Source organism: Cnephaeus nilssonii, assembly GCF_951640355.1.
Source record: "Cnephaeus nilssonii genome assembly, chromosome: 17".
NCBI lineage: Eukaryota > Metazoa > Chordata > Mammalia > Chiroptera > Vespertilionidae > Cnephaeus > Cnephaeus nilssonii.
In genome coordinates this window covers 1,532,373-1,600,086 of record NC_137088.1, presented here as the reverse complement: position 1 = coordinate 1,600,086, position 67,714 = coordinate 1,532,373, and the positions used below count along the sequence as shown (strand labels likewise).

The window sequence follows — 67,714 nt, the reverse complement described above, 5'->3', positions numbered from 1 at the left end:
AGGACGGCTCTCCAGCCAAGCGAGCCGCAGTGGCCAGAGCCGCAGAGTCACTTTTAGAAGTTACCCTGCGTAGGGGTGATTTCTGAAGAATGCTCAGCAGAAGCAGAGCAAGTTTGAGAGAGACTAAACTCACACAGCACTTGGAGGGAAAAGTGCATTTTAGAGATCTGGATGTATTTATGGATCCTTCCGGCCATAAATAAAACTTGAAGGGCCCACCAATATAAATGTGCTTTGTTTAATCACAGATGTTTTCCTCTCCTTCTGTCTTATTTGTAAAACAGCACAGGGGTACTTTTAAAATATAACCAGATCAACTTGCTTTTTGGTAAGGTAAATGTACCTAGACACTCTTGTTTGTGTATGTGTGTGTGTATGTATGTCTACACATATACAGACATACACACTCTTAAAAAAGTGTATCTTGTTTGGTCTTCAAAGGACTTCCGAAGTGCGGGATGTTATTACCCCACTTTCAGAAAGAAAATTAGTTTAATGCCATTTGTGTCAAGCAAAGCAGTGTAACCAGATTGTCTAACTGGATAAGAACCTCTATAAAATCATTATGAAATTAAATTAGTGACTTGATGATTAGCAAACAAGATTTTACCTATAGAAATATTTCCTTTAAATAGGCCTTTTGAAACCAATCATTTTCTTCCTTTCATTTATTCACTCTTTCAACAATCATTTCACTTAATGGATAGTACCAATTAGCTCTCTGTGCTGTGTGGGGCCTGGCCCTACTGTTTGAGAATTTATTTTTTTAGTGGGGATTGGCTTGTTCCTCAAATGGAAAGACCGTAAAAAAAATGAAGGGATCAGCTGCAGAAACTTACAACCTCAGCTTTTCTGGTGCAGTACATTTTTGTCTCTCTAGGTATCTCATTGACAACCGGTGGTTCAAACAGTGGAAGAAGTACGTGGGCTTTGACAGCTGGGACATGTACAATGTGGGCGAGCACAACATGTTTCCTGGCCCGATAGATAACTCCGGGCTCTTCTCAGGTACAGTGTCCTGTTGCTTTTCTTTCTTTTTGCTTTCTGTTTGACAGTGCATTTGTGAAAGCTGGGGACAGGGCGAAGGACGTGCTACGGTGGAAGCAGCAGCAGCAGGGCCTGGGCAGGGCCGCTTTGACTCTGGACATGTTACAGGGAAGAGAGGAGCCCAGGCGGGGTGATGCCTCACTGGGAAGTCAGAGAAAAGGGGCCTCGGAGACAGGGTCAGGGAGTCGGCCCAGGACAGGCTGCCACTGCCATTGCTCCCCTGGTTGCAAGTCTCGTGGGGACCCTTATGAGAGCTTAGGGGCTGCTCGCCTGAGAGGGAGGCAGAGTGTGGGTGTGCTCCCGGGAGGGAGATCACTCCTGTTGCTTTTCTTTCTTTTTAAATTGATTTTTAGATAAAAAGGAAGGGAGAGGGGGAGAGAGAACACTAATAAGAGAGACGCATCGATCGGCTGCTTCCTGCACGCCTCCTGTTGTGGATGGAGCCCGAAACCTGGGCATGTACCCTGACCGGGAATCGAACCCAGGACCTCTTGGTCTATTGGGCGACGCTCAATCCACTGAGCCACACCAGCCGAGCTCCTGTTGCTTTTCTAACTGGTGTCATTTGGGCAGTGGCTTGGGGTCATGTTTATGTGTAACACGGGCAGTGTGAACCTGACGCTCCTCCTGTGAGGGGATACAGTGTCTTCTATTTGTGTCTATAGTAGGTCTTCACAGACCCTCAGGGAGAAGCTAAGTTGATTTCATCCTCAATTAACTGCTTCTAACAAGAGCATGCTTCTAGTATTTAAAATCTCTCTCTCTCTTTTCTGCAAACTAGTTTTGCTAGAGATTTTATTTCATTTTTATTAACTTTTTTCAATTAGCAATAATCGCGCCTCGGATAAACCCCATTGGCTAGGATACTGCCACTGCGCAAAGCCCTGCTAGAGATTTTAGGTTAGTATGTGGAATAGAAAGAAACGGTATTTTGAAATTACATCTGGAATCTGAAATTTGAGAACCAGAATTTTCTTTGTTACCTTAACTGTGGAACAAGTTGTAGACCCGTCGATGGTCATCAAGCATTTTTGTGATGGCTGCTTGTTATAGAGGTAGTATGAGGAGAGGTGGGGAGTCAGCTGAGTTCTCATCCAATTCAGCTCCTAATGGATGAAGCTACTGGATTGAAAAAGTGAGGGACGACTCGCTTGAGCTTAGCTGGCACCTGGATCTGCACGGAGATGGCAGGCAGCCTTCCCTCGGCTTTGTGCTGCCCGGCGTTAGACGCCCTTGCAGGCAGGACAGAGGCACCTTCTCCTGTGCCCAGAATCAGGGCAGCCGGAAGGCAGGCAACGCGTGAGGTTTGATCAGGGACCTCGTACTAATAACCTGGGTGCTTTTAAAAATGAGCAGTGCTTCGGCTCACGCCTCATTGAGGGGAGTCTGAGTTACATAATAAACAATGCCAGGTGCTTTGTTTCCTGAAGTAGGTCACAGAATGGCTTTTTACCATGAAGTTGCCTCAGGGGATCATTGCAAAAATGTCTGCACTTCGTCCTTTTTTCTCTCTTTTTAAAAGGAGAATGCTTTTTCTTTTTTTTTAAATTTATTGATCTTTTTTTTTTAGAGAAGGGAGAGATCCCCAGTTGGGGACGTGTGGAGGGTGGTTGATGGGTGATTCTCTCTCATCATTGATGTTTCTGTCTCTCTCCCTCTTCCTTCCTCTCTGAAGTAATAATAATTTAAAAAGTATATATTTAAAAAAAAAAAAGGGAGAGAGAGATAAAGAAAAACATTGATTTGTTTTCCACCCACTTATGCATTCGTTGGTTCTTCTTGTATGTGCCCTGATTGGGGATCAAACCTGCAACCTTGGCGTATCAGGACGATGCTCCAACCACCTGACCTACCCAACCAGGGCTAAAGGGGAACTCATACGGCTTCTAATAGTAATAGTGATGAGATCCTAGAGCTGGAGGGGCTCTGGGAAGGTGTGCTACATGACCTTCATCTAAGGACAGACATTCCTTTTGTGGTCCCCCAATTTGGCTTTGGCTTGAAATATTTGCTGTGTACTTGGGAAGTGAGAAGTACATTCCGTTTAAACTCGGTAACACTGACAGTGCAGGAATGACCTATCTAGGGCAAATGAGGGTAACCCCTTCCTTCCCAGGCTCTCAGTCACTTGCCAGTCCCTGTCTGCCTGCCTTCCACCTATGCTCAAGGGAGTGACTTGGAAGGGGCTCTTGAAAGTGTGGGAAGTTGAGGGTAGAGCATATCCTGGCTGGTGCTGTCTACAGAGCACCCTTCTCTCATTCTCCCCGTGCTCCCGCTAGACATCAGATGGACGCCTCTGCTTCGACTAACGTGCTCTCATCTTTCTTCCTTATTTGCCTCTCTGTTGAAGACAGTTGTAGAGGCTAAATCTTCATTTCAAACCCGTGTGATTTTTAGCATGATGCCCTTGAACTGGTCCAGTTTTAAATGAAACTAGTGAACTGCATTGAAAATTCCAGTTAAGTTTTCTACATTGGCACTACAGCATCATAAGAAAGACGTATTTGGGAAAATTGTCACTGAACCTCAGGGAAAAGAGCCCTATAGAACTGTTGTACTTGGGGTTGATGATGGTGAACGCTGTTGGTTCCTTGATTGATTTGAGAGAGAGAGAAAGAGAGAGAGGGGGGAAAGGAGAGAAAGAAACATTAGTTCACTGTTCCACCCATCCATGCATTCATTAGTTGATTCCAGTATGTGCCTTGACTGGGGATCAAACCCAGAACCACTGAGCTACCTGACCAGGGCTCCTTTCCCACTGTAAAGGCTCTGGCTGCTGTTGGCACAGTTTGGGTGGCCAGATCTGCATGGTGCTTAGAGTGAGAAATGAAGAAGGTGTATCTTTCCAAATAAGACAATAAGTGAATAACTTTGAACTTTCATAAATTTTTTTGTGTTTTTTTTTTAATATATTTTATTTATTTTCCACAGAGAGGAAGGGAGAGGGATAGAGAGCTAGAAAACATCGATGAGAGAGAAACATCGATCAGCTGCCTCCTGCACCCCCCCCCACCGGGGATGTGCCCGCAACCAAGGTACATGCCCTTGACAGGAATCGAACCTGGGACCCTTCAGTCCGCAGACCGACGCTCCATACACTGAGCCAAACTGGTTTCGGCAGTTTTTAATTTATAAATTAGACAAAGGTTTGAAGTTTAGGTATCAATGTAAAAATACATATTTTTATTGATTTCCGAGAGAAAGGGGAAGGGAGAGAGAAACATCAATGATGAGAGAGAATCATGGATTGGCTGCCTCCTGCACACCCCACACTGAGGATCGAGCCTGCAACCCAGGCATGTGCCCTTGTTCGGAATCGAACGCGGGACCCTTCAGTCCGCAGGCCGACCTCTATCCACTGAGCCAAACCGGCCGGGTGGGTATCAGTTTTTGGGAGGAATCTCTTGGAACCCCTGGACCCCCTTCTGTTGGTGAACAGAAAAGGTGTGTGGTCTGTTAGAGTTCATACTCAGCCACAGCTGCTGTGGAAAGTGGTTGGCTCATCGCTGAGGACTTTTTTAAAAGAAATTTCTTGATTGGGGGTTGTTTTTTTTAGAGAGAAACATTGATTTGTTGTTCACTTTTTTCGCGTTCATTGATTGCTTCTTATATGTGCGGGGATCGAATCACCAACTGGCGTATCAGGACAATCTCTAACCAACCGAGCTACCCAACCAGGCCCCCCCCCCCCTTTTTGTTTTAAATTGTAGTAAAATACACATAAGATTTATCATCTTAACCATTTTTTAAAAATATGTTTTTAAAATGTTTTTATTGACTTCTCTCTCATCATAGATGTTTCTTTCTTTCCCTCTCTCTTACTCTCGGAAATCAATTAAAAAAATATATATATATATAAAAAGAAAACTGCGTGTGCTCAGTGACTGTTGGTGAATAAACTTCAGTGACTTGTTTGTTTGCTTTCTTAGTAAGTCTTTAGGGGAAGATGATATCTGACCTTAATGCAGTTTCACTATGCAGAATATTATGTTAAATATTCATAATATTAGCCATTTTAATTATGGAAGTACTTTGGAAATGTATATTGGAGCTTTTCTCTTTTAACCTCCTAGAAGGAATACCAGTTCCTCATAAAATGTTCAGAAAACATGGCTAGAGACCAAGGATAGTCAGGTCTGCTCTATTCTGGCCAGTGACAGAATTTTGTAAGTTTTTCTGTTCTTAGAAATACTTTACTGGTTTCTGAAAAAGACATAAGAATCATGTAAAACAAACATTTCTGGGGAGAAGAGCAGTGAGTTATAACCTGTTTTCTTTTTTCAGATCCTGAGAGTCAGACCCTGAAAGAACATTTAATTGATGAATTGGACTATGTATTGGTCCCAACTGAGGCCTGGAATAAGCTACTGAACTGGTATGGCTGCGTCGAAGGCCAGCAGCCCATCGTCAGAAAAGTGAGTACGTGCATGATCGCACGAGCTGGTCAGTGTCTGCCTGCTCCCGGGGGCACTGGCGTCGGGGCCTGGGGGCTAGGTGTGCCTGAGTGGTTGGATGGAGGTGTCGGGGGCCTTTGTTCTGGTTCTGTAGGGACCTGTGGTTGTGCGTGGTGATGAGGGAGGGAGCGCTCACCCAGGATGTTACAGTGAGTGGCCTTCAACTGCAAAGCTGCAGTGGCGTGGGCTGTGCTCGGCGGTGCCATGGGAACATTCTGTATGAGAGGAAGTTCACCTGGGGTCATATGGGCATGCTGGAATGCACTGCTGCTTGTTTATCTCACAGCCTTGCTGATCCTTCTGCTTTTTCCCCTGTGCCTGCGCGTCTTTGGCCACACTGTTGACTATCTCAAAAACCAGGTTTTTATAACCCAGAGAGGAATAGCCTCTTGAAGGAAGGCAGGCCCTGGGACAAAAACCCAGATTGGTAACCCCTCTGGCAGACAGGACTCAGGAGAAGACCCCCCTCCGACGCCCACCTGGCGTTGGCTTGTCCTACCAGCGGGGAAACCTCAGGAGCCGTGCCTGCTGAGGCGCTAGTGGGCATTGGGTGACTCTCTCTGCCTGGGGTGCTGCTCCCTCCTTAGCAGAGGGGGAAAGAGCTGTCGTCCCGAAGCCCTGCTTCTGAGAGTCAGGAGGCCAGAGCTCCCTATTTTCCTCCAGCTTGAAACCTGGAACCTGGAAAGGGGTTAAGGATCCAAAGTTAGGTGCAGGCCAGCCTCCTGCAGAAGGCCCCTGGGCCCAGGGCTGCCGTGTGGCGAGTGTGCCGCCAAGGGCTTTAGCCAGTCTCTAGTCCTCTGACTGACAGGCGCCCGTCACTCCAGGGAAGCACCGTGACCCCCGCTCAGCGATGAACAGTGGCTCCCGTTGTGCGTGATGGTGCTAGCTGTGGTTCCGTCATGTGCTCTTGGTTGGCCCTAATGCGTGGAGAAGCGGTTTTTAACGCCTAGGCCAGATGCCAGTGGCTTTAAAAATCTGAACCTTGGCTCTCCTGGCCCCTTGAGGAAAGCGCTTATCACGCCGCGTTCTGCCCCGCCTCCGCGGAGCCCTGCTGCTTCCGGGACTGCGCGGTGCGCAGGGCCGCCCTCACCTGTGCCTCTCCCCCAGGTCGTGGAGTACGGCCTGTTTGTCAAGCACTGCAAGGTGGAGGTGTACCTGCTGGAACTGAAGCTCTGTGAGAACAGTGACCCCACCAACATGCTGAGCTGCCATTTCAGCAAGGCAGACACCATCGGTGAGCGCCGGGCCGGGCTCCAGCGCCCATGGGAGAGCGTGCGGAGCATTGTGCTGGTGGGAGGGAAGCTGGGGTGCCCTCTTCAGACGGATCACCAGGTCATCTCGGGTTGTGGTTACCTGTCCTGACCGGGAGCTGCTCCCCAGGGTGTTCTTGGGGGGAGCTAAGCCTGAGAGCCATCTTCTCAGAACACCAGGCATGGTCCCTGCCCATCCGACATCTGGCGGTAAGGATTAAGAAACGCGGATTCAGAGAGCTCAGCGTAACTTTAAATTAAACAGTCTCAGTGAGAAAGTGACAGAGCTGAGTGTTTGAAACCAGATCTGCCTCAGCTCCAAAGAGAAGTGTTCTCACTTCCCGGGGTTGCTCTGTGCTATAAATGGGACCCAGTCATCAGAGAAGGACAAGCGTAGGGAACATTCCCAGGCCTGAGGCAAGAGGCCGCCCATGGAAGATGTTGGCCGGAGGTCAGTCAGAACTTTGGATCCGGAGCGGCCCGTGGCCCTCGGAAAAGGAAGGAGGGTGGGCATTCGCTGGCCAGGGCGGTCTGTAGCCTGCCCTCTGGAGACAGCTCTGAGCCGTGTTCCGGCCTGTCCCCAGCGACCATCGAGAAGGAGATGCGGAAGCTGTTCAACATCCCTGCGGAGCGGGAAACGCGGCTGTGGAACAAGTACATGAGCAACACCTACGAGCAGTTGAGCAAGCTAGACAACACTGTCCAGGATGCTGGGCTGTACCAGGGTCAGGTAGGAGGGCCCAGGCATGCCCAGCCGGCAGCTCAGCCCGGGGGGCGGGGCGGGGCGGGGCGAGGTGCCAGGCATCTTCGGTTCTGAGCATGTCCGAAGTGAGGTGGTTCGCACATTCCACATGCGGCTCTCCTTTTCTCTCAGGTGCTAGTCATTGAGCCCCAAAATGAGGATGGCACGTGGCCGAGGCAGACCCTGCAGTCAAAGTAAGTGAACGTTTGTCCCGGTGGCTGGGCACACGGGTGTAAGAGAGACACTTCCTAAGGCAGTCACTTAGGCTAAGAAAAATGCTTCTTAGATGGAACATACATTTGATTTTATAGCCGAGCCTGTGATCCTGGTTGCAGGCGCTGGCCTTTGCTGAGCAGCATCTGGGCAGCCGTCCCCGGGAAAGCTGGCAGGGGGTGTGAGGGAGGCCGGAGGTGGCTTGGTTTTTGTCCAGGGCTCAGGCACCTCTGTGTCAGGAGGTGCCGGTGCGGGGTGTGGGACTGCATGCCCAAGAAGGCGGCAGAAGAAGGGGTGGGCTTCTCTGACGGTGTAGGGTGGGGAGCAGTGTCTGTTCTGATGGTTGGGGACAGTGTTGGTCTTTGCTCCCTGTCCTCAGTCAGGCCTTGGACAGTGGTGCATAGTGAGGGTTTGTAGCTCCTTTGAGAATCATGGCTTATGGGTTGATCTCAACCACGGAGCCCGATCGACCGACTCGCAGTCCCCTTTGCAGGGCTTCCTGCGCAGAGGGGAAGAGCCGGCTATGTGAGCGCGCACATGGGGGCGACTAGTGCAGGTGGGGGGGCGCAGCTTAGGGTGCTGGGAAGGCAGTGATAATGCCACGTGCTGGGCTCTGGATGCTGAGGGCAGTCTTCAGGGTGGGCTCCTCCTACGAGCAGCGTGCAGCCTGGAGGGCATCTGAGGAGCGAACGGGGCAGCAGAGCAAGGGGTGCAGGCTGCGCGTGTCACAGGGCCTCCCGCTGGGCTCAGGGCACGCGTGACGTGTAATTGAGACCGACTGACGTGGATTGGAGCAGGACAGACCTGGTAGAAAGGGCCGGGAGGCCAGAGGCTGGCCAGCGTGTCCTGTGGGAGCAGAGGGATCCTTTCTGGGAGGTGTAGCCTGTGTCTCAGCGTGTTGGCGGCAGGAGACGCACACGGAGAGGGAGGTCTCCCCTCACCTAATATGTACACCTGAGAGTCAGGTGGCTCACGGGTGCCTGTGTCCCAGCTGCAGTGCCCCCGCATGTGCTTTGAAGGGCCTGAGGACAAAGGACTGTGGCCAAGCATTTTCTAGACACAAGTCACTTTCTGCACACGGGTCTTGCTTTTGATTTGTTTTTCAAGGGTGTAGTTTTAAAAGAACTTTGTATCATGTACATTTTTGAGCAAATCAAACAGTATCCTTATGTATATTCATCACTGGGTTTTTTTCCAACTGAATTTACTTTGAAAATTACTGACAGTATTTTCTAGAACATTTTAATCAAATGTCAAATAAAATTTTGCGTTTTTTCTTTCTTTCATTTCAACCAGAATATTGACAGGTCTTGGATATGTGTAATTGGCTTATAAGGATTTTTGCCCTTTGACGTTCAAGGGAATAGCCCTGGCCAGTGTAGCTCAGTGGGTTGGATTCCGGTCATCCCACGTACCGGAAGCCCACGGGTTCGATTCCTGACCAGGACATGCACCTAGGTTGTAGGTTTGATCCCCGGTCAGAGTGTGTATGGGAGCCAACCAATCAATGTAACTCTCCCACATTGATGTTTCTCTCTTTTTCTCTCTCTGTCTCTGTGTCTCTCCCTTCTTCCATCTCTAAAATAAATTAAAAACAAACAAAATTAAAGGGAATAACCAGTAAATAATTACTAGAAAGGGGAGTGTTAGACCACACACTGTGAGGCCGTGTATGTCAGAATTTGCACTCAGCTCTCCTGTGGTACCTGTTTCCACCCTGAGGTAATGGAGGCTGCCCCATCAGACCAGCCCTGGGTGGGGACTTCCTGCTGGCATAGGAGCCGGGTGCCTGCATCCCGGGGACAAACCTGAAACGTGTGCCTGGGCACCTGTGTGGTGGCAGAGAGTGCCCGTGGCTCTGCTGGGTCTCCCTTCACGAGTGGGCTTGAGTTCTTGGACTCCTTTGCAGCACGAGGATAAGGCTGTGAGCACAGCTGGTGGTTTTCAGGTTGGAGAAGGTGGGGAGTGAGAGGCTGGGCGCCCCCTCCCTCTCCCTCGCTGTGACTTCAGAGTGTGGAGCAGAACTCCGTTCCCTTTAGGCCCCCAGGTGGCTTCCTGACCTCTGCCCACCGCTGCCAGGGCCCAGGCAGGACCACTCCTTAGCTCTGCTGCCACATTTTGCTTCCTTCTCACAGGAACCCTGGCTGGCACCAGGTCCCATGAGTTGGGCAGCATGCTGTGACTGGGTGCTCTCAGTTTCTGTACTCTAAAAATAACCCCAATCTGGAAGGAGAGCCATCATTGTACACTTTGACACAGTGCAGAATGGCTCCCTTTCCTTCTGCATATTTTTATGTGGGTTTTAGTAGAAAATTGATAAAATGGGTATCTATTGACTATTTGGGGCAATTCTTGAATTAACCTGGAAGTGGGAATAAATCTCAAATAAGATGCTGTGAAAAATATTGAAATACTAGAGGCCCGTTGCACAAAGATTCGTGCAAGAATAGGCCTTCCTTCCCCTGGCTTCGCTCCCGGCCGCCCAGGAGCCTGCAAGTCCTCGCTCCTGGCCAGAGCACCGCTCCTGTAGCTCCCTCCCCACGCCCCGCCCCTCCCTCCCCCCATAGCAGGTGTACTGCCTGGCTGCTCCATGCCTGCATATGCAAACTAACCCTCCATCTTTGGCGGGTTAATTTGCATACTCACTCCTGATTGGCTGTGGGTGCAGCGGAGGAACGGTCAATTTACATGCTTGTCTATTATTAGGTAAGATGAGTTTGAAATAGGCTCCTCACATTTGGTGAATTTGCAGAAAACAAAGCATTCCCCCTTGCATAGTGAAAGCAAATTGCCATTTCTGTTCTGGTGTACTTAGGGCCAGCTGTTTAGTTTGGGATGAGTATTTCTGGGGTAATTCATGTCTGTGCTATTTTTTCATATCTTTCACTAACTCTTAAAATTCAGGGAAGCTCATGATTTATAAATCAAACTGAACCCTGAAGATCAAACTTGTGGTTTATCCTACTGAAAGATTCAGTATATGACCAGGTGGTTGAATGACCAATTAATTTCTTGAAAATAGGCTTTTTGCAATTTAAATAATTGAATATGGAGAACATTCATTTATTTAAATACGTTTTTATTGATTTTAGAGAGAGGAAGGGAGAGAGAGAAATATCAAATGATGGGAGAGAATTATTGATGAGCTGCCTCCTCACGCCCCCTACTGGAGATCCAGCCTGAAACCCGGGCAGGTGCCCTGACGGAGAATCTCGAACTGTGATCTGGTTCATGGATTGATGCTCAGCCGCTGAGCCACAGCAGCGGGCAAGAGGACATTTATTTCTTGAGAAGAGACCTAAGGCATTAAATAGGGCTTGCTTTTTGCTAAAAGTCAGTAGCATTGTTTCTGCTTCTCTTTCCCAGATCAAGCACTGCGCCTAGCAGAAATTTCACTACCTCTCCAAAATCATCAGCGAGTCCCTATTCCTCTGTGTCTGCCTCTCCCATTGCAAATGGTGATAGCACTAACACCTCTGGGATGCACAGCTCCGGTGTCAGCAGGGGGTAAGAGCAGGCCCTTTCACTCGGCTCCCCCCTGAGTCCTCTCTGAGCTCTTTCGCTGCCGCACTAAGCTAGGGGACTAGGGCTCCTACTGGGACCTGCTGCGTGTGGCTTCTTGCCCCACTTCATGCTCACATGGAGGGTGCCGCCTCGCACTGGCTTACGTTGCTTGTTCTCCCACCCGCTGGCGTCGCACAGCCTGTCACGGGGGTCACGGGGTCACTGGGAAAGGAAGGGCTGGCCTGTGGCAGAGGAGCTCTGAGGGGTCTCGCTGTGGGAGAGCCCTGCCTTTCCCCTCGGGTGGCTGCGATCCTTTCTCTACGCGATTCAGGAGCCTCGGCCACACAGCACACATGGGGCGGGCTCGCTCTCAGGCGCAGGCAAGACTGAGTGGGGCCTGGAGGTGGTGGCAGCTGCGAGCTCTTGATCGTGGTGGCCACGGTGTTCTTTCCTGAAGTCACCGGCAGTTGGCCTTCGGGAGGAATACAGAATTAGCCTTTGCCACAGCCTGAAAGGGGAGAATGCAAATAGCATTTCTCCTCCTCAGGGTGTGCTGACCACCTGCCAGCCTGTCACACCAATGGCAGGGTGGGATGGGGGCTGGGGCTGCAGAGGGAGGAGAGAGAGCTTGTATCGTGGGGTTATTAGCGGACAGCTCGAGGCCCTGCGCAGCCCTGAGAGGCACCCGAGGGCGTGTGTGTGGCGCTCGCTTTCATTGGTGACGTGGGTTGTGTTTTCCAGTGGCTCTGGCTTCTCTGCTTCGTATAATTGTCAGGAGCCCCCATCGCCTCACGTACAGCCCGGGCTCTGTGGACTCGGAAACCTGGGGAACACCTGCTTCATGAACTCTGCTTTGCAGGTAAAGGGGGCGCGTCCGTCTGTGACATTGAGTGGACTTGGGTAGGAGTGGCCTGAGACCATCCCCTGGGAGGTTAGCTGCAAGGTGCCCACCAGCGTGGCCTTCTGGGAGGCTGTGCCTCCTGGGTGAGCCTTCCAGGGAACGTGCTGAGGACTCCCTGTGGCTGGCGTTGGCCCTGGTTGGCCCTTTAGAACGGGGTTTGCCTGTATCTGTGAGGGCTCTCCAGCAGGGTGTCCGCTCCGACCCCGTTCTCTTTCAGTGCTTGAGCAATACTGCGCCCCTGACGGACTACTTCCTCCAAGATGAGTATGAGGCCGAGATCAACAGAGACAACCCTCTGGGGATGAAGGGCGAAATCGCAGAGGCCTACGCCGAGCTCATTAAGCAGATGTGGTCTGGAAGGGACGCTCACGTGGCGCCTCGCATGTTCAAGGTCGGTTGATGTATATACTCCCCACCCCCATGTGGGGGGAGACTAGTCTCATGTTGTGATGAGGCCTTCTTTTGCTTGCATTTTGAGATTAAGATGGAATCTGAGCCTGGCCAGTGTGAGCCAGTGGTTAAGTGTTGACCTAAGAACCAGGAGGTCACGGTTCGATCCCCAGTCAGAGCATACGCCTGGGTTGCGGGATCTGGGGTGTGTAGGACAGCTGATTTATGATTCTCTCTCATCATTGATGTTTCTGTCTCTCTCTCCCTCTCCCTTCCTCACTGAAATCAATAGAAATATATTTTAAAAAGATGCAGTCTGAGACTAGAAACATCACATGATCAGACCCTTCTTTCCTGTTGGTCAGCCATTTAGCTCACTTACATTAAGTGGCCTCAGCCCTGTCGCTGGGCTGGGGGTACTTGAGAAGCCATTTAGAAGCTGGTTGCTCAGAATGCTGTATTCTGTGGTACCAACCTTTAAATGGTCAGCAGCGTAAGCCGGACCACAAAAATTCAAGTTCAGTCCCAGTATCATCTGCAGGCTGCTCCCAGTTCTCTGAGCCTGGAACCTATACCCACAGTGCTTTGAGTTGAGCCTCCTGAGTTAGGAATTGGGTTGGCATTATTGGAAGGTGATGTGAGAGGCAGTGAAAGACGATTGGGGAGGCCTGGCCATTGTGGCTCAGTGTGTCGATTACCACTCAGGGCACATACCCAGACTGCGGGCTCGATCCCGTGTGGGGCGTGCAGGAGGCAGCGGATTGATTATCCTCTCGCATCGATGTCCCCCCCCCCCCTTCTTCTCTCTCTCTTCCTTTCCTCTGAAATCAATAAAAATATCTTTAAAAAAAAGAAGATTGATGAGGAGATGGGTGCTTGGAGTAACTTGGTCTTCCCATCGCCTGAATGTGTTTCCTGCTGAGGGGGGTGCCTTGCCTCCATCTTGTGAAATCTGAGAAATGCTCTTTGCCTGCACAGCTGGGCTTCCAGGAACCTTCCTGAAGCACCTGGTAAAGATGGGCAGATTTTATTCCGGGAGGAAAAATGAATAGCACCTTAGTTCACTGAGAACGTTACAATCTCAGATGGTTCATTGAAATTGAAAACTAATTCTTTTCATCCCCACGGTCATATTAATTCCTGGGAAATGTAATTAAGTTACTTTCACATAGTAAGTCATAGAGAGACTAGAATTGGGTAACAGCACATTGGGCTGATGCTCATGTAAACAGACGATTGACAGGCAGTATTCAGAGAGATTGGGGAGCGCGGCGATTCCTCGATGATGGACATCTCTCTGCGCTGTCGGCATGGGAGCCACGAGGCACTTGACATGTGGTGAGGGTGAACGAGGCACTGGATGTGTTACCGTGGTTAATTTTAATTAATTAAGTCTAAGTGCACATGTGGTGAGGCCCTGCTGGTAGCACAGGGAGAGCAGTGGCTCTCCAGCTTTAGGCTCGTCAGAATCTCGCTCCTGCAGGGCTGGGCGGGCCTGGGCTGGCATCGCCAGCACGCTGCCCGGTGAGGCTGGCGTCGCTGGAGGGAGCACACTGAGGATCGCCGGCTGGGTCAGCGCACGGCACGCGGTGCTCAGTTAGGGGGCAGGCGGTGTGCGTTCTCCGGCTCCTACGGGACTGAGCCGGAGAGGTTGGAGCGGCATTCACGTCAGTGCTGAGGGGGGGCTGCTCAGGGTGCCACCTTTGCTCGCCGTTAGGGCGGTGGCCAGGTGCCAGAGTCCTTGTCCCCCCGGCTTTCTGACCAAGCCCTCTCTCTGGTGAGAACTGCCATCCCCTTTCGGCCCTTGAGGAATTAATTGGGCTATTCAGTCAGATGTCCCTTACCGTCCCAGCTCCCTGCAAAGCTTTCTGTTCTCGTTCTCTCTCTCTCTCTGCTTTTTATAATCCTCACCCCAGGATATTTTCCCATTGATTTTAGAGAGTGTGGAAGGGAGGGAGGTGGGAGAAAAAAGAGACATCCATGTGCGAGAGACATATCAATCAGTTGCCTCCTGTACATGCCCAGGCCAGGACTGGGTCTGCATCCCAGGTACATGCCTTTGACCGGGAATCGAACCCAGAACCTTCGGTCCTCGGGTGGACGCTCTAACCACCAAGCCAACCCGGCCAGGGCTGCCAAGCGACTTTGTGTGACAGTTTCCGGTCTGACTCCCCGCTGATGAGAAGGCTCGTGTGTCTTATGCCCTCTGATGCCCTTGCTTCGTTGTAGACCCAGGTGGGCCGCTTCGCCCCTCAGTTTTCTGGCTACCAGCAGCAGGACTCCCAGGAGCTGCTCGCCTTCCTGCTGGACGGGCTGCACGAAGACCTGAACCGCGTGAAGAAGAAGCCCTACCTGGAGCTGCAGGACGCCAATGGGCGGCCAGACGCGGTGCGTCGTGGAGACTGAACACAGTCTTCCGGAACGTTCCTGCTAGTGCGAGCTGCAGGGGCAGGCCTTTGTCCTGTGGAGTGTTGGTGCCAGGCCCTGGTGGTCTGTTGTCGTTGGTGATGTGGCTGTGGCTGCTGGTAGAGAATGCGTTCCAGGTCAGAGAGCGGAGAGGGTTAACGCAGGTCGCTCCTGCGGCTCCCTCGTGGCGTCTTCAGATCGAAGTCAGTGTGATGGCATTTCATTGGTGACGCAGAGACGGGGCACGCTGAGACTGTAAAGTGCCTGTGGTGTGGGCTCCTGAGATTGTGACTGCTCTCGTTAGAATCCATCTGTGATCATCAGAATGGTTTTTATGATATTACTGGGGCACTTACACTCTTACCTTGCTTTTCTGATCCGTGAAAAGGGACTTGGTGTGCATTAGTAAGTTACCCTGCCACATGGAAGGGCCAGTATGAATACTTGGACGTAGATTTACCTCTTGGAGGAAAGGCCCCTAGAAGCTCACCCCTCCCCGAAGGACTTGGAGCGGGAAGCCCTGTGCACAGGCAGTGCGCGCCCCGTCAGGCCTGTGCGCCCACAGTGCTCTCGGGGCACATGGCTCCCATCAGAGGACAGGCAGAGGCCTGGCTTCCTTAGCTGCTCTGGCAGCACTAAGCGTGTGACGGCGGGGAGCCGGCATGTGCTGTGGGCGGGGCCCGCTGAGCAGTGCTCGCTCTGGCTGACCTGGACGGGTTCTTGGCTGCACAAACTGCCTCATGGTCCGTCTCCGCTTTTTTTTTTAAAATCTTCACCTGAGGATACGTTTTTCATTGATTCTAGAAAGGAGGTGGGGGAGGGAACACATTGATGTGAGAGGGAAACATCTACTGGTTGCCTCTTGCATGCACCCCAATGAGGGATCAAACCTGCACCCTGGGTATGACCGGGAGGCAAATCCTCAACCGTCCGGTGCCTGGGAGGACACGCGGCCGGGCTCCGCCTCGGGTTTCGCTGTGAGTCATTGTGGACGCGGGGCCCAGGACTGAGGGTGTTGTCGGCGCCTCACTCATCCTTCCTCTCGTCTTCCAGGTGGTTGCGAAGGAGGCCTGGGAGAACCACCGGCTGCGGAACGACTCTGTGATCGTGGACACCTTCCACGGCCTCTTCAAATCCACTTTGGTTTGCCCAGAGTGTGCCAAGGTTTCTGTGACCTTTGACCCGTTTTGTTATCTAACTCTCCCACTGCCCTTGAAGAAAGATCGCGTTATGGAGGTCTTCCTGGTTCCCGCCGACCCTCGCTGCAGGCCCGCGCAGGTGAGAGCGTGGCCCCCTCCTGGCACCTCCGTTTGGAGTGCTTTCCAGACCCAGAGTGTGCCTCTCCCGTGTCCCTCAGCAGAAGCTCCTCAGCTGCTTGGAAAGCCCGTGGCCTCCGGCAGGCCTCCGTGTAACCCGGCACTCAGGCTTCTCTGCTGCCTTTCCCAGGCTGCACTCGCCAGCTGCAGGGGCCTGGCTCAGCTGCCAGGTGGTCCTTGAATCGGAATGTTTGGGCCTCGGAAGCAGGGCCCTTTCTTGGTCCGGTTCCCCCTCAGCAGCCAGGAGCTCGGCCGGAACGCACGGCCAGATGGCTCACTGCGTGCCTGCACTGCGGTCTCCAGGTGCTCGTGTCTTCACCCCTAAGGAAGGATGCATGAGGGCTGGTTGGCAGGTGTATAATTTTAATAGTTCTTCAAAGTATACATAGTTAAGAATAAAATAAAGCCGTGTTGCCCTGGCTGGTTTGGCTCAGTGGATAGAGCATTGGCCTGCAGACTGAAGGGTCCTGGGTTCAATTCTGGTCAAGAGCACATGCCCAGGTTGCAGGTTCGATCCCCAGTGTGGGGCGTGCAGGAGGCAGCCAGTCAGTGATTCTCTCTCATCATTGATGTTTCTATCTCTCGCCCCGCCCCCTGAAATCAATAAGAAATTTATTAACAATGAATAAATAAATAAAGCCGTGCTCCGAGGGCCCAGCGCCTGTGCTGTCTGGACAGGGAGGCGGGCGCTGGGGCAGAAGCCCCGCCTGTTGGCTCTGCTGGCCGCCTGGCTGGCCCTGACCTCACTGTAGACTTCCTGCCCTCCCCAATGCGTGCTCTTCCCGCTCCTCTCCCACCCTTTGGGGAGCGCCCTTGCCTCTTCCTCACCCCCCCCCCCCCCCATCTCGCCTTTGCAGTACCGCGTGACTGTGCCGCTGATGGGCGCCGTGTCGGACCTGTGTGAGGCGCTCTCCAGGCTGTCCGGCGTTGCTGCAGAAAACGTAAGGCAGGGCGGGCAGTGCCCTCAGCTGGTGCGGGCACTTCAGTCCTTTGGAGTTTGTGTTCAGCCTGGTAGCCCCTTTGGGGGTGGTTCTTATTGGCTAGCACGGGTGTGATTGCATCTGGATGCTCAGGACCCTGGCCCTGCTGACTGCACACTGCTGCTGAGCCATCCCTCCCAGACCCGCCTGGGGACACCAGCTTTCCTCCACTGGGGTCGCACTAGCCACGGTCCGAGGCCAGGAGGAGGGCTCCGCTCTCACCTCTGCCCCCCCTTCCTGTGCCTCCCTTATGATAAGAGGAGGCAGAAGTCCTTCCTGCCCGAACGCTGTGTGTCTGTGGGACATGGGGATGTTCTGAACAAAAATCTGTTTAGAACCACTGCCCGAGCTGGGCTTCTGCTGAACCTGGCCTGGTGTGGAGGTGGGCAGAGTGACGCGCCCCTGGCATGCGGGCCCGGCTCCCGGATGCTCCCAGCCCCGGGCAGTGCCCTTGCTCCTCCCACTCCCCTTGCACCGCTGCTGGCTCCAGGCAGTTGTGCTTGGGGTTTGGTCCGTTTTGCCCTGTGCTGAGGGTGGCTTGGACACTTCCGGCCCCAAGAACATGCCAGAGACTTCTGGGTGACTGCCAGTCTCCATCAGCACGCACTCGCCGCCCCTGCCTCTGTAGGGCCGAGCCCAGGGCGGACCGCGGCCAGACGTGGCCAGCATGCCTTCAGCTGGTGCAGCCATGCCGCCTCCGCTCGGGCTCAGCCCCTGAGCTCAGGGTCGCTCACGGTGCGCTCTCTGCACGCACATTTCTTTCCTTTGTCCCTCGGTTTGAAGCAGGTGAGCTCTTAATCCCTCCGGTAATCTCTCTGCTCCTGTTGATCCTTAGATGGTGGTCACAGATGTGTATAATCACCGGTTCCACAAAATCTTCCAAATGGACGAAGGGCTAAACCACATCATGCCTCGGGATGACATTTTTGTGTGAGTACCGGCGGGGTCTGCTGCGGGGCCAGGACACAGCGAGAGGTGTCCCTTCTCAGTGTCCCCAGAGCCGCATCCTGGCCGTCGGGGCCCGTGTGGCTCTGCCCTCACCCCTGGGTGCCAGAGGTGGGTGTCAGGGAACTGCGGGCACCATCCGTGCTGACCACCTCCGGGCCTTCAGAGCCGGACATTCCAGATCGTTCTCAGCGTGAACACAGCCTTGTGCCAGGAGTTGCTTCCTGATAAGGCCTTTTCTATTCAGTGGTCCTACAGGCGGGGCTGCTGTGAGAGGAGCCGGGGGAAGACAGGACGTCCAGTCCCGGGAGGGTCTCATCCTTCCTCCAGGCCACAGGCCTGGCCCCTGGGCTGGTGCCGTGGCGAGGGACAGGTCGATGCTGTGAGCTCCGAGACTGAGTTTCCGCATTCCTGTGGGGACAGCACACTCCGACCCCAGCTGGTCCCCTGGCCCTCCCAGCTCCTGCTTCAGGGTTGCCCTGCTAGCAGTTCTGTGCCCGTCCCTCGCCCGGGGGGCGGGGCTAGAGTGTAAGCTGGCCTGCGCCCCCAGCCTCCTGCCTGCTGTCTCCTTACTTCCTCTCGCTCGCTCGCTAACTTGCCTTTGGTGGAGAGGGTTTTTAGGGTTTTGTTGGTTTTGTTTTTGAGTGCGGAGTGCACTACACGAAAGAGGCCATTCCTTCCCTGTATGTTTGCCCTATGACTCCTCGGTCACTCTAAAACGAATGGTTCTCGACCACGCCCACGACCCTAGCTCTGTTCCCACTGGTCCAGGCAGCCCCCTCCTCAGCCATCTTCCCTCACCTTGCAAATGGAGGGCCCGAGGCTCATCCTGGGCCGCAGCCTAGGGCATGTCCATCTCGGACCCCAACTCCTTCCTGGAAACCAAGGCTTGTACATAGCTGAGCGAGAACTGGGGGTTGCCCCGGGAGGAGGTTGGCAGACCACCATCAGCGAGGGGCTTTCACAGGCCTGAGGGCCGCCCACCAGGAAAGCCAGTTGTCTTCAAGGTGCATGGGAAACAGTCCCATGGAGACACCAGAGTAGCACCTGGCACTCTGAGCATGTGGTGGTGCTGCTGAGCGGCTGCCTGCTCGGCTGGCACTGTGAGGCGGGTGGTGTGTGGCCACTGAGTAAACAGACGTGGACGTGAGGGGCGTGGCCTGGTCACAGCAGCCAGAAACTGGCAGGAGGGACGTGGAGTCGGGCCCAGCCTCACTCCAAGGCCTGGTTCGTGACCTTGATGCTAGACCACCAGGGCCTTACCCTAGAGTAGCGGTCTAGCGGTCGCCAACCGGGGGTCCGCGGACCACTGGGGGTCCATGAGGTCCGAAAGGTTGGCGCCCGCTGCCCTAGAGCACAGCTCGGACATTTTTGTGAGATTAAAAAACACTCCTGCATTTACTGTAGTCAGAACTGCTGGCCAGGCACCTGGGGAGGGGTGTGTGTGTGGTTTTGTGTTTATAGTTTTCAAAAATTGAATCAGTAAGTTTGTGTCTCCCCCTATAGGAAGAGGGAAAGACTACAGTCGGTTGCCAGCAATTTTGGTAACATCTGTTCCAGGATAAAACATCTAAATCTCCTCAGTCCCATGTATTCACTAAGTAAGACACATTTTTCAAAATCATTGATTTGTATTTACCAGTTTCTTTGGTTATCACTGATTTTTTTAAAAACTTAGATAATGACTCCTTTACTTCAGTGTTTTTGAACAAAGATGACAAGCAATTCGTTTTATAAATTTGCTTCTTCATTTGAAATACAGGGTGTTTGGCTAATATTCTAGGTGTACATCTTGTATAATATTTTGTTTTATTAAAGGACAGGCACTGAGAATGCTTTTGTAAAAGGTGAATTTCTTGGTGGCAAACGATGAGTGGTGGCCGGGCCCCTGTGTGTCTGGAGTGATGGGCCGGATGGCGGCTGGCGGCTGTGCCGGTCCCGTTGAAGGACCACCGGCTGTGGTTGGGGAAGGAGGATCCCTGAGCCCGAGTCCGGGCTGCGTAGTGACCCTCCTTGGGACCAGCCTCTGGAACTGTCTGGAACGTGGATTCTCTGCCCTTCATGCTAAAGTGTGCTGTCCAGTCACCATAGTCGTGGCCACCATGCAAGCTGCGGCTCAGATCTCTGTCGCTCGTGGGGACCTGCTCCTGACGGCTCCTCTTATGTGATTGACAGGTACGAGGTCTGCAGCGCCTGCGAGGATGGCTCGGAATGCGTCACGCTCCCGGTCTACTTCAGGGAGAGGAAGTCCCGGCCGTCGAGCCCTTCCCCCGGGGCGGTGCTGTACGGGCAGCCGCTGCTGGTGTCTGTCCCCAAGCACACGCTGACCCTCGAGTCTTTGTACCGGGCTGTGTGTGAGCGGATCAGGTTGGTCCAGACGACGGCCCGCTTGTTCCTGAGATGAGCGCAGACGCAGTCATGGCGCTCCCTGCCTGCCCGCTTCCGTGAGGAACGGCGTGCCAGCCCCTGGGAGGGCCGGGCAGGTGCCGTGGGGGTGGGGCACCTCTTCAGCACCAGGACTCGGGGCACCTACGCCCCCTCCCGTCCCTGGAGGCACGTCTGTCACAGCTGTCAGTCACCTGCGTTAGGGAGTCAGTGCTTTGGTTGCATTTTGTATTTGAACAACATTTTTGAAGAATTCCACTACCATTCTGAAGCGGCTATTAATGCCTCTGGGAGAGGCTTTTGACAGTGATGATGCCCCGTGACACGGAAGGCTTGAAACGCCTTCCTGGAGTCTCCGTGACGTGGTAGCTGACACCTTGTCTCTTGGGTTCCTCTCAATTTCTTTCTTTTTTTTTTTTAAAATATATTTTATTGATTTTTTACAGAGAGGAAGGGAGAGGGATAGAGAGTTAGAAACATCGATGAGAGAGAAACATCCATCAGCTGCCTCCTGCACACCCCCTACTGGGGATGTGCCCGCAACCAAGTTACATGCCCTTGACCGGAATCGAACCCGGGACCCTTCAGTCCTCGGGCCAACGCTCTATCCACTGAGCGACACCGGTCAGGGCTCCTCTCAATTTCTTGAAGTGCTGAGCCATCACGTGATTTCAAAGCCTTTTATTTAAATTGCCTTGTGGGTAACTATATACATTATGAACTACCTGTAGGTGAGGAGTGGGGAAAATACATAAATGTTACAGCTGACAGTTTTTTCTTTCATTTTTTAAGCCGCTACATAAAGCAGCCGTTGCCCGAGGAGGCGGGCAGCTCGCCCCTGGAGCCCGGGGCCTGCAATGGCTCCAGAGGCAGCTGTGAAGGTGAGGGCTCGCCACGCTGTGGAGCTGGGGCTGACCAGCCGCTCCGGGCCTCCCTGTTCCAGAGGTGTACCCCGGGAGAGGGGGGCTCTGGGCAGCGGGGGCTCTGCCTGAGAGCAGACCCAGGAGGCCATGCTGCCTGCCTGCTCGCCGTCTAACTGGCACCTCGAGGAATCTTCCTAGGCAGGTGGGCCTGGCTTCCGCTCAGGCAGACAAGCCGAGCGGGGCTGTGTGACTGCCCAAGGTCATGAGCCAGAGTTAGGGTTTAACTCTGATCCGTTGGGATCAGAGTGGGTGCTTCTTGCCCGGCTGGTGTGGCTCGGTTGGAGCATCACCCAGTTGCCAAGAAGTTGCTGGTTGGGTTCTGGGTCAGGGCACATGCCCAGGTTGTGGGCTGGATCCCCAGTAGGGGGTGTGCAGGAGGCAGCTGGTTGCTGCTTCTCTCTCTCCCTCTCCTGCTCTCTCTAAAAATCAATAAAAAGATTTTTTTAAAAACCTGGAAGGAAACACGACGGGTAGACACTCAATAACGTTTTAACGTGGACGGTGGCACGTGTTACGGGCGCCTTTCCTTTGTGCGCAGGAGAAGACGAGGAGGAGATGGAGCACCTGGAGGAAGGCAGAGAGCAGCTCTCGGAGCCCGAGGGCAGCTGGGAGGATGAGCTGGGAGGTGACCGGGGGGAGACCACCCAGAGGAAGCGCCCGGGCCGGCCCTGCCCCAAAAGGCTTTTCACCTTCAGCCTCGTGAACTCCTACGGGACGGCCGACATAAACTCACTCGCAACGGACGGGAAGCTACTGAAACTCAACTGTAAGCTGTCTGCCTCCCGGACGGGCTCTCTGGGGACCGGGTCCGTGTGAAAGGACTTGCTCTCGGTACTTCCTGCTTTGGGCGCCATGGCCTCCGTGTGTCTCCGGGAACAGACATTTGTGTCCCTCTTCTCTAGAAGCTCCCCAAAGGCTGTTTAAGAGACACGGAGGCCTGGTAGGTAGGTCAGTGGGTCCCAGTGTGCCAGGGTTGTGGGTTCGATCCCCAGTCAGGGCTCGTACAAAGAATCAACCAATGAATGCATAAGTAAGTAGAACAACAAATCAACGTTTCTCTCTCACTCCCTCTCTGCTTCCTGTCTCTCGAAAATCAATCAGTTGTGAATAGAGAGACACTGTGCAAGACGCACACGTTCACACACACACCCCCTCCTGGTCAGTCTCTTCTCTTCCGACCTCGATGGTTCAGGGAGCGAGCCTCCCGCCATCCCACCTTCCCGCCTGTACTCCTGGTCTCCCTCCTGGGTGGCAGTCTTCTCCCAGACTCGGCTCCCTGAGGCCAAGAATGCGTTTCTCTTTTGTTCCTTAAGGGTGCTCCTGAATGGGACCCAGCTAGAGGGTGGTCATGGGTTTTGTAGGCTTTCGGTCCTATAGGGCCTGCCCTCCGGACGGAACAAGGCGTCCACCCGGGTGTGCGTCGTGTGTGACAAGCACGGGGCCAGTGAGGATGCTGCACAGGCAGGAGCGCAGCTGCAGAGCACCTGTCCTCAGCCTCCTTCCCTGGAGGAGAGATGAACTGATGTCCTTCCGCTAGCTGGCTGTTTTCTTTGCTATACTTCTTCTTTTTTTATACTTCATTGATTTTTTACAGAGAGGAAGGGAGAGGGCTAGAGAGCTAGAAACATCGATGAGAGAGAAGCATCGACCAGCTGCCTCCTGCACACCCCCCACCGGGGATGTGCCCGCAACCAATGTACATGCCCTTGACAGGAATCGAACCTGGGACCTTTCAGTCCGCAGACCTACGCTCTATCCACTGAGCCAAACCAGTTTCGGCTGCTATATATACTTCTTTAAAAATTTTAAATAACAGTTTTATTGAGATCTTTTTGAGCTCGCTCTCTCTGCAGCTCCCTCTTCTCTGGGCAGCTTTCTCCTTTTAGAAATTGTCTTGCAATTTCTAGCAGTTTTCTGGAACTCCAGTCTGACTCCTCAACGCAGTCTTCCCTCCCCCACTCCACCCCCACGCGGGGGCCTGGAAAATGCCTCCAGGCAGTGAGCGGGCCACGTGCAGCTCCTTGTGTGTTTCCCGTCTCGGAGGGCGGTCTGAAACAGTTGCGTGAATCTTACTTTGTCAGGTTTTCTTGCGGGTTAAGGCGGGAGGGCGGATCCAGCCACTGTCTCTCGTCCTTTCACAAGTCTCTGTGGGTGGCAGCTTGGAGCTTGTCTGCTCTGAGGAAATCTTGGCCGAAGGACGTGGGGCCCGGGGTGCGGCTGGCTGGCTGGAGGCAGAGCATCGCTCGTGGCTGGTGGTAGGCGGCCGTGCCGGCGGAGCCTGAGTGTGACGCTGAGGAGCTGCTCCTGGGGCTGGCCCTTCACTGACGGGTGACGCTTCGGTCCTCCACAGCTCGGTCCACCCTGGCCATCGACTGGGACACCGAGACCCGGAGCCTGTATTACGACGAGCAGGAGTCGGAGGTAGGCCAGGGCCCGGGCGGCGGTGCGGGTTCTGCTCTGGCTGGGCATCGGGGCCGGTCAGCTCCACAGCAGCTTCTGTTTCGGGCTGAGTGACGGCACCAGAGAGGCGCGTGACAGCCTGTGCCCCGCAGCTGCCGGAAGGCCTCGTCTCCCCGGGAACTCGCTCTGTTCCCACAGGCCTTCGAGAAGCACGTGAGCATGCTGCAGCCCCAGAAGAAGAAGAAGACCGCCATGGCCCTGCGGGACTGCATCGAGCTCTTCACCACCATGGAGACGCTCGGGGAGCACGACCCCTGGTAGGACCCCCCACCCCGGGCCTCTGACACCCCGGGCCTCTGACACCCCGGGCCTCTGACACCCCCCCGGGCCTCTGACACCCCCCCGGGCCTCTGACACCCCCCCGGGCCTCTGACACCCCCCCGGGCCTCTGACACCCCGGGCCTCTGACACCCCCCCGGGCCTCTGACACCCCCCCGGGCCTCTGACACCCCCCCGGGCCTCTGACACCCCGGGCCTCTGACACCCCCCCGGGCCTCTGACACCCCCCCGGGCCTCTGACACCCCCCCGGGCCTCTGACACCCCCCCGGGCCTCTGACACCCCCCCGGGCCTCTGACACCCCCCGGGCCTCTGACACCCCGGGGCCTCTGACACCCCCCCGGGCCTCTGACACCCCGGGGCCTCTGACACCCCGGGGCCAGCGGGTACACGCATCCCCTCGTGTGTGCACGTCACTCTCAGGTCGCCGCCCCCACAACACCGATCTTTCCCTGTGGGTTGTGTTCTGCAGACTGAGAACGCCCTCCCCGCTGGGGAAGGTGACAGAGCCGCTGCCGCAGGGATGTGGGCTGCGCGGTGCCTCCAGGCGGCGTGTCCCGGTGGCGCTCGCTCCCTGCCTCCCTCCAATGGCGGTTTCTCTTTTCCCTTCAGGTACTGTCCCAACTGTAAGAGGCATCAACAGGCCACGAAGAAGTTTGACCTGTGGTCCTTGCCCAAGATCCTGGTGGTGCACCTCAAACGCTTCTCCTACAGCCGGTACTGGAGGGACAAGCTCGACACAGTCGTGGAATTCCCGGTCAGGTGGGTCCTGGGCTGCAGGGTCCCTGGGACATTACCCAGGAGGAAAGCTGGGCACCGAGGGGCGAGGGTTTGCCACCACAGACTTGGCTGCAGGGGGTGCGTTGCTGGGCTCTGGGAGGTGACCCTTCAGCTATTGCACCTCCCCCTCGTCCCACAGGTGGGAAAGGAGTCTGCGGGGCAAAGGGGGTCATTCGGGCGGCGGGGGGTCACAGCCCACCACGCTCCTGTCCCAGGCTGGGGAGGGGACTGGCTGTCTCCTCAGGTCCTCCGGTCCCAGATCCAGAGTGTGACTGACACAGGAGCGTCAGTCAACAAGATGGGTTTCCACCACAAAGGGCAGTTTTAACATGCTTTGGGGGGGGTAGATACATGTACTTGCCCACACATAGGCGTGTCAATGGAGGAACTTGGGTGGTGGGTATTAAATATTTGTTGGAAAACTCTTAATTTTTCTGTATTCTTGAAATTTTCAAAATAAAATATGGGAATAAAAGCTTCATGGGCCTGGTTGGTGCAGCGTAAACTCTGACGGCACCACACGTGGTTGAGAGGAACCGTCACCTCTGCCCGGTTCCTGCAGCCTGGGCGGTGCGAGGGCCTTCCTCCCGTTTGGTCTGGGCTCGGGGTTCCCAGGAGGCTTTTCTTTTGCAGCCTGAGCAGGTCAGCGGTCAGAAGAGGACCAGGCCTGGCCTGTGCGTGTCCATCCCTCTGCAGCGGGTGTTGGAGCGCCTCCCTCTGGCCTAGTCTGCTGCATAAAGGGGTTGCTGGGTCACCTGACTGCTCTACGTTTAATGTAGTTACGGCCGTTTTTGTGTTTTGTGCTTAGAGGTCTGAACATGTCCGAGTTTGTCTGTGACCCGTCAGCAAGGCCTTATGTGTATGACCTCATTGCCGTGTCCAATCATTATGGAGCCATGGGGGTTGGCCACTGTAAGTACCCGCATCCGTTCCCTGACACCGCCCGTGCCCTCTGCCCGCCGGCTCTGCAGCCCCTTCCGCTGCCAGGCGTGGCCTTGAAGCACTTGCGTCCGCAGCGCCATGGGCCTCGGGCCTTCCCATTCGGCTGCCCCTTCGTTTGTAAAACTTCTTTTGATTTTCAGATTCTTTTAAAAAATATTTTTATTGATTTCAGAGAGGAAGGGAGAGGGAGAGAGAGAAACATCAATGATAAGATAGAATTATTGATCGGCTGCCTCCTGCACACCCCGCACTGGGGATTGAGCCCGCATCCTGAGCTTGTGCCCTGACTGGAATCGAACCGTGACCTCCTGGTTCATAGGTCAGTGCTCAACCGTTGAGCCACTGTGGCTGGGCTGGTTTTCATATTCTTTAATCCAATAATCCCATCTCTGGGAATTTGTCCTAAGGAAATGGTATTGGGAAAGCTTTATGCACAAAGATATTCATTTATAATAATAAAAACATAATATGCTAATTAGACCAGACGTCCTTCCGGACAAAGCCGGGGCCGCGAGGGAAGCCGGTGCTGGCAGCAGGGGAAGGTCTCTAGGGTATTTATAACCATGAGCGATCAGTGGCAGCATGGTGATCAGGAGCTGGTGCGGCTGTCCATCTATTTGGTGGAAGAGCTCACGGCCATTGCACAACGCAGGTGCGGGGGGTGCAGTGAAAGTGAAAGCTCACAGAACGGCATCATCGTAGGAGGCAGGGGCACAGCTATGAGACCGAAAGCAAGGAAGCCGATGGGGCCGGGAAGCCTCGGAGGACACACCAAATGGGAACTTACTTTTCCTCCTCGCTCTGCTGTTTTCCAAAATGTCTATGGTGCGTGGGTTTGCCTTTTTAACGAAGAGAGCTTGTCCATCTTCTTACCTGTTTCTGGAAAGTGTTGGTAATGGTGAGGTGAGGGGCTGTGTTCCTCTCCCCTCCTTTACTGCCTGCCACCACAGCCAGTGTGAGGACCCTGAGATGACGCCCTGGGAGGCGTCAGTTCCGTCCAGCACTGTCATTTCTGGGAGCCCGGGTGGAGCAGGAGTTGGCATTGCTGTTGGCATTGCTGTTGTAAACACACCCTGCTTAGAAATAGTACAAAATCAAGACAGGAAGTGCTGGCTGTGGGGGCTGCTGGGTCCCTGTGAGGAGCTGTTACCAACCACGGGCTCTGGACTCACAGCTGTCGAGAAGATAGACGGAAGTCTGTCCACATCCGAGCTCTGCCAACCACCCAGGTGCCCAGTGTCCCTCCCGGGTCTGCCCTCCGGCTTCAGAGGCAGTGGGGCAGCAGTAGACATCCTGAACATGGACGGGGGCTCGCCATTTTTTAAGCTGTTTCCCAAAATCAGTTTAAAGTGTTGGTTCCTGACAGCTCCATTTTATTCTCCTCAAGCCCTTTTGAGGTTTTTAAAACGGGATGAGTTATTTTTGGCTGTTAAGACACAAGCTGTAAATTACTTCTAGTGTCACGGTCTGTATTTTTCATTTTTTTGGAGTCTGGTTTGGTGCAAGCCTGATCAGCTGACCAGATCAGCTCTCTGGTGGCAGCTAGCGTGTTTCCTTTTGGCTTGGCAGACACTGCGTACGCGAAAAACAAACTGAACGGGAAATGGTATTACTTTGACGACAGCAATGTGTCCCTGGCCTCGGAGGATCAGATAGTGGTGAGTGAGCCCCGACAGCGGCTTCCTCCTCTGTGATTTTCACATTCTTTAATCAACAACCCCATCTCTGGGAATCTATCCTAAGGAAGTGACATTGGGGAAAGCTTTGTGCACAGAGATATTCATGTATTTATGACAAAAATCCGTGACAGCATGGCGGATCCCTGAGTGCGATCGGAACAGCGAGACCGAAACTGGGCAGAATAGGTGGTTTTCCACCAATAATGGGCTTCTCCCCTCGTGTTTCAGACAAAAGCAGCTTACGTGCTGTTCTACCAACGCCGGGATGACGAGTTTCATACGCCGCCTTCCCTCGCTGGCTTCCCTGGCTCCTCCGATGGAGGGATGCAACCCAGCAGCTCCCAGCAGGGCCTCGGGGAGGAGGCGGCCTGCAGCATGGACACCAACTGACCTGCCCCCACCGTGTAACCCCGGGGACACCTTTGACCCCCCTGAAGACTACTAGTGTTTGGTCTAAAAACCAGATGAGGAAATTCCCTTCTTTTATGAGCAGAAGAAAAAAAAAAGCCCTTTTGTTCAGAAGGGTTATGTCAAGAGGCTGAATTATTTTCCTTTTAAATCGGTGGTGAGAGATTCTACAGAACCCGTGGAGCTGGGGGGGGGGGGGGGGGGGGCACAATGCGGTGTGGATGGATCCCAGGGCGCAGCGCACCGCTGTCCTGGAGCGGCGGCGGCTGCAGCTGCCATCACTGCGCGCCCCAGGCATCTGCCCCAGCAAACGCTCCCCCTCGGCCGGGTTTGTGTTCTTGGCGTTTCCCCACCCAAGCGAAGGGTGTGGGGTCTCCTGCCCTCCGTCTGCAGGGGAGCCTAGCAGTGCTGTCCTGTGGCCGCACCCCTCCTCCCTGCACCCCCCCCCCCCCCCCCCCCGCACTGACTGTCACTCAAGTCAGCACCTGCCCATCCGCCCGGCCTCTGCTCGGTCAGGTCCGAGAGCCGACCTGGGAGTGCGTCGGGGTTGGAGGGAGCCCCCGATCTCGCTAAGAAGTGGGGCCCCTGCCCCCTGCCGAGGCCCCCTCCACACTCCCATCCCCCAACCGCGGCCTCGAGGCCCGAGTCGGGCGGCTTCGCCCCCCGTTTTCCCTCCGGGTGGGACGGGACACTGTCCGGGCCTTGTCTGACCTTTAACCTGCGCCGTGGCGGTTGGGGCACGTGCGACCCTCCGCGCTGACCGTCCGCGCTGACGGTTGGGGGCGGCGGCGGCTGCACTGGGGTGAGGGGCTCCCAGGGCCGCGGGGCGCGGTGGGCGGCGGGCCGGGGGGCGGACCCACGTGGGGAGGGAAGGGGGGGCCCCGGGCGGGGGTCCCCGGGCTGCGGGCGGATGGCCCCTCGGCGGCCCGGCCCGGCCCCGCCCCCGCTCACCCGGAGCTCGCGGGCCTTCCAGGAAGATGTCGGAGAAGCTGCGCAGGTGCCGCAAGGAGCTGGCGGCGGCCATCGACCGGGCCTTCGAGGGCGTCCGGCTCTCCCAGGCGCACGGGCTGCTGTGCCGGCCGCCCCCGCCCGCCGGCCCCTGCGCGCCCTTCGCCCCCGAGAACGAGGGCCCGGCCCCCGGCAGCGCCCAGCCGGCCCCGAGCGCCCCCAGGAGGCCCCTGGCCAGCAGGGAGAACGTGCTGGGCCGCCCGGCCGACCGGCCGCCCTGGAGCCCGGAGCCCGGGGAGAGCGGGCGGAGAGACGGCCTCAGGTGACGCACCCCTCCCGGTGCCGTGGCCCCCCCATACCCCCGCCCCAGTGAGGGGCCGGGCCTCCCCCCCCCGCCGCCCCTGGGCGCTCCCCGCCTTCTTCCCAGCCGGCCCAGAAACTGTGTGAATATGTGTGTGTGAGTGTGAGCGTGTGTGTGAGTGAATGTGTGTGTGTGAGTGTGTGTGAGTGAATGTGTGTATGTGTGTGTGAGCATGTGTGTGTGTGTGAGCATGTGTGTGTATGTGTGTGAATGAGTGAACGTGTGTGAGTGTGAGCATGTGTGTGAGTGAATGTATGTGTGTGAGCGTATGTGTGTGAGTGTGAGCGTGTGAGTGAATGTGTGTGAGTGAGTGTGAGAGTATGTGTATGTGTGAGTGTGAGCATGTGTGAGTGTGAGCGTGTGTGTGTGAATGAGTGTGAGCGTGTGAGTGAATGTGTGTATGTGTGAGTGAATGTGAGTGTATGTGTCAGTGTGAGCGTGTGTGTGTGAATGTGTGAGTGAATGAGTGTGTGAATGTGTGTGTGAGTGAATGAGTGTGTGAATGTGTGTGTGAGTGAATGCGTGTGTGTGAGTGAATGTGTGTGTGTGGGGGGTGGTGGTGAGGGGTGATGGGAGGCAATCGGCACAAACCAGAGGAGGAGTGAGTATTAAAGATCCTGGTTTTCCAAGTCACATTATTTTGTCTTTCTTTTTTCCCCTTTAAATAAACTTTGTATTGTTGATAGTATTACAGATATCTCCCCTTCCCCTCTCCCCCTATTCTCCCAGCCCCTACCCACCCCCCACATTTTTTTATGCCACCGGAACATCTTAATTCTGGCGTCCTTCGCCCACCTTGGGGACGGTGAATGGCTGGCCTCGCCCTTACTCTGCTCCCCGCCCCACCCAGAGCCTTCTTGACTCCCAGGGGGCGGGTCTCCAGGACCTTCTCTTCCCCCGGAGCGTCCCACTGCCGCCCCGGCACCGAGCTGGACGCTGCCCTCCTGGCTGCCATGTGGGCGGAGGTGAAGGAGCCGCTGAACTGGCTCCGCTCTTCAAGTCGTCATCCTGGTCTCAGAGACACGGGTGCATCGTCGGTGACGCTGTAGTCGGCCCCACTGGAGTCATTTCCCGTTGTCCTCTAATCACAGCCTAAATGACTATAATAAACAGTTGCCAGTACATTTTGTGTCTTAAACATTACCTAACACCCCGTCAATATTTTATTGAAAGAGGGCCCAGCCGGCGTGGCTCAGAGGTTGAGCATCAACCTGTGAACCAGGAGGTCACGATTCGATTCCCAGTCGGGGCACAGGCCTGGGTTGTGGGCTTGATCCCCAGTTTGGGGCACGCAGAAGGCAGCTGATGAATGATTCCCATCACTGATGTTTCTCACTCCTCCCTCCCCTGAAATCAATAAAAATACTTTTTTTAAAAAAGGACATAAAAAAAAAACTAAAAAAAAATACATTTTTCTTGAAAGAGGCTCTAATTCCCCACCTTTTCCTTTCACCCGGGGCTGCAGGAAAGACATGGAGAAAGAGCTGAAGGTTGACTCAAATCTGCCCCTCGGCAGTTCTAGCCAAGAGGTCACCAAGGATCTGCTGGACATCATCGGTGAGTACCGGGCGCTCCGCCTCGCCTCGCCTCGAGGAGAGGCCTCCGCGGGGTCAGGAAAGACCACTCATTTCTCCTCCGTGCACTCGGCGCATTGGCCTTGCTCCTGGTGGCGCTGAAGGCCTGGGGCCATTTCAGAAACGCCACAGCGCAGCCCGGGGGCACGGCCTCGGAACTTGTGGTTGAGCTGAGCTCTGCAGGAAACAGGACGTAGGCACAGGTGGGGGAGTCCAGCTGTGGTGGGAACACGATGAAAAGAAATCTTAGCCCGGCTGGTGTGGCTCAGTGGGTTGAGTATTGACCCAGGAACCAGGAGGTCACTGGCTCCATTCCCAGTCAGGGCACAGGTCTGGGTTGCGGGCTCGGTCCCCAGTAGGGGGCGTGCAGGAGGCAGCCGATCAGTGATGTTTCTCTCATCATTGATGTTTCTCTCTCCCTCTCCCTCTCACTTCCTCTCCCTCTAAAAAATCAATAAAAACATTAACTTAAAAAGAAAGTAAATCCCAAAGCTCCGCTCTAATTCCACCACCAGGAGGTATTGGCAGCGTGCTGTGCGTCTGGGCAGACACGTGTCTGCACGTCTGCATTCTGCGGGGGGCTATGTGAGCCCTGTTTCAGTGACTCCCCGCACAGTAGGACCACGGCACCCCCTTCAGGGTGTGAAGCCCTGGGCTGTTGGCTCCGCAGGGCGGGCAGGGCGATGCCTTAGGGCACCGGGTCCTCTGGTCGCCCAGGAGGTGAGCTGAAGGCCTTGCAGCGTCATCTTACCCCACGCTCCTCACATGGAGCCTTGTCATGCCTGAGACCCGGGACACACATGTGCACCCCTGTATTCTCCCGCCCACACCCTCCTTGGGGGCTGCGGACAGCTGGGCACAGTAAGAGCCAGAAAGGGGGGTGCTGAGCCCCCCTTAAGGTTTGGGCCGGGCTCTGGCAGCGGCCTGTCCCCGCGGACAAACCCCGAAGCGCAGCAGCTCCCCCCCCCCCCCAGCCGTCCCCGGCCTGCCCTCGGAGCCCTGCCCCGCGCCTGACGGGACCCTCCTTCCCAGACAACACGAGCATCCGCACCATCGAGGAGCTGGCCGGGAAGCTGGAGTTTGAGACCGAGCTGAACCGCGTGTGTGACCCCTGCGGGGACTCGCCCTTCACAGAGGAGGCCTGGGCGCTGCTCATGGACGAGAGCCCGCGGAAGGCGGTGGAGGCCGACCCCCGCAGCCTGCGGCGGGCCTTCGACGACCACAGCGTGGTCCAGACCGTGCTGGACCTGGAGGAGGACTACAACCTGATGGGCCCTTTCAAGTACCACATGGAGTGAGGGCGCCGCCACTTCCTCGGAGGGCTGGCCGAATCTGAACCCCCAACTTCCGGTTGTCCCCTTTGGAGCCGGGAGCCAGTGCTCTTTGCTTTGCTTTGTTTTGTTGTTTCCCTGTTGCGTTGAAGTGTTTCTGACTGTTCCTCGTTTTCACTCGCACCTGTTTCTTTGGTTGATGTCAATACACCCAGTGCTCGGGCAGCTGTGGGCTGTGCCTCTGCTGTGTCTCTTGGTGTTCTTTCCCATGAGCCCCTGCGGCCACAGCCAGTGAGCTGGGTGGACCCTGGCCCAGGCCCTCCACTCCTACTACTTCCTCTCCCTGCGCCCCCCCCCCCCCCCCCCCACACACACAGGCCGCCTGCTCCCTGCCCGCCCAGGCCCTCCTCACCTCCAGACCAGCCTTCCCTCGGCCCGGCCCCGCTCAGAGGTTGTGTCAAAGGGGCTGGGAGCATCCCTGGTCCCTCCTGGCAGGGCCTTCTCATGGGTCCCCGCCGAGGGGGGGCGGGGGGAGGTGCGCACAGGTGCCTCCCACCCGCCTTCATGCCTGACCTCACCCAGGCCCCTCCAGGCCTGGGGACCCTGAGGCCTCGGTGGGGAATGGCCCTGTTTGGGCAAGGTGGGCAGGGAGGGAGGGAGGCCAGGACACTGCCCCGAGGGCAGCACAGCCCCAGAGCTTAGCAGGGCGCCCCCCCCCCCCCCCCCCCGAGAGAAAGGGCCTCTTCAGAAATGATTTAGGCATTCCTTCAGGAAACCTGGTGACCGCCGGCCAGGTCTGAGCCTCTCAGAAACTGGCAGGTAAGTGCCTCCTGGGCTCGTGGGGGTGGATTCGGGGAGGAGGAGGCCCAGGGGCACCACCCCGCACCCGCCCAGGACATTTAGAGGCTACTGACCTCACCCCTGCTTAGGTCTGGCGACTCCTCCGGGCTCGGGGCTCGCAGGTGGAGACCAGGCACCCGCTCCTTACGGGATTGGACCGAGGGTGGCACCTGCCTGCACCCTGAGACCAGCCCTGGGCTCCCCTGGGGCACCGCCCCTCTGCCCTGCAGTGAGCTCCCCGCCTGTGGGGTTGGGGCCAGTTTCCTCTCACGGCCTCCCTCAGTGCATCCCGAGGGGTGAGTGCTGTGGACGCGCAGAGGAGGGGCCCGCCGCCCGCAGCAGCCCCGCCCGAGGGCGCTGGGCCTGGAGACGCGCCAGGACAGAGCAGGCGAAGGAGAAGCGGCTCCAGGAGACTCAGCGCCGCTGGGACCCTGCTGGGTCCTGTGGGGTCGCCCCACCGACGGGTGACGGGAAGGCGCCCTGACCAGAAGTCACCTCCACGCGGGGTCCCAGCCGGGGAGACGCTGTGCGGGACCCTGGCCAGGACTCGCCGTCGCGGTCGTGGGGAGAGCGGCCACGGGCACCCTGCAGTGGCCGGCCCGGAGCAGGAGGAGGAAACGGGGACCCAGACACGGCGGGTGGTCCCGTTGACACATCTGCCCTGAGAAGAGAAGCTCACTCAGGGAGGCGGGGAAGGGTGGGCGCAAACTCACTGTTTTTACAGCTTCCCTGCACACCTACTTGCTCTAACATTGACAGTCTTAATTTTTTTAATGCAGTTGATCCCAAGTTTGTGAAAACGTATGAGCACGTGTGCAGAAAATTGTCACGGAGGGGACACGGAGGGGACATGGAGGGGACACGGGACACGGGTGGGACATGGGGGGGACATGGAGGGGACACAGAGGGGTTTAGTTTTCTTCTTTCCCCGTGTTTTCTGATTTATTTGCCACGGACGTGTCACTTCTGTAGAAGGAATTATAAGGTTTTAAAACCCTCATCTCTGCAGCCAGCGTGGACCCCCCTCACCGGGCCCTGCCCAGAGCTGCCCTTCCCCGTGCCCAGCGCCGGGCAGAGGCCAGGCCTCCTCGCAGTCCCCTCCCTGCGGGCGGGTCACAGCTGCTGCTCAGCTCAGCTCAGGCCGGGCTGGCAGAGGGCGGCGGCGGGAACGCAGGGCCCTGACCCCGGAGACCAAGAGGGGTTTTCTGCCTGGGCGGAGGCGGCTGCCCGGGGACAAGGGCGGAGCGTGGGGCAGGTTGGGGTGGGCAGAGGGGCTCCCTGGCGGCGCACACAGGTGCTCCTCTGCTTGGTTTGTGCTGTGGTTTGGTTTGGTTTTGTTTGGAAAGCTGGCAGTTTGCATGGCCACCTATGAAACCCCTTTCCTGGGAACTAACTGCTCCTTCCACCAGCCCTCCATCCCTGACCGCAGCCAGGAGCAACCTGGCCTCAGTGACGCAGGCGGTGGGTGGTTTTTGTTTTTGTTTTTAAAGGTGTCTATTGAGGGAGGGAGAGAGAGACGGAGAGGGAGAGGGAGGGGGAGGTCAATGATGAGAATCATCGATGGGCTGCCTCCTGCATGCTTCCCACTGGGGCTGGAGCCCGCAACCTGGGCCTGTGCCCTGCCCTGACAGGAACTGAACCCTGACCTCCTGGTTCATATGTGGGCACTGAGCCACTCCAGCCGGCAGCACCCCTGTTCGTGTGGGAATTCCCATTCCCCGCAGACAGCTGTTCCGGGAAGCGGGCGAGCCGCCCCTCGGGCCGCAACCTGGTCATCCCCCCCGCCACCTGCCCCCTGGGCACCGGCTCCCTGCAGCGGCAGGTGCTCCCTGCAGGGGGGGTCTCGGGGGCTCCCTGGAGGGGACAGGAGCTGGAACATTGATTGTCATACAACTCCCTCCCCAGGCGGCAGAGGGAGGAACAGACTGAGGAACGCAGGGTTGGTCTCCCTGCCCCCCCACCCCCTGCCCCCTCCCCGCCGTTCCCTGGGCGAGCCAGACGCTCGCTGGCTGTTTCTGTGGAAACACCGGACTGCGGCTTGGATTAGCAGAACCAAAATAGAAACACGCAGCTTCGAGAGTAAAGAAGAGCTTTGGAGCCTGCTCGCCACACTCCGAACTCAAGGCACAGGCAGGCCGCGGCGCTGCCCGGCCGCCCCGTACCGAGCGGCTCCAGTCCCCGGCCGCCTCCCCACGGTCAATGCCGAGGCCACTGGGACCATGGCCATGCCGGCGGGCAGATCTGTAGCAGCACTTCGGGCAGGAGCTGGTCTCAGAAGCCCCTGGGGCGGCTGGGGGCTGAGGGCGCAGCCGAGGAAGAAGGGATAGAAAAAGGAGAGAGCCTGGCCGGTGGCTCAGGGGTTGAGCGTCGACCTCTGAACCAGGAGGTCATAGTTCGATTCCCGTCAAGGGCACATGCCCGGGTTGTGGACTCGATCTCCAGTGTGAGGCGTGCAGGAGGCAGCCCATCCATGATTCTCATCATTGATGTTTCTATCTCCCTCTCTGAAATCAATAAAAATATATTAATTTTTTAAAAAGCAGAGAGATGAGTGGGTGGCCAAGTGGAGGTCACGCTGAGGCCTGGGAGCAGAGCCGGAGTCTCCAAAGGCCAGCACCAGGCTGGCCGCGGGCTGCGCACGGAGACCCGGCCTCAGCACAGCCGGTCTCCACGGTCCTCATCCCTGGCTGTGGGCGTCTAGCCACGTGGGTCTGGACCGGAGTCTGAACTCTCGCCAGGCGGCCTCTGGGGCCACTTCCGCGCAGTGGGCTCTGCCTCTGGGGCCCCAGCCAGCAAACGGGGCTCAGAGGCCTCTCGTCTCGGGGCCCAGGGCTGCTCCTCCTCCTGCTCCCTCACCTCCTGGCCACCGGCTCTGGCTCCTCGGTGCTCTCCTGGACCCCCCACCTCAGCCCCAGGGCCATGTCCACAGGGGTCAGGAGACCAGGAGGAGGTGACAGACCACCTGGGCCTGCCCTCCCCTGCGCACCCAGGAGCCCGCCTGCAGGCGTTGTGAGTGGTTGATGATCAGAGAGGCCGGTGAAAAGGCCCAAGAGGCCCAGTGCCAGCCGTCTCTGTCCTGACTGGCCGGCCGGGCTCGCAGCAGGAGGCTGGGAACGAGGGGCCCTGGCCTGGAGAGGTCCCGGAGAGGCCGTCCGTCCGCCCGCCTCGGGCAGCCTGGCTCTGCCCCCAGTTTGCTTTCTCCCTGGAGTGCATAGGAGAACACCCATATTTTGGGTTCCAGCTAAATATTCACAGCGGGAACAATGTTTACACAGGAGACCTACTTGTCAGTAATGGACCCGGCCCTGGGTGGGGGGTGGGGGCTCTCTGTGGCAGGTCAGCTGGGAAATGCCTGGTGAACAGTTTTGGCCTGAGGCCTGGCAGGAAGAATTTTTCACAGCTGCTCAACCCTCCTAGGAAGCAGCCATCTTTTTTGAGGGCAGAAAGGCTGTTGTGTTCTGGGCACTTTGGGAGAAGAGGGAGAGAGAGAGAAACATCAATGATAAGAGAGAATCGTGGATCGGCTGCCTCCTGCGCGCCCCATACTGGGGATCGAGCCCACAACCCAGGCCTGTGCCCTGACCCAGAATTGAACCGTGACCTCCTGGTTCATAGGTTGATGCTCAACCACTGAGCCACACCGGCCGGCTTTTCTGGAGCTCATATTCCACTCCCACTCCTTTCAGATGGAGCTGAGTGAGGCCGTGAGCACCGGAAAGCAATGGGCGGTGAGCAGGGTGCGCTTTAGGGGTGACGTTGGATACTCGAATAAGACAATTATGTGCCGTCATTGGCTTCAGTTTCATCCTCAGACTCAGGAGTCGCAGCAGAGGGAGGAGCCCCTAGGTGGCTCTCTGGGCCCAGGCCGTGGGCCTCCCCCACCCCCACCCCCACCCCACCCCTGGGAAGGCAGAGGGGGCAGGCCCAGGGCAGAGCCAAATCTCTACCAGCATCCAAAGGGCCACCGACGCTGCGGGCTCCTGGGACGCGTCTGGGCTGTGTCTTGCTCCCCGCATCTGGCAGGCACAGGCGGTACAGCCTGAGGAATAAAACACACAGCACGTCCTTTCCTGATGGCTGCGGCCAGTAATTTAATTAGCCCAGGCTTGTTAGGCATAAACTCCCTGCGCCTTCTACAGACACACCCAGTGCCCCGAGCACAGTCACTCTGACCTTTGGCTGCTTGACACAGACGGACTCCGGAGGGACGGATGTCACAGCTCAGTCACAGCGCCGCGGACCGGCTTTGGCTTTAAAAGTTGGACAGACCTTTGATGAGGCCACAGCCATAAATGCTGAGGGAGCTCTCCACGGGCCTCGGCTTTGAGTTAAAATGATTGAACTTTCGCCCTGGCCAGTGTGGCTCAGTGGATAGTGTCGGCCTGTGGACTGAAGGGTCCCAGGTTCGATTCTGGTCCAGGGCACATGCCCGGGTTGTGGGCTCGATCCCAGTGAGGGGAGTGCAGGAGGCAGCCGATCCATGATTCTCTCTCATCACTGATGTTTCTACCTCCCTCTCCCTTTCCCTTCCCCTCTGAAATCAAAATATATATTTAAAAAATAAAATGATTAAACTTTTTAAAAAATATATTTTATTGATTTTTTACACAGAGGAAGGGAGAGTGATAGAGTTAGAAACATCGATCAGCTGCGTCCTGCACACCCCCCACTGGGGATGTGCCCGCAACCAAGGCACATGCCCTTGACCGGAATCAAACCCGGGACCCTTCAGTCCGCAGGCCAACGCTCTATCCACTGAGCAAAACCGGCTTCGGCATAAAATGATTAAACTTTCAACGTAGAGCCGAAACCGGTTTGACTCAGTGGATAGAGCGTCGGCCTGCGGACTGAAGGGTCCTGGGTTCGATTCCGGTCAAGGGCATGTACCTTGGTTGCGGGCGCATCCCCAGTGGGGGGTGTGCAGGACGCAGCTGATCGATGTTTCTCTCTCGTCGATGTTTCTAGCTCTCTGTCCCTCTCCCTTCCTCTCTGTAAAAATAATCAATAAAATAAAAAAAATTAAAAAAAAAACAACAAAAAAACTTTCAACGTAGAGTAATAAATGGTTTCCAGAGGTGCCCCCCCCCCACCCCGTCCCTGCTCGGGGCGTTGGAGACCAGGGAGGGTGGCGGCCATGTTGAGGAGGAGTTTGACATTAAGTGCAGCCCCGCCCGGCGCTCGGAGGGGAGGACTGCGGTGGTTACTGACACATGAAACTGACCCTCCATCTGCTTCCATCCGGGCCACGCGGACATTAGCGCGACCGCACCGCACACCCAGCGCCCCTGCAGCAGTGAGGGCTGCAGCCCCCGCCCGGCCTGAGGGCGCACTCGGTCTCGAACCTGCGCGCGGTTCTGCACAGGGCACAGGGCGTGCTCTACCCCCGGGTCCTGGTCCTACAGCGATCAGCAAAGCAGCGTGCGCTGCCTCTTCTGTTCCCTACGTCTGTCTCTGCCCCAGGTGGTTCCTCCTCAACGTCGCTCCACCCAAAAACCTGCTGAGAAACGAAGCCACGTGCAGATCCCTCTGGCCTCAAGCCTCCCACTCACCCGGGGCCACCGTCCGGCTGAGCCTTCCGCCCGGCCCAGCACCGGAGAGAGCCGGCAGAGGAGCTGCCAGGGACGGGCCAGGCGGCACTCCCCGCGGGGCCCTGAGCGAGTGAGAGCGCCGCCATGGCCCGCGGCTCGGCTGCAGCCAGAGGCCTGGGCTGGCGAGGGGCGCAGCTGGCTGGCCCTGGTCCCGCCACAGGCGGCGCAGGCGCATTACTCTCCCACCTGGCTGCACACACCCCTGAAGACGGGAAAAGGTGCAAATGTGGGCAGGTTCTGGAAGCCGTCTGTACGGTAAGTGGGAACGTGGGCCCCTGCCAAAGCCCCCGCCCCCTCACCCCGTGGGAATACAGGGAAGGGCACGTGTCAGCCCCTGAGCTCTCGGGAGCCTGGCCCCGAGCTAGGCCCAGGGAAGCCGGATGGTACCGCTGGCGGGTCTCATGCCCCCGCCCTGCAGGCCCCGCTGTGCCCGTTTCTGGCCCCTGCGAGCCTGGGCGGCGGCCAAACAGCAGCCGCTCCGCAGCCCTCGGTCCCGTTCTCCACCGGCTGTCGCGGCGTCCGCAGCCCTCCCTCCAAGCGGGCCCCTCGCCTCCTGTCCGCCGGGGACTGTCAGGCAGGGAAGGAGGGAAACCGGCCTGCGGGCAGCCGGGGAGGAAAGGCTGCATCTCACCGACGTGACTTCCTAGGTCAGCGGGTGAGAGAGCAGTTCAAGAGCTTAAAGGAAGGAAAAAGCACAATTGGAAAAGTTTTATCTTTATTATTTTTAGTTTTTACAAAAGAAACACATTGCAAACAATAAAAACTTCAGCAAGACATAAAGGGAAGGCAACGTCTCACACAGCCCTGCTCTCCACCGCCCCCCCCCCGCCCTCGTGGGCTCATCGAAAGGCAGGCCGTGGGGCCACAGCCCGGAGGACAGTGGAGTCCCGTGGCGTGGGCAGCGGCGCTCCGGGCACCGGTCCGGTGCCACCTCTGTCGCCGGCAGCTCTAGCGCTCCCCGTTCACCGGGACTGACCAGCATGGCCGGCCCACTCACCAAAACGCAAACGCGCTGGCAGCAATGCCGGGGAAAATAAACAACCTGGAGGCCCCGGGAGAGAGTGGTCACGTGTAGAGAATATTTTGAAGAAAAAAAAAGCGTTTGAAGTCCTGCTCCTTCAGCCCCGCCCCGAGAGGCCCTTTGCTCCCAGGGTCCCCGAGAGCCAGCGCCCCTGCACCCACAACACAGCGCCAGCTCTCCCACGGCTTCACTCCGGGAAGAAAGGGCGCACTTGTCCCCAGTGCCCGGCGTGGGCAGCACCGGACGCCAGGCCTGCCCCTTCCTAGCAGCCTCTGCCCTGGGAGCAGGGGTGCGGCAGTTTCTTTCCGGGGACCGCCCACCAGCCGCCGGCTCCTCAGCAGCTCTCGTCGCTGCTGTCAAAGCCCAGGTCGTAGAGCACAGTCTTCCCTGGCTGCTTGGCCTGAGGGGACTGGGAGCTTTCAGGGTTGAGGTCGCTGAACCAGCGCATTCGGGGGTCCCCCTGGGAGCCGTCAGAGCGCTGGCTGCTGTCCTGGGAGGGGTGCCCGCTGAGCTGCGGGAGGGCCCCGCGCGCTGCCTGCGCTGTCCTGGGTCTGAGTGCTCCTCCCGGGGCAGGGTGCGTGGGGTTCCGCCCCAGGAACCCCCGACGCAGGGGCTGAGCACGGGGTTCCTGCTGCTCCGGGAGGGACCTCTGTGAGCCAGGACCGGGAGGCTGGGGGCGCTTAGGACGGAAGGCACAGGCTTTGCTTTGGGGTTGCTCCTGCCTCCTGCCGGGGGGCCTGCCTCTGCGGGTGCTCCGGGGCGGCGGCTGGCCTTTCCCCCCGTGTTCTCCCGTCGCCTGCCCCTGCTCACCAGGGCCACCTGAACACACGTCTTTGGTTGGACGTTTGGGGCTGGTTACAAAGTTGTTTACATCCGGGGACATAAGCCGCAAGGCTCCGTGGGCAACCAGGTTCCTGACGCCAGAGGCCTGGTGGCCCGGGGTGCTGGCGCCATAGTTCTCCGAGCTGGTCTTGGGAACAAGCTGACTCTTGAGGTTAGTCTGCACGGCCTGGTCCCGGACTCCCCTGCTTCTCTTTCCTGCTCCAGCTGCCTCTTCTGGGAGAGCTGCCCGCTTTGCTCCCTCACCCCAGACATCCAACTCCCCGGGCCGCCGGGCGCCCATCCTCAGATCCCGCGTCGCAGGGAGGGCCTGGGCCTGGGCCTGCCCCGCCGCTGGCTCCCCAGAGGCCCGCTGGGCCTGGGCCTGCGGGGCGGGGCTGAGGCTCTGGGCCCGCGGGGGTGAGGTCTGGGAAGTGCTGTCGGTCACGTGCGCGGGGCCCCGAGGCCCGGAGATGAAGCTCTTCAGCTCCGCCAGGGCGCCGGGCACGTTGAGCTGGGCCAGCTGCTCGCACAGCTGCTGCAGGTCCTTGCTCTGCTGGGCAGCCGCGGCTTCCAGGAGCTTCAGGCCGGACTTCACTTCTCTGATCTCCGCCTGTCGCTGGGGCAAGGCAGTGGAAGGAAGAGCGTCACCAGCAGTGCCCGCAGAGCGGGGCAGACCGAGCACAGGCCGCGCAGCCCCGGGCCGCACCTGCTGGAGGGTCCTGGGAAAGGGAGCTGACCCTACCCCGGCCCGTTACCAAGGGGCCTGTGTTGTGTTGGCCTCTGCTCCTGGCTGAAATGTGCAACATTACAGATGCCGCTCTGGGCCTTAGTGCCAAAGCCAACAACACACCGGAGGGAAGGAGCTGGGCCTGTACTTACAGCCTCAAACTTCTTCTGCATCTCCAGGACGGCCTGCTCCAGGCTGCCTCTGTCCTGCACTGCTTCCAGCACATCCCTCTGGGCCCGCGCCGTTTCTTGCACTAAATACAGAACAAGGACAATTCACCTTAGAAGACGGTGTCCAGGCCAGTGGTGAGAGGCAGGAGGGAGGCTGGCATGGCCCCGGAGCCTGCCCTGCTAGCAGATCAGCCTTGGCGAGGAGAGGACGCCAGAGCAGGGTGCTTCCTCCACTGTCTTCCTCTCCCCCTAAGGACAGCCCGGCCTGGCACACTCAACCTCAGTGCCTCTGGGGGCCCTCAAACCTGTGGCCCAGAGAACAGCTCCTTCCTGGCCCACCTTCTGGGCCCTGTCAGCAGAGGGATCTTCCTAGAAAGCAGGTATGGTCACGCCCCCTCTGAAATCTTCACTGAAACTTTCAGTGGCACCCCACTGGCCCCACTTTACATTGGCTCATCCCCACCCCACCCCCGGCCTCCCCGCATCTCTAGGCAGTTTCCTTGTGCCGCTCCTCCCGCAGCCTGGAGCACTTCTGCCTCCGTCCTGTCACTCTGCCCTCCGGTCAGCCGCCACCCCGTCCCACGGGGCCCCCTTCCAATTGCTGTCCTTCCTCTGCTCTCAGTCTCCTCCTGGGAAACGTGCTTTCCTGTCTGGCTTGGGTGTCCCTCTCCCTGCTGGTGGCACCGTGTGTGCTCTACCATCCGTCTCACCCTCCACTTCTTATCCCCCGTTCACGTGGGCTCTACTGGGCGTGGTGACCTGAGTGCTGGCTGCTCAGGACTGAGAGTGGTTCCCCTCTTTTGCATATGGATTTACATATATTTATTTAATAACACGTTGTTGCAATGAGTCATCGCCATCATCTTGCTAGACTGCTGTCATGTGAAGATGCTCTTTCGTTTAGTCAATACACACTTGAGACAGAGAAGGGTCATCAGGCTGATGAGCAGGCGAGCCCTAAAACGAGGGTCTAAAGAAGGATCAGCCGGTCTGGAGCCACAGCCTGAGCTCCGAATGGCAGTAAACAAGTAAACATGCACAGAATGAGGTGGAACAGATGCTTCCATAGGGGCTATGACAACAATAGGAGGGGCACCCACTCCGGAAAAATAAGGTGAGCAAAGTGGAGACGGAGAAACCAGAGGGAAAAGGAGCTGGCCCTGCAAAGATTAGGGAAGGCATTCAGGCACAGGAGGCAGCAAGTACCAAGGATCTGAGGCAAAGGAAGCGCTTATTAGGACTGGGAATAGACAGGCCGGCGTGGTGTTGCAAAAAAAAAAAAATCGTGTTCTGTGTATTTTACCACAATAAAACATAAGAGATTTTTAGTTAAAGTCCATGTGTCAACCAGTTAGAAAAAGGATGTTTACTTCTATTTCCAGTACTGGATTCCTGTTCCTAAACTCAATTGTTCAAATAGTTTCCCAGACATCCGTGTAGATATTTGTAGTAGAAGGCAAATGTAATTACCCTGCCCTGGATGAGTTCCTAAATAGCAATGTTCCTTAGCAACAGTGAGCATGGCCAACACAGAAGCAGAGAAAGAGCAAGGCAAGCGAAGTGCTGGGTTCTAGAGCTGTGCTCAGAACGCAGCTGTGTCCCTGTATTCTCTCCTTGTCCCCTGGAAACACGCCTTCCTGAAGGAGCTTTTGTATTAAGCTCATTACTTTCAAAGTCTTTTTTTTCTCTTTTAAAAAGTTTCTGAAAATGACTCAAAACCATAATAGTGGAATACAATGAAAAATGATCAAACCTCTCCCATGCAGACCTTGGCTCCACTTCCTGGATTTCACATTATGAGCAGTTTCTAGAATTTTGTATTGCTACATATGCCTATCTATAGAAACAGATCGTGTATGTGCATGTGTGTGTGTGTGTGTGTGTGTGTCCCTGTCCTCTAGAAGGGGACTCACTTCATTTCTGCTTTGGCTCTAAACAGATATTTTTAACTTTTTTGTAAAAATGCTACTTTAAACCCACTCCCATGTTCTGGCCAATCTGTGGTCTCCTTACGGAGAGGATTTGCGGCATTCTTCCCTCTGAGCGATCGGATAGCGGCTCCCTTGAGACAAGATTGGGTTCTGATGCTTTTCCGCTGCTGACCAGCGACTCTCCTGTCTGTGGTTTTGCTTTCCCTGCCGTGCTGAGAGCCAGAGCAACGGTCTCGGGGCCCCGTGTATAAAAGGAGACTCCTCAGTCCCCCCTTTTTTCCAAGCGACTCTTCCCACTGTTCACTGACTGGTCACACTTCTCCACGAGATGTGTCCTGGAGCAAACTCTGTGCAAATGAGCTCTTTTCATTGAACAAGGAGTAAATATTTCCCTCCAACATGGCTCACATAGATGGCCTCATTCTTCTTCATGACATGTGCCTTGCTGAGAAAGGCATTCCTCCAAAATTATAATATCGTGGCCATGTTTTCTTAGAGTTCTCTTTATGATTATATTAATACATCAATTCATATGAAATTAGTTTTGATGTAAGAGTTATCTATTTTCCAAAATGAGATATTTTCTAATTTTTTATAGTGGTTCCTTCTTTTTATTATCCTAATGATCATATACATATATTTTTTAATTTTTTAAAATCCTCACCCGAGGATATTTTCCCATTGATTTTTAGAGAGAGTGGAAGCAAGAGGGAAAGCCAGAGAGAAATGTCAATGTGAGAGAAACACATTAATTGGTCGCCTCCTACATGAGCCCAGACCAGGGTCCGGGCTGGGGAGGACCCTGCAGCTGAGGTACATGCCCTTGATCAGAATTGAACCAGGGACCCTTCGGTCCGCAGACCAACACTCTGTCCACTAAGACAAACTGGCTAGGGCCAAATGATCATATTTTTCAGTAGAACTGATACCTATTGGGTAAAAGTACTGCTCTCTTCTAATTAGTTCACCTAAACCCAAGATAAAGTAGGATGTGGATGGCCTTGGAAATCCATTTTATTTATTTTTTAATCCTCACCCAAGGATATTTTCCCCATTGCTTTTGTATATTTTTATTTTTCTACCTTTATTTATCAGAACGTAACTCCTCTCCTGACACAAAACACACACACATCCCATCCAAGGAGCAGCTCATGAAAAACAGCAGCAACAGAACCAGGGGGCAGTGGGATCTTGTCTCACACCAGTCTGTGTGCCTGGCTCAGGAGTGCCATTGCTTTTGAGAGAGTGGAAGGGAGGGCGGGAGAAGGGAAGAGAGAAACATCAATTGGGTGCCTCCTGCAGGAGCCCCGATGGGGGGCCTGGGATCAAACCTGCAACCCAGGTATGTGCCCTTGACTGGGAATCGAATGCGGGCCAATGCTCTAACCACTGACCGCACCAGCCAGGGCAGAAACTCATTTCATTACTCCGGTCCCTGGTGTCTTTAGAGGAAGAACAGGAAGAGGTCGATTAAATGGCTTTGAGTAATCCTCTGGGTGAACAGGCCGACTGTGACGGGAAAGACCTCCTGTGAAGGCACCAATTACACGCGACAGAGAGCACGTTCCCGCAGGAGACTCCCCTTTCCTGGGGGCACGGCGCGGGCACAGCGCGCTCACACTGACGCCTGCAGCACGTGCGACTGCAAGGCCAGTGCTCTGGGCCAGCGGGGCTGCCTGGCTGGGGACAGAGGGTTTGTCTGATGCTCTCCCAGGACTAACTTCCTGCTCCTGATCACTACCTGCCAAGAAAGGGGATGACTGAGGACAGGTGCTTGTGCCCATTTTCAAGAATGACTGGCTTTCTAATTAATCGATGCCACAGTCTTCCTGCTCATCCTGCGGCTGGCTCTCTCCTGAGTCCTGCCTTCTGACAGTTAAGGAGCCCTCAGGGGTGGAGGGTCAGGACCCCACGCCTCCTATAAGCCAGACTGCGCGCCAGTGCCCTCTGCCTTGGTTTTGGGTTGGGGCCTTGGGCGCTCCCCTTCCCTGTTCTGGACCTTACATGTCACAGCGTTGCTGCAGTCCTGCTTGTAAGGCACATAGTTTAATGCGGAAAGCAGTGCTTTCCTCGGGCACTTAGGGCGAGATTTTCTATCACGTCGTACAAAGGCAGCATTCCTGGTCTGCTCTGCTCCCTGTCTTGCTGCTGCTTGTGCGGGCAGCAGCTCTAGGCTTCCAGAACCCGTTTCCAAACAGATGCACAGTTGCCCTGTGTGTGGGATACCCAGGTTGGAAGCCAGCAGACAGTACAGAGCTTCTTTGCAGACATATGGGGATTGATTTCTAAGCCACACAAAGGCATTAATTTTTGTAAATCATGAGCAATCCATCCCATGGCATTTGAGTAAGTTGGCTTCAATTTGTTTCAAATAGAAAATAAACACCCAGACAAATGCAAACAAGTGCAGATGCAGCCACCATCTTGCTGTCTAGCTGTTGGTTCCGGGAGGTGTCCGCCGAGGGAGAGCTGTGATGGCTCTTGTGTTTATTAAGGGACAGGATCAGAGTTTCAGTTAAACGGAATTCACTAATTGGCAGAGCAGGGGACCCTACAACCACAAACTGCAACTGAGGTTAAGAAAGATTCTGGGATTCACTGTGAAAAGCGCTCACTGAAACCAAGGCAGCCAGGAGGACAGCGGTGACGGGGTATTCTAGCCCTAAGGGAACAGCCTCTCCATTTCTAAGCCCTCCGGGAGCAATGCCTTTCTCGACAGCACAGCCAGCCATTGAGCTGAGACTGGCGATGCTGCGACTGCCTCAGGCAGGGAGCTGAGAAATCTGGCAGAGCTCCAGCGCGTGACTGGGTGGACATCAGTGCTGCCCAAAAGGCACTGGGACAGGGCCTTCCCACACAGAGGGCCCCCTACCCCGTTTAGTGCGCGTCACCTCTTCAGAACTAACCTTCTGTCCCCAGCCTGGCGTCTGAAACACAGAATAGAACCTCACTACCTGCAGAAACCTGGCCAGGGTCACGAAGTTCACTCATACTCCAGTGCCCTCTGCTGATGCCCTCAAACAGGAGACACTCACAGGTCTTGGCCACAGTCTCCAAAGAATCCAAAAGAGATTGGCTTCTTGAACTGAGATGTTCCTCAGACTTTTCCACGGATGTCTGCAACTAAGAAACCCAAAATCAAGAAAAAAAATTCACAGATTGTAACTAACTTGGAGAATTGTCATTTAATGATAAAAAAGTTGTTAATATATTGCTATTCTACATGAACTAAAGTCAAGACAACATAATTATTAAACTTCTTCAAGTGTAAGATGTTCTAACTCTTTGAAACGTAGCTCTGCTTACCTTGTGGATGCTTTCTCGGACATGGGAAATGAAGCTGTGCAGAGCCTCCCTGGAACAGGAGGGAAAAAAGAGAATACATGTGTGTGACATATTGAAACAGAACCGCTTCCATGAAATGGCAGGCATCCACCTAGTGTAGCCTCAAACTAGCCCTTGGTCAGAGCTGGAGACCCAACCCCGAGAAACCTCAGTGTCCAGCTGAGGAAGGAGAACATAGGCTTTCATGACCATTTCCAAGGCAAACCACTTTTCTCTTTTTCATTCTATATGCATCTAAATGAGGCTACATTTTAGCAGCTCACGTAGTTACCACCGTAGGACAGACAGGCTTTGACAGTTCTATGCCACATAACTCCGTTTTAGCCAGTGATGGACGACATATACATCTTAGCTCCCATTAGATAATGGAGCTGAAAAATTCCTATCACCTCATTGACTCCTAACTCCTGGACACATCTTAGTCTAGTGTGACTATAATAGTCAAAATAATAGAATGAGGAAGTAGGGAGACAATTCTGGGAACAATATTCATTTCTTTTTTAATATATTTTTTAAATGATTTCAGAGAGAGAGAGAGAGAGAGAGAGAGAGAGAGAGAGAGAGAGAGAGAGAAAGGTCAATGATGAGGTAGAATTATTGATCGGCTGCCTCCTGCATGCTCCACACTGGGGATCGAGATGGCTGGCAACCCAGGCATGTGCCCTGACCGGGAATCGAACTGTGACCTCCTGATTCATAGGTCCACGCTCAATCACTGAGCCATGCCTGCTGGGCAATATTCATTTCTAATGGAAAAGAAATTATAATTATTCCTCAAATAAATATCCTGCTTTTGAAAAGATTCAGATATGGATTGTCATTTAAACATTTTACAGTTTTTGTTTCTTTAATCTACATAATACAAATATAAATATAAATTTTCAAACCCCAATAGGACAACTCTTCATACCAAATCTTTTCGTGCTCCACCAAACCGACTTTGAAAGGAGAATTTAGCCGAAACCAGTTTGGCTCAGTGGATAGCGCATCGGCCTGCAGACTGAAAGGTCCCAGGTTCGATTCCGGTCAGGGGCATGTACCTTGGTTGCGGGCACATCCCCAGTAGGGGGTGTGCAGGAGGCAGCTGATCGATGTTTCTCTCTCATCAATGTTTCTCTCTATCCCTCTCTTCCTCTCTGTAAAAAATCAATAAAATATTTTTTAAAAAATGAAAGGAGAATTTAATAGAACCATTTGGAAATCTACAAACCATGTGGTGGTGTTTTTTTTTCCATGAAAGATATTGGTATATTACCAATATAAAAATATTAAAAATATCTAATATATATATATATATATATATATATATATATATATATATAATTAAATTAATCAAGATGTTAAGAATAGAATGTTATTAAAATATAAAAGCAGCCCTAACCGGTTTGGCTCAGTGGATAGAGCGTCAGCCTGAGGACTGAAGGGTCCCGGGTTCGATTCCGGTCAAGGGCATGTACCTTGGTTGCGGGCACATCCCCAGTAGGGAGTGTGTAGGAGGCAGCTGAATCAATGTTTCTCTCTCATTGATGTTTCTAACTCTATCCCTCTCCCTCTCCATTCCTCTCTGTAAAAAAATCAATAAAATATATTTTAAAAAATAAATAAATAAATAAATAAATAAATAAAAGCAGAGAATTAGGGTACCTAGAAATATAACAGAAATTAAAGAAATACAATAGTTAGAAACATAATAGAAATAGAAGTAGAGATAAAAAATATGGTAGAAATAGCTAAGGAAAGATGAGAGAAAATAGAACAAAAGACAAAGAGATGGAAAATAGTTTTTAAAAGTTAGAGGATCAATTAAGGAGATCCAACACATACCCAACATTGGAGATAAAAAAGAAAGAAGAGTGAAAATAGAGAGGAGGTTTTTCAGAAATATAATAAAAATGCCTAGAACTGAAAGACCTAAGTTTTAGGTCAAAAGAAACTACCCCATGCCCAGGGATTACGACATGCCACATTAAAGCACATTACTATAAAATTTCAAAACTATGGATAATGAGAAGGTCCTAAGGACTTCCAGAAAGAAAAAAGCAAGTGACACACACAGGATCAAGGATCAGAATGGCATCAAATTTTAAAAAGCAACATATAAATCAACAGGACAAGGAAGCAATGCTTTAGAAATGCTGAGGAAAAAGAATTTCCAATCTAGAATTTTATATCCAGCCTAATTTGCCATGAACTTTGAAGGGAAAATAAAGAACTTCCAGATACACAAGTTCTCAAAAAATTGTTTAGGTGCCATGTACTGCTATAGAAAGTTTCTGAAATATATGCTTCACCAAACCCAAGGAGTAAACTAAGAAAGAAGTGGACATAGAATCTAAGGCAGAGGATCCAACTCAGATAACAGCTGCACTACAGACTGAGAGTCCCAAGTTCAGATCAGAATTGGGAAGGATGCCTCTGAGAAGAAAATGACACTGAAAGAATTTCTGATGCATTTAAATATGTAACAAGCAGCTTTTTCAGTTTGGCTGCTGCATTTGGGAATAGACTTACGATTCCTACATAGAAAACTAAGCAAAAAAGAAAGGCAATTTTGAACATTAGGAAAATGTAATCATAGTTTATATAATTTTCCTGGGCCATCTAGAGTGGTTACAGAGTGATAAGGATATAAAGATTGAAAAATGTTTCTATAGCTATATTGGATTTTTTTGGCCAGAATTTATTAAAATTATGATTTTTCTGCCCATTATATAAATCAATATTTTAAGCTTGAACGTCTCCCTTTGGTTCATGGGAGAGGCTCCAGGGTGGTTAAAAGGATGACTAGTGCTTTCAGGGAGAGGCTCGGGCAAAAGCCAGACACCAGGGGATGCAGAGAGGTCCCTCAATGGCCTCTGGGCTCTAAGGCTCCTAGTCCTGCTAGAGGAGCAGCTGTTCTTTAAAAAAACACCAAAAACTTTATTGTTGAAAGTATTATAGATGTCCTTCCTTTGTTTCCCCCACTGACCCCTCACTGAGGAGGAGCCTTTTGAAGAAATAACTGCCCCGCCCAGCCTGGGGGCCTGCAGAGGTGAGTCAGGTGCCGCCCATCTTCTTGAGGAGGTTCACCTCCTCACCCAGGAGGCAGTTCTCCAGGAAGTCAGAGCTGAAGGCCTGTGTGGGTAGAACCCAGGGCCTGCAGCTCCAACAGGGCCTGGTTCAGGTACTCTGACTGTGTTGGCTTCCATGGCGTCCTGAGTTTTGCCCACTCATCTTGGGAAGGCTTCAGCACGTCCTGGAGGAGAATGCAGCCACCGTGCTGGTTTGCATCTTTAAGAGACACTGGACACCCTCACGCTTCTTCTCGGCCAACTCACGGAAGTGGCCCACACCCTCCAGAGCCGTCATAGTAGAAATGGAAGCCCAGAGAGAGGTAGGTGTAGGAGGCCACAGGGGCAGGTTGACCGCAGCCTCCACCTCAATGGAATAATTCTTATGAGTTTGGGAGCTCATGGTTGTTCAGCAATCGGGAGTTGAGGTAAAAAACAAACAAAACAGTATTGGCTGGTCTCAGAGGATGAGGATGGCTGAGGTGGTTGGAAAAGAGGTTGGAGGGTGGTCAGAGGCTGGAAGAAAGGGTGGCCCTGGGTCTGTTCTGTCCACTGTTGAAGCAAGAAGCAGGTCCAGGGGACTGGCAAGGGGACACTGCCTTGAATTCTTTTTAATAGAGAGAAATTCTCCAGAGTCCTCGTCATTTATTTTCTCTATGTAAATACTATATACATTTTTTGCCAACTTGTAAATAATTGTTAACAGAAATTCATTTTATTACAAAAAATAGAGGAGAAAATGAAACAGAAAGAAGGAAGGAAGGCCAGAAGGAAGGAAGGAAGGAAATATCAAGTAGGACTCAATGTTTCAAGAATTTTTTTCAGTTCAGAAAAATCAATCAAACAAAATATAACCCAAAGGCCCAGAGAACAAAAAAATTAAGACTGATCTATCTGAAGCAGTAAGAGGGTGAGGGCACCCTGCCCATCTGCAGTCCCCTACCACAGCCTTGAGGGGCCTCTGAGAAGCCCCTAGGGTGCTAGAGCCTGGATTCCTAGGGCAAAGAAGTCTGCCAAAGTCTGGGAAATTTTTATTTATCAACAGAATCAAAGTCTTCAAGTAGAGCATTTTGCTTTTCTAACTAAAGGAAGATAGTTATGCAGTATAACAGATACCTAATCTAGGAATTCTTTTAAAAATTCTGGCTCCTTCAACATCAGAGCACTAGTGGTGATGCTAAGCAATACATCTTCACTGCCACAGAAATGATAAAGTATATCTCTGCTTGGGTGTTACGATTTCTGTGATACCTAAAGATGTTGCCTTGGTAATAACTTACTAAGAAATGAACACGTTAATTTCCTCAATGGCTTCACTTTATTTAAAAACTAGAGGCCTGGTGCATGAAATTCATGCACGGGTGGGGTCCCTAGGCCTTGCCAGTGATCAAGGCCAATCAGGTTCCCAGCCTCCTCCTTCCCTCACTGCCCATGTCTGCTGCCACCCACCCCTGTTTCCCTGTCCTTGCCCAGAGCCTGACCCCAATCAGGTGATTGGAGCCTGCTGACCAGGGGGAGGGACCAGGAGGTTGGCCGGCAGGCCCCATCGGTAATCGGGGTCTGCGGGCTGGGGGCAGCTCCTGCATTAAGGGTCTTCCCCCTGGTGGTCAGTGCACATCATAGTGACAGGTCGTTCCGGTCGTTCCGTTGTAATGGTCGCTTAGGCTTTTATATATATAGAAGATATTGAGGCTCTAAATTAGTCACATATTTGTTTTAAAAATCAATAACACTAAAAAAATATAAAATTTAGGGTATATCTGAAAAAATAGCAACATTTCAAAGTGAGAAAATTAGCCTGCACTGTGGACTTAAGAATTCACATGCTATGTTCTTTTTTTTTTTTTATCCCGCCCTTGCCTCTCCCAGACATGGCAGCTACTGCTCAGAGCTGAACACGCCCGTGTCGCGGTTATGTTCTTTTTTTAAAAAAAAATTTATTTTTTATTGATTTCCGAGAGGAAAGGAGAGGGAGAGAAACATCAATGATGAGAATCATTGATTGACTACCTCCTGCACGCCCCCCACTAGGGATCGAGCCCGAAACCCAGGCATGTGCCCTTGACTGGAATTGAACCTGGGACCCTTCAGTCTGCAGGCCAATGCTTTATCCACTGAGCCAAACCAGCTAGGGCACATGCTATGTTCTTGCTCCTAAAACAAATAATGTTATCTTATTTCCTAATTCTGATGATCTGAAAAGAAAACAAATTAAAGGCAGAATTTTAGGTAAACATAATGCTACTTGAATGTTGCATTTCTCTAAGAAGTCCTTTAGCTGACTTTTCAGAGGGGCCAAAACTGTGGCAGCCATATTCAAATCTGCCACAAGTTATACTGTCAAGAAAGTAAATAAAGAGTAATTTTTAAAAATATATTTTTTTATTGATTTCAGAGAGGAAGGGAGAGAGAGATAGAAACATCAATGATGAGAGAGAATCATTGATCAGCTGCCTCCTGCACACCCCCTACTGGGGACTGAGCCTGAAACCTGGGCATGTGCCCTGACCAGGAATCAAACTGTGACCTACTGGTTCATAGGTCCACACTCAACCACTGAGCCACACTGGCCCGACAAGAGTAATAATTAGATGAACTATGAAGGCAAGAGTGCTATCATGCTGAAATTGAATTACTATTGGCACTCCACTTTCTGTTTTCCTCATAAAAGAGAAGTTATCTTGTCTACTTGAAAGGTTTGCATACCTGTCACATTTATCTTTTGCTATTTTCTTTTTCTCCTCAAACTGTTCCAAAAGGCCTTTTGATTTTCCAACTGGCAAAGGAAGAGGAAATAAGCCTCCATCATTTATATCTTCTTCAAACAGCTGGGGTTTTGTCTGGTACTTTGTGAAAATACTAGGTTCATTCTGTTAAAAAATCATTATAGCATTTCACATATAAAAATACCTATAAAATTCACTATTTTCTATACAATGCAGAGTCATAATCATAATACTAGTAAGTGCAAATCATAATATTAAGTAACATAGCATGTAGTATTTCCTTTTTTTTTGTTCATATATACAAAAAAATTATATTTTAAAAAAAGCAACTCTTTTTATTAATATAGTTTCTGCCTTACTGGCCCAGAGAGATATAAAATGCCAGCTAAAATGGCTTAAAATCAATTGCATAAATTTAAAGGCAACAATAGCTAATTATTTTTTCCCATCAACTATTTTATTTATATCTTTAAAATTTTTTAAAATTATAGTTGATATACAATATTATTTATATTAGTTTCAGGTGTACAACATAGCAATTCAACATTTATAGACCTTCCAAAGTGACAGATCATCACCTGTGTGATCTAGGTCTAGTAACCATCTGTCATGTTACATAGTTATTACAACACTAGAGGCCCGATGCACAAAATTTGTGCAAGAGTAGGCCTTCCTTCCCCCGGCTGCTGGCACTGGCTTCCCTTTGGCCACTAGCAGGCACCCAGGACCCAGGCTTCCCTCACAGCCCCAGCTTCATCTGGAAGGTTGTCCGGAAAGACATCTGGTCTAATTAGCATATTACGCTTTTATTATTATAGATTATTGACTCTATCCCCTATGCTGTACATTACATAGGACTTATTTTATAACTGAAAGTTTGTATTTTTTAATCCCCTTCCCCTTTTCTGCCCAACATCCTACTCCTCTCCCCACCTCTGGCAACCCTCAGTTTGTTTACTACACAGAATTATTTATGCTATCTCTGAGGTGATGTGTTAACATTTTCATATTAACAAGTTTAGCTCAAATTGATGTTGCTCAGCTGCTGGTGGTCTAGAGTAGTGGCAAGATGGACATGAACTGGACAGTGGGCATGCGGACACATGGTGAGCCAATCCCTGCATCTGATGCAAAGCACACTCTGGAGCAGTCAGGGAGTACATTTGCTCCTTCATGCCACTGGGCACAGTTTTTGTACTGAAATACTCATCTCACAGCATACCCTACTACTTAAAGCACTGAGCTAATCTTATTTGTTAAGTTTCTGTTTGATACAGATGAATCTGTATATAAAATCAAATCTAGTTCTAGACCAAAATAAATACATAAAATTATTTAACTCACAAAAGAAGACATGCTGGTCTTAAAAAGTCAAGGACTCAAGAGACTTGGTTTCTCACTCTGGCCCTTATTTATTAACTCAGAACCCTCATGTCCTTCTTCAAGGAGGTAAGGTAGCACAGTGCACTATAATCACAAAGCACCTGAAATTTCCTAGAAAAAATGTCCATCTGAAATAAAATTTATGTACTTTATTCCAATTTTTCTCAAGTTTTTTTTCCTATGAAATGTTTATAAATAATAGTATGACTAGTCATAGAAAATGTCATGCAATATTTGGATCTCTCTAGACATGGTCAAGGTACTGGAACAATTCTACACTAGAAGCGGTCAGTTGGACATCCTTAGTGCTGTGGCGGAGGAGGGAGAGGCTCCCGCCACCACTGCTGCGCTTGCCAGCCGTCAACCCAGCTTGTGGCTGAGCAGCGCTCCTCCAGTGGGAGCACACTGACCACCAGGGGGCAGCTCCTGCATTGAGTGTCTTCCCCCTGGTGGTCAGTGCTCATTATAGCGACAGGTCGTTCTGCCATTTGGTCGATTTGCATATTACCATTTTATTATATAGGATTATATAGGATGCTTTAGTAATAGAAGAAACTGCAAATATATTTTTTGCATTTCAAACTACCAAGTCAAGCGAGTCACCAATAAGCACACATCCATTTAGAAGAGTAAATATAATCCAACAGAATAAGTCATCTTTATAGCTTATCTCCATAATGGCGGTGAAATGTGTGCAGAGAAATTCTGGCAGTCAGACTCACATCCAGAGAACCCTTTTGTGATGGTTTTGGGTCTCTCAAATGGACACCAACATCCAAAGGTGCTGACAGGGTCTCTGAACTTTCTGGACAGAACTGGGATCCAAAGAGGAACTGAGAGTCACTGAGACTGGAATAATCACTCTGATTATTAGCCCAGCTAGATGACTTAGTGGTCCTGAAATTAAGCAAGAAAAGAAAAGTCTAGCAAATGGAAAACATCTTGAACAAATAAAATCACTATTCATTTTAGAATATTCTGGGCAGAGTGCTAGCTTATTCTGACTCCCTGAACACTGCCACTATGGCCTATAAAGAAACAAGAAAAAGCTGAATGCCAGGTATTTTGATTACAACAACCTGGGAACAATCAGATGGGAATTCAAACAATAACACCATTATTGCTTGTATAATAGCACTGTAGGGTATTAACACCATTTTGGAGATCAAAGATCATAAAATTTTTAGGGATTAAGAGAACATTATCTTTTTAAAAGTTGAATCTTTTCATCACTAAAGGCTATGGCATATGCATATAACTGAAGCAATAAGCTAGGTTTACATATAACCACATGACTAAGTCTCAAAATCTAATTTTGAGTTCAGAAAAAAGTAAAAACTAAATGAGCACTATTACATATCATTTATGTAAACTTTTAAACCTACAACATACACCACCATGAAGGTGGGACCCTCCTGATGGGCCCTCTCTCTCTCTCCCATGTGAGGACACAGCAAGCCAGGAAGGGACCTCTCCCCAGAAACTAATTATGCTGGCATCAGGTTCTAGGACTTCCGACCTCCAACACTGAGAACATTTCTGTTGGTTCAGCCATCCATTTATGGCACTTTGCTTCGGTAGCCCAAGCAGACTGTCTAACTCTCACAGTCCCTGGGCATCAGAGTCCCTAGGCCCCGTGCTGGACACAGAGTCATTGCTTAGTTAACACACATAGCTGAATGCACAGTGCTTTTATCATCATAAAATAGGCGAAAGGAAAAAGACAGCATGGGAGGGTGCAGCAGTACAGGCAAGGGGAAGAAACTATATGGGGTAACTATAACCAACAGGAAGGGGGGCCTTTTTCCATGAAATAAATATAACTAAAAGATCTTTAAGTATCAGACTACATAACCGAAAAACTTACCCAGAGGCTGAGGGAATGCTGAGCATATCTTTGATATTCCAGACATTAAAATTCATTTCTTATGATTATTCCTATTTAAAAAAAAAGAGAAACATTAATTTAAAAGGTTAATATAATCCCCCCCCAAGATTGCTTTACTGGTGATGATATGTAGATGAGGACATTTCAGTAGTTATATTTTCATTCAATTAGTGAAAACTCCCATTACCTATGAGCCAGAAACAGGCATTCTCTGTTGTTAAACTTCGTACAAATTTCTCTCCTTGATACCAACAGAGAGCCCAGTCACCTGTGAAATAGTAAATCCGACTTCCATCCTCTGCCTTCTAGGTCTTTTCTCTTGCCACCCTACTAATAATCTCCTTTTAGAAAAAGCCCAATAAATCCCACTTCATTGCCTTGATACAATGATTTAATGTATAAGCAGTTCTTCCTGGACAATAGGATCTTGGAATGCCAAGAGAGCTGAGGAGTTGGCAGTAAAGAAGCTGGACGAAGAGCGAGTGCTTTGTGCAAAAGCCTTCCCACAGCCCTAACTGGTTTGGCTCAGTGGACAGGGCGTTGGCCTGTGGACTAAAGGGTCCCAAGTACGATTCCGGTCAAGGGCACATGCCCGGGTTGCAGCTTGATCCCCAGCAGGGGGTGTACAAATAAATACCAAAAAAACAAACGCCAAACTGATTAAAAATGGGCAGAAGAGCCCTAGCTGGTTTGGCTGTTAGCACATCAGCCCTTGGACTGAAGGGTCTTGGGTTCGATTCCAGTCAAGGGTACATACCTGCTTAGGAGGCAACCAATCGATGTATCTCTCACATGTTTCTCTCTCTCCCATCCGCTTCCTCCCTTCCTTCCACTCTCTGAAAAGCAATGGAAAAATATCCTCAGGTGAGGGTTAACAAAAATTTTTTTTAATTTAAAAAGGATCTATCTATATAAAAGGCTAATATGCCGTGTCCTTCCCTCCATCCAGGTAATGACCTCACATAGCAATGCCCAGCTTCCTCTCCCTAGCGACTAGCCTCCTTGGAGTTTCTTCAGCCCAGGAACATGACTTGCTTTATAGCCAGGTGCAAACATTTTACATTTTAACCAAATGTCTGTGAAGCATTTTCCAGTGCCTCATCTCATTTGATCCTCTCAGAAGTCCTGGAGTAGGTACATAGGAGATTTGGTGAAATCCTATTTTCTTTTCATTAGCCAGAAAACGGAGATTTAGAAAGCTTAGAATCTTGACCTGACTGAAAAGAAGAAATGGTGGACCTTGAAAATGACTTCAGGTTTTCTCACTGCGCCGAATATAGTCAAACACTGCTGCAGTTAAATATTTTATCCTTTGTTCTCCCTGCATGATCTACAATAATAAGCTGTGTGTTGATATTTACTGCTGTGTTGCTGACAATTACCTAAAAGAGAAGTTGGAGTGCTTCAGTAGGTTGGGAAAAGTTTAGCTAAATCAGAAAGCAGGTCTAATTAAGCAAGTTTATTCTATATCTATAAAAGGCTAAGTTGACTCGAACATGCGCGATACACATAAAGCTCTCGCTGGTGCCAGTCGCACACATGTGTTTTCCATCTGTCATTGTCAATCGACCACGGGGTTAGACAATCTTGTACTTTACCAAACGGGTGGCCTATATTTTTATTTGCTAAACCTGACACCCCTACTCTACTGCCACCAGCTTGGATGACTGCAATGGCCTCCAGACTGGTTTCCCTGATTTCCCCTTCTCCCATTTCATATTCTCTTCTCTACAAAGCAGTCACTCGGACCTTAAGTCAGATTACCCCTTTGTTCCACTGCTTTACCCTCTCAAAACACAAGCCAGCGTTCTGATTGTCTTCAGTGTCCTCTGCAGTCTCCCCTGAGCTTTGCCTCTCATCTGCACTCTATTCCACACCTCTCATGGGGCTTCTCACTGCTGCTCCCCCTTGCTGGGCACACGCCAACTTCAGCTCCCTGCTCCCTCCACTTGGTTCACTCCTCGCTCAGATTATCAACATCATAGGCCTCCCCACCTCCTTTAGGTGTTCTCTCAATTATTTATTAAAAATCATACCTCAACCATCACTATATCTCTCCCTTGCTTTTTCTCCACAGTACATCACCATTGTAATACACTATATATTTTATCTTGTTTTATAATGTTAACCTCTTTGAGAACAGGAATTTTTGTCTGTTTTGTTCACTGCTATATTCCCAGAATCTAGTAATTGTGCCTGGCACCTAATAGGTACTCAGAAAATATTTACTGTGAAATTAGAGGAAAAAAATACTTGGGATCTAAATTAAGACAATGGAGCAAAACTTTCCAAGTATCCACAGATTTAAAAATACATATGATTGTCTTCCAATTATTATATTTCAGGTCCCTAGATCAGCACAGACTTACTACATATTTAAAGAAAGAAGGTGAATTGAAGTAAATATTAGATTTCTGACTCAGGTTTACTTATTTCTTGGACAGTCCAAGTTTTTCTTCTATCCACATTAGCAGAAATTCCTCCTCCTAGTGCAGTAATGGCGAACCTATGACACACGTGTCAGCAGTGACACGCGTAGCCATTTCTGATGACACGCGGCTGCATGCCGAGGATGAAACATTTGCTGCTCCTGAGGATGAAACATTTGCGACTAGAGTCTTGGAGTTAGTTTTTTCCTCAGAGTGACATACTATCCGAGTTATGCTCAGTTTTTTGGCGAAGTTTGACACACCAAGCTCAAAAGGTTGCCCATCACTGGCCTAGTGTCTAGATTTAGGATATAGACAATTTGATACACATCATCACAAGACCATTATTTAAGGCCATTATACTCAATCTACAAGACAAATCCTCTTGTCTTCCACTTCGGTCTATGCTGATGGGAGGAGAGTAATTTCTATAGCATGTGGCTTTGGGTTTAGAATACTGCTCCCCTAGTTCCAGATCTAACTTCCTTTTTATTTAAGGTTTTTAGCTTTCTTGTCTTAAAAAAAAAAGTTTTGTTTTTAGAGGGGAGGGATAGAAACATCATTGATGGGTCCCCTACTGGGTTTGGAGCCCCAAACCCGGGCTTGTGCCCCGACCAGAATCGAACCAGCGACCTCTTGATGCCTGGGAAACGCACAGTCCACTGAGCACTCCAGCCGGGCGACTTATTCTTAGGGGGTTTCTTCAATGCGGGAGAAGGAACTCCGTGGTTATCCCCTGGACTCTGAGGAGCACGCGGTGCTGATGTGCTCAGCCTCGTGGCGGTCACCTGTCCTCACGCTCCGTCTGGCTCTTCCCTTCTCAGCGGCAGAACCCGCTGGTGACCTCCCTGCCCGGAGGAGGGCGGGCTTAGGGAGGGCACTGGTCGCCCTAAGGCACGGGAACGGGACGGGAAGGCACACCTTGCCAAGGTTTCCAGGGCACCCCCCCCCACCCCAATCCTATGAAAGGAAGCACCGAAGTGAAGGTGTGAGTGAAGAATGCGACCCTGTGGCCCGCCGCCTGGCTCAGGGCACCGTTGGGTTTGGTCAGGGCACCCGCCCGGGGGCAGGCTCGGTCCCCAGTGCCCAGGGGGCGGCGTGCGGGAGGCAGCCCATCAACGACTCCCTCACCATTGATGCTTCTAACCCTCTCCCTCCCTCTGAATCCATCAAAACATTAAAAGGAACGCGGCCATTTCCACAGGAAGGGCCCTGGCAAGGTGGAGGGCAGGGGAGAACACGTGGGCTGAAGAGGGGGCCTCCGGGCGTAGAGCCCCAATCCGACCAAGTCTTCACCGCGGAGAATCCCGAGGCCACGGTATGGGGGTGGGAACGTACCCTCCGCTCCTCCCCCTCAGCCGGTGGCCCCTCCGGCCTCAGCCAGGCCCGCCCTCCTCCCGCAGCCCTCGTCTCTCATCGGCCGCTTCGTGCTCCGGCCCGGGACTAACCCAGAGCCCCGCGCCTGGTCCGCGAGGCAAACCCCGTCGGCCTCCCCGGCTTCCCGTCCACCCGACTGCCCGGCCAGACTCGGGGGCCGGGGCGAGTAAGTCGGGCTCCGGGAGGACCAGCGCCGTCGCCCTCGCAGGAAGGAGCGGGGCCAGGAACCGCGAGGCGCGCTCCAGCGAGGAATCCTGAGTCCTGGAAACTCCCCCTCGAGGCCCCTGGGAATTCCCTGGGCTCCCACCTGTCCCCCTCCTCCCCGCGCCCCGAGAGCCAGCCCGAACCCCTTCCGCCCGCCGCCACTTCTGAGGCCGCACACGCCTGGGCCCGAGGGCGCCGTTCTGGCTTCCAAAGCCCTGGGCCCCGAGGAAGCCGCTAGGCATGCGCGGCCCCGCCCCCAGGGCCTGCTCTGACCAATGGGGATCACGCCCCGCCCCCTGGGCCCGGCCCCTGCTGCAGCACGTGACTAATAGTTTCAACGGTTCTAACGGTTTTAACGGCTGGGATCCTGGCCAGGTCCACGCACGCGCACCTCGTGAGGCGTGCCCCTCCCCCTCCCCCAGCTGCCGCCCACGCGCCCCGCCCGCCACCCCGGCGCCGAAGCAGACCCACTGCGGGGCCACCGAAGCCACCTGCCCGCGGCCTGCGGAGTGGAAGGGCGCCCAGGGGCCGGGGCGTGGGGGGTCCTGCGTGGGCCGAGGAGCGCTGGGCAGGGGAGTGGCCGGGGAGAGCTGCCGCGGTCAGAGGGGGCCCAGCTGGGAGCCGGAGCAGAGAGGACGGAGGAGAGACAGCGCCCGGGGCCCCTGGGCGTGAAGCGGGAGCCGCCGGAGGGCGGGTGTGGCTCTGGGTGGCGGTCACACCGGGAACCAGGCCGGCCGCGTGGCTCCAGGAGCTCCGGTCCCTTCCGCTCGGGGCACGTGCCGGGTCGCGGGCTGGATGCCCCGTGGGGGGCGGAGGCCGCCGGGCCATGCTTCTCTCTGAGTTGATGTCTCTTCCTCCAGCTCTGAAAGCAATAAAAATACTTTTAAAAAGTAAACCATGAAGCAGGGTGGGGTCCGCCGTGAAGGCGGTGGATGGAGCAGGTTGCACTGAGGCCCAGGAGGCGGGAGCCCGAGGAGCCGAGAGGGTGTGGGGGGAGGCGGGGAGGGGTGCCCGGCCTCTCCCCAGAGGAGGGCGGCTGTGGGGCGAGGAGAGGACTCGTGGGCCGCGCTCGCAGTGTGAGGTTCACGGCGCAGTTGAGTTGGTCCCTCCCCGGGGCCTGGCCTTTAGGTCACGTCACGGGACAGGCCCTTGGGGGACCGCGTGCCGCTCTCCCCTCCGGGTGTGGCGGTCTCCGCCCAGGAAAGTCCCGCCAAAAGCCCGTTAAAAGCGCCGCTGCCCTCCCTGGGGCTGGGGCCCCAGCCCGCCGCCGGGCGGGGTGATGGGGTAGCGGTGACCCCACCCCCGCCCCGCTCCCCTCCGCCCTCAGCAGGCGGGGAGCGGGCGCAGGGCGGGCCTTCAGACATGGCGCCCTGGGCCCGTCGCTCCTGCGGGCGTGGAGCCGCAGGCGGGGCACGTGCCCTGACGGGACTCGAACCCGGACCCGCCGCCGCTCTGTCCCCGGAGCCTCCGCAGCGGGTGCTTTCGGGGCGGCGGCTGCTCTGGGGATGGCGGGCGGGCTGCGCACAGCCCGGGGAGCGGGTTGGTGGCGCCGCGGCTGGGAAGGGTCTCCCGGCCTCCGGGCCCGCCGTCCGCCCCTCGCAGGCCCCTGGTCCCGGCCGACCCGCGCTCCGGCGCCGCACCCCGCGAGGCTCCAGCCCGGCCGCGTGTCTGCTCCGGCGCCTTCGCCACGCCGGCCCCTGCCCCTGCGTGCGGCTGCGCGGGCTCCAGACGCGGGGTTCCCGGGGTGCCGTGACCGCACGCCCGGCAGCGGAGTCGGGGGCTCCCCTGCACGAGGCCCCCGCCGGGTGCGGGCCGCCTTCCCGCCCAGCGGCAGGCATTGTGCGGTCACAGTCGGTCACCAGGCAACGGGCGGGCCTGCGCCGCGGCGGCTCCGGGACGAGCGGAAAGTGCGCTCCGGTCCTCCCGGAAGGATGCAGAGTGCGCTCGTGGGCTCCTGGGTAAGGGGTCCCCTGCGCCCCCCCAGGCCCCGGGCCGACTGGGCCTTCCCGCCGCCCCTTCCAGGGTCCCGGCCCCGAACCCCGTGTGCCCTGAGGCCTAAGCTTGATCCCCCCACAGGCACGCGGCCCTCCCCGGGGCCAGCGCGGCCGCCCGCTGTCCTCGGGGCGCCCCCACTTCGGATGCTTCCTGTTCGGCCAGAAACTCCCCGGAGCGGCTTGGAGCCTCTGGGGCCCTGGGTCCGAGGCTCGGGAGTGGGGGGGTGGGCGCGCCCTCACGCCTGCCTTTGCTACAGCACAACAATGGCTTCTATGGGCACTACCGAGGCCAGTTCAAGAATGAGAGCGCCCTCGAATACCGCCTGGCGGCCAAGCCCCAGCCCCCCACAGTGTTCCTGCAGCGATGCAAGGTACCGGCCCTGCTCCTCCGGGAGCCCCTCGGCCCCCCACGCAGCTGGCGGACCCCGGCGTCCTGGGCCTGGCCCTCGTCCCCAGAGGTCAGGTCTCGCCCTGCAGGCGGAGCGGGAGGAGCCCACGCGGTGACCTCCTGCCGAGAGGGAGGAGGGTCAGGGCCCGGGTGCGCCAGGCCTCCGGAGCCCAGGGAGGAAGCCTGGAGTTCAGCCGAAAACGGCGGGAGAGGGTGCAGGTCTCAGGCCGCCCGCTTCCGGGCCGGAGACAAGGAGGGGTCCCAACAGGGCAACAGGGAGAAGCCCACTCGGGACAGAGCTCAGGAGGGTGCAGTACAGAGGGGCGAGGTGAGGGCCTCGGGGAAGGTAGTCTGGCAGGTGGGCCCGAAGGGGAAGGTAGTCTGGCTGGGGAGGGCCTCGGGGAAGGCATGGCCTCTGGAACCTGTGGGGCTGGCCTGAGGGACAGGGAAGCAGACCTCTCCCCTTCCCTCCTCTCTCCTCTCCCCTCCCCTCCTCCAGGGCTTCCCGGCCATAGGGAGGCACCGGGGCGCAGGGGAGGGGCCCAGCAGCGCCTTGCTCCCAGGCTTCAGCCAGGTCCGACTGGATCTGCCCTCTGACTCAGCCCCAGCAGGTCCCGGAGGCTGCCATGCTGCAGAGCTGGGACCTCCTTGGCGCTCCTGGGCACTGCCCACTGAGCCAGGGCCACCTCCCCTGCGAGAGTCCAGGCCTGCGTAGTGTGGGGACAGAGGCGCCCCGGGCTTCCTGCTGGGTGTTTGTGGGAGCCCCCAGACTGGAGCATCGCGCCAGGGCCAGAGTGCGGACACGTCTTGGTGGAAGTGGAGACTGGCTGTGTCAGTGTGTGCTGGCCGAGCCCCGGCAGCAGGCCTGTGTGCGGGGCTCAGGTTGTGTCGATGCCAAGCCTCTAGCTGCTCCCAGGTGGGAAGCGGTTGCAAGTAGTGGGGCTGCCCAGGGAGGCGCATTAACGCTCTCGCGTTAATGGGGAGGCGTGGGGGTCTCCAGGCTCCCTGCAGCTGCCCTTACATCCTCCCACGGGCAGCACCCACTCCCTCTCCTCTCACGTGGCGAGCAGGCATCTTATCCAGGGCATTCAGACACGAGACAGTTCTGCTCTCTTCCAAACCAGACTGATTGATTCCTAGCCTCGATTGCCCGACTCTTGGGAAATGTCATTCTAGTCCTGGGTCATGGCTGGGGCAGGCCGGCCCCTGGCGGTGCTGTAACTGTGGGTCCCTGTCCCACATCCTCAGGCAGCCGCAGAGGTTCTGCCCTCAGCACCCGGTGTCTGCAGACTGGCGGCCTCCATGGGGGCCCTTGCCTCCCACATGCAAACACAGCCCCTCTCAGGAGACCCCTGCCCCCACCCCCCAAGGCCTCTTCAGCCTGAGCCCCTGAGCCCCACCTGCCCAGAGACCATGGTTTTCACCACTTGGTGGAAAAGGAGCCCTAGATGGTTTAGAACAAAAATGTAGGTGACATTCTCCTGGGGCAGACACTCAGCTGCCTGGGCAAGGGGCGGGGCGGGGGGGAGGACGCATTCTTACCAGGCTCCCAGGGTTTTTAAATTGAAATTTGTATTAGATGATTGTAGACACATACACAGTGGTGAGAAATAATAGAGATTCCTTCTACACTTTGCTCAGTTTCCCCCAATGGTGACATTGTGCAAAGCGATAGTGCAACATCACAGCCAGGACACTGACATGAATGCATTCACCTCTCACCCAGACTTCCCCAGCTTCACTTGTACTTGTGTGTGGATATGAAGATCTAGAACTTTCTATTGCCTGTGTAGGTTTGTGTACCCAAACCACAGTCAAGATACATCACCAGGGTCCCTGGTGCTGCCCTTTTATGGCCACACACACCCGTCTCCCGCTCTCCACCTTCCCTGTCTCTAACCCTGGCATTCACCAATCTCTCTCCCATTTCTAAAACTTTGTCACTTCAAAGTGTTATCTAACTGGAATGATAGAGCGTGGAACTATCGGGGATTGGTTTTTCTTACTCGGCGTAATTTCCTCCAGATCCACCCAGTGGTTGTATCGATGAGTCATTCCTTTTTTACTGATAGTAGTCCGTGGTATGTATATGCCTGTTTAACTCTTCACCTATTACAGACTATCTGGGCTGATTCCAGTTTTTGGTTCTTACAACTAAAGCTGCCATGACTATTTGTGTACAGGTTTTGGAGTGAACATAGGTTTTCATTTCTTTGGAATAAATGCTCAGGCATGCAGTTGCTGGGTCATAGAGAAGTTGCATGTTTGGTTTTAAAAACAAACGGCCAAACTATTTTCCAGAGTAGCTGTAGCTTTCACATTCCCACCAGCAGTGTGTATGGGATCCAGTTTCTCTCCATTCTCACCAACACTTGTCGCCGGCTCTATCTTTAATTTTAATCATTATGATTGATGTCCTGTGACATCACACGGTGGTTAATTTTCATTTCTTGAATGTTTAATGATGGTGAACTTCTTTTCATGTGTTACTTGCCATTTGCATATCCTCTTTGGTGAAATGTCTTTGTCATTAGTCAGTTTTCTAATTGGATAGTTTGTTATTTTACTGTGGAGCTGTGAGAGTTCTTTATGCGTTCCAGGTATTATAGTCCTTCACTGAGTATGTGGGTTGCAAATATTTTCTCCAAGTTTGTAGCTTGTCTTTTCAGCTGCTTCACATGGACATTCACAAAGCAAAAGTTTTTCATTTTGATGAGGCCCAATTTATCAATTTTTTATGGGTCTTCCTTTTTTTTATGGATCAAGTCTAAGAACTCTTTGTCTGGCTTTAGATTCTGAAGATTTTTCTCCCGTTGTTTTTTTTCTAAAAGTGACCTGGGTTTTTAATCCCTGTGATGTCACCTTGTGTTATGAGGAATGGAAGGTAAGGCTGGCTGGCCTCGCACCTTCCTGAAGCTTTTATTCTGGTTGGAGACCTGTCCTAGCTGTCTAAGGAGGAGGTCCCAGCGGAGGAGCTTATCAAAGGCACACACCACAGGCTCCCCCCGAGCATCCTGGTTCAGAGATGGGGGTGAAGCTACCCAGGCCTTTTACTTAGGAACCTGCCATCAGCCATTGCTCACTCCCCAACCCAGCCGAGACCGAACGCCTCAGACCAGGCACTGTGTTCGGCCAGGCACTGTTCTCGTGACGGAGTTACAGATGTGAGCAAGGCAGAGAGAAAGCAGACAATAAGCAACCAGAATATATAGTCCTGTAGACGCGAGAAGGGGAGAAATGCAGAGTTGGGGTGATGGGACTGCTGGGGTAGTGCGCGAGGAGGACTTCCCAAGAGGAAGGTGAGGAGGAGTCATGGCCAGAAGAATCTCAGGCAGAAAGAGCAGGGGCACAGGCTGGAGGCGGGAGCAGCTGGTGTGCCTGCGGGCAGGGAGGGTGCGGCTGGCTGCAGGTGATGGAGGAGCAGTGCCGTGTGGGGCTCACGGGCCACTGTGATGACTTGGCTTTTACAAACACGAGGGACCTTTGGCAAACGGTGTGAATGGACTCATGCATTAGGAGTTGTTCTGCCTGCGAAGAGGACAGTAGGTGGGGAGCGAGCGCAGGGCAGGGAATCCAGGTGTGAAGCTCTTGCAGTGATTAAGGCAGAGGAAGGCGCCTGGACCAGGGGAAGCCGTGGCCACGCTGAGGCGTGCTCCAGGCCTGGGCGCATGTTGAAATACCAACAGGATTCCTGGCACGTTGGATGTAAGGTGTGAAAGAAGGAATCAAGGGGTCTCTGTGGTGTTTGGCTGGATCTAGCTGCTGTGACCTGAGCTGGGAGGCTGTAGCAGGAGTGGGTTTGGGGAATGATCCAGAGCTCAGTCATGTGTGTGAGATGCCCCTTAGACCAGCAGTTGCCAACCTTTCGGACCTCACGGACCACGGGTTGGGACGCTGCATTAGATGCCTACGGTGAGCTGCTGAGTCTGGAATTCAGGAGGGAGCCTGACTAGAGAGAAAAACGTCCATTTCCAGGTGGTGGGCAGGGTCAAGAGCTTGGGCTGCTGACGGGGGAGTAGGTGTGGACAGAGGGGAGGAGAGAACCACGCCTAATCCTGGGTGACAGGTGAGGGCTCTGTGTGAATCCTGAGCCACTCCCCTGGGGGCAGGAGGTCCTGGCCGAGGCCTCAGCCCTTCCTCATGGCGGCCTGGAGGCGCTGCTTTGGGACAGGTCCCAGGGGAGGGGTTCGGGGGGGGGGGGTCCCAGAGGGAGGCGTTGCTTTCATCTGTGTCTGTCCTCTCGGGTGGTAGCAGTGTAGCAGGTTAGGGCGGTGCTCCTGGCACCTTCCCTCATTGGGTCCTGAGGAACTGCGTGGGGCAGGTGAGCACCATTCCCCCATTGCCTTCTCTCTCTCAAGGAGCCAGTGCGGCAGCACTTCTTCTCCAAGCACGACAACCGCACTTCCTTCGACAAAGTGAGTGCGAGGGGAAGGCGCCCAGGCGGGAGCTGAGCAGGGAGGGGGTGAGTGCGGGAGGGGCTCCCGGCAGGGCTGGGACACAGCGAGCTTTGGTTTCCCCTGCCTGACAATGTGCAAGTGTCCCAGGCCACTGCCGTTCTGGGGCCTCACTCGGAATGGAGGCAGGGGTTCAGGCACAAGCCAGGCATCACCGGGCAGGCTGAGCTTTAGGAGGCACCCAAGGCAAAGCCTGATGCCAGGACTGTGGGCCAAGGGCCCATACGGTTGAGAAGGGTCCCTACTGCCTACTGCAGGGCATCGGGAGGCGGAAAGACTTGGCGCGCCTGTGTCAGCGGCCCACCTTCCTGCACTGGGCCTCCGGCGAGCTGGAGCTGTGCCAGCAGCGGCCCCTGGAATCCTCCTACCAGTCCAACTTCCGCTTATGCCCGGGACCCAGTGACCCCCCTCAGCGCCTCGTCCACTTTGTGCAGATCCAGTCTCCCCGCACCCGCACCACCTACCAGCAGAACTTCTGCCAGCCGTCCCAGAGCGGCCACTGTGGCGGCGACAGCGGGGGCCCCCAGGTCCCCAGCCCCAGTACACCGACTAACCTCCCAAAGATCCCCAGGCCCAAACTGCTGCAGCATTACCTTCATGAGGGGGTCTCCGAGTGTCTAAACTGGTCCAGAGCATTAAACCAGGATGGCTGAGGCCCTGGCCGGTTGGCTCAGTGGATAGAGCGTCGGCCTGCAGACTGAAGGGTCGTGGGTTTGATTCCAGTCAATGGCATGTACCTCAAGGGCATGTACCTCAGTTGCAGGCTTGATCCCTGGTCCTAGTCGGGGTGCATGTGGGAGGCAGCCAATTGATGTGTCTCTCTCACATCGGCGTTTCTCTCTGTGTCTCTTTCTCTCCCTTCCACTCTCTCTAAAAATCAATGGAAAGATACCCTCCGGTGAGAATTAACAAAAAAAGAATGGCTGACACCGAGCCTCCCTGGCCTGTGCTTGTGCCCAGGAGGGCGCAGAGGCTGGAGCGCAGCGAGACACTGCCAGGCCTTATCCCCAGCTCCTATGCACTGTGCCCCTGGGGCCTATGTGCTGGGCAGGGGCGGTGTTGCCTGGGGAGCTCTGCCGTAGAGTGAGAAGGGGTACAGCCAGCCCAAATCCATTCTTGCCGCAAACCCAGCTGTGAGCCCCTCACACTCAGTGACTGCAGAAAACCAGAGCCCATGGCCCTAACCAGTGGGCAGCGCAGCCTGACGAGGAGGCAAGGGC

General features: G+C 54.1%; 4 protein-coding genes across 6 annotated transcripts in view; 3 read left to right on the top strand and 1 right to left on the bottom strand.

Annotated features, from left to right (window-relative positions):
* USP4 (ubiquitin specific peptidase 4) overlaps nucleotides 1-28,129 on the top strand; it is a 29,251-nt gene extending 1,122 nt beyond the window's left edge. Inside the window, exons 2-22 of one of the 2 annotated variants that reach the window (XM_079794388.1) lie at nucleotides 881-1,008; nucleotides 5,332-5,462; nucleotides 6,609-6,735; nucleotides 7,336-7,481; nucleotides 7,626-7,687; nucleotides 11,073-11,213; nucleotides 11,952-12,069; nucleotides 12,329-12,502; nucleotides 14,731-14,889; nucleotides 15,961-16,185; nucleotides 17,081-17,164; nucleotides 18,039-18,133; nucleotides 20,324-20,515; nucleotides 21,326-21,414; nucleotides 21,995-22,222; nucleotides 23,807-23,877; nucleotides 24,055-24,173; nucleotides 24,807-24,956; nucleotides 25,783-25,886; nucleotides 27,486-27,574; nucleotides 27,824-28,129. In XM_079794388.1, the coding sequence (XP_079650514.1) occupies nucleotides 881-1,008; nucleotides 5,332-5,462; nucleotides 6,609-6,735; nucleotides 7,336-7,481; nucleotides 7,626-7,687; nucleotides 11,073-11,213; nucleotides 11,952-12,069; nucleotides 12,329-12,502; nucleotides 14,731-14,889; nucleotides 15,961-16,185; nucleotides 17,081-17,164; nucleotides 18,039-18,133; nucleotides 20,324-20,515; nucleotides 21,326-21,414; nucleotides 21,995-22,222; nucleotides 23,807-23,877; nucleotides 24,055-24,173; nucleotides 24,807-24,956; nucleotides 25,783-25,886; nucleotides 27,486-27,574; nucleotides 27,824-27,985 (2,794 nt within the window). In that variant the 3' untranslated portion in view covers nucleotides 27,986-28,129. The remainder of the gene's footprint in view (nucleotides 1-880; nucleotides 1,009-5,331; nucleotides 5,463-6,608; nucleotides 6,736-7,335; nucleotides 7,482-7,625; nucleotides 7,688-11,072; nucleotides 11,214-11,951; nucleotides 12,070-12,328; nucleotides 12,503-14,730; nucleotides 14,890-15,960; nucleotides 16,186-17,080; nucleotides 17,165-18,038; nucleotides 18,134-20,323; nucleotides 20,516-21,325; nucleotides 21,415-21,994; nucleotides 22,223-23,806; nucleotides 23,878-24,054; nucleotides 24,174-24,806; nucleotides 24,957-25,782; nucleotides 25,887-27,485; nucleotides 27,575-27,823) is intronic. The other variant, XM_079794389.1, reaches the window with a different exon arrangement.
* LOC307113101 (uncharacterized protein C3orf62) lies at nucleotides 28,062-32,395 on the top strand. 2 transcript variants are annotated; one of them, XM_079794390.1, is made up of 4 exons: nucleotides 28,062-28,160; nucleotides 28,977-29,273; nucleotides 30,778-30,869; nucleotides 31,919-32,395. In XM_079794390.1, the coding sequence occupies exons 2-4, from the start codon at nucleotides 28,981-28,983 to the stop codon at nucleotides 32,182-32,184; spliced, it is 651 nt and encodes a 216-aa protein (XP_079650516.1). In that variant the 5' UTR covers nucleotides 28,062-28,160; nucleotides 28,977-28,980; the 3' UTR covers nucleotides 32,185-32,395. The 2 variants fall into 2 exon arrangements, with proteins under 2 accessions (XP_079650516.1, XP_079650517.1); XM_079794391.1 differs by having other exon boundaries at nucleotides 28,150-28,157.
* Nucleotides 32,396-39,427: 7,032 nt separating this feature from the next.
* Nucleotides 39,428-55,790, bottom strand: IHO1 (interactor of HORMAD1 1). Its single transcript, XM_079794495.1, has 7 exons — nucleotides 55,628-55,790; nucleotides 54,483-54,657; nucleotides 52,358-52,521; nucleotides 46,563-46,611; nucleotides 46,292-46,379; nucleotides 41,308-41,408; nucleotides 39,428-41,044 (listed from the first exon to the last, which is right to left on the bottom strand). Exons 1-7 carry the CDS (start codon nucleotides 55,681-55,683, stop codon nucleotides 39,941-39,943), a joined length of 1,737 nt encoding a protein of 578 aa, XP_079650621.1. The 5' UTR covers nucleotides 55,684-55,790; the 3' UTR covers nucleotides 39,428-39,940.
* Nucleotides 55,791-61,528: 5,738 nt separating this feature from the next.
* On the top strand, nucleotides 61,529-67,147 carry CIMIP7 (ciliary microtubule inner protein 7; the record flags this gene model as incomplete). Its single annotated transcript, XM_079795737.1, has 4 exons — nucleotides 61,529-61,616; nucleotides 61,910-62,023; nucleotides 66,399-66,455; nucleotides 66,731-67,147. The coding sequence occupies exons 1-4, from the start codon at nucleotides 61,590-61,592 to the stop codon at nucleotides 67,145-67,147; spliced, it is 615 nt and encodes a 204-aa protein (XP_079651863.1). The 5' UTR covers nucleotides 61,529-61,589.
* Between the last annotated feature and the right edge of the window lie 567 nt (nucleotides 67,148-67,714).

What these genes read in the sequence shown, in the direction of transcription:
- IHO1 (XM_079794495.1), bottom strand. Translation starts at nt 55,683, where the DNA reads ATGAATTTTAATGTCTGGAATATCAAAGATATGCTCAGCATTCCCTCA. An exon ending in AGCATTCCCTCAGCCTCTGG is followed by an intron (nt 54,658 to 55,627) that starts GTAAGTTTTTCG and finishes GCTTAATTTCAG; the next exon opens with GACCACTAAGTCATCTAGCT. An exon ending in TCCGAGAAAGCATCCACAAG is followed by an intron (nt 46,380 to 46,562) that starts GTAAGCAGAGCT and finishes TGGGTTTCTTAG; the next exon opens with TTGCAGACATCCGTGGAAAA.
- LOC307113101 (XM_079794390.1), top strand. Translation starts at nt 28,981, where the DNA reads ATGTCGGAGAAGCTGCGCAGGTGCCGCAAGGAGCTGGCGGCGGCCATC. An exon ending in GGGCGGAGAGACGGCCTCAG is followed by an intron (nt 29,274 to 30,777) that starts GTGACGCACCCC and finishes CCGGGGCTGCAG; the next exon opens with GAAAGACATGGAGAAAGAGC. An exon ending in GGATCTGCTGGACATCATCG is followed by an intron (nt 30,870 to 31,918) that starts GTGAGTACCGGG and finishes CCTCCTTCCCAG; the next exon opens with ACAACACGAGCATCCGCACC.